Here is a 72,089-nt window from a genome sequence, read left to right as displayed (position 1 = left end):
AAATACTTTGGGGGGTTTCGTTTTCTCTTCTGAGGCAGACGATTTGCCGAATTTGATCGAAATCGAAGGATTTGGGTGGAATGACCCAGATATTTAATTTATTGTTGCGTTTATTTATAGTTTCTATTTTCCTGCAGTATGGTGATGGTACATGTTCGGTTGTGTATTTTGTTCAACACCAAGTCGAGCCGCGCCACCTGTTGGCGATGCCACGAACCTTGAGTTTTCGATTTGGTTTTGTTTTTTATCACTCCGCGAACGGGAGTGAATTTGTGTTTTGTGTCAGTCGTCCTGTGAACATCCTTAGTGCATCATCCAAGAGCAGCCCTGGGAGATGGAGCCATCGGCCTGCCCGCGGCGTCTGGCCGGATCGGTGAGTGGTATGCTCGACTTGGATCGAATTAATTTTGATTGTAAGTCCTAACATACAGTCCACAATTCAGTTAATCACGTACGAGAGTGATCAGTACATTACCATTTATAAATGATTTACTTCCCTAATACTTAGATCATTATTTCAAGTCACATATTTCACCTCTTCTCTTTAAGTATAGTCTAGTTTTCCATTGACATTTTCTATGTAAAGCAGCAGATATATGGGTGATTTCTTCGAAAATATCAGGAAGTGTACAGGTTTTATCATATATACAATTATTGCTTTCATGCTTTCCTTGCTTTTTAATACGGCAATGAAGATTTCATGCAATATTAAAATTTTTATTTACTGATATAATGTGTCCCAGAAGATTTTTTATGCATGACTATGGTGTTATATTATTTCAAAATTTAGATTTAAGATTTTATATTCTCTCCATAAATCTACAATTTATAATTTTCATACGCCATATTTTTTGGAAATATTTCTTCTACAGAAATGTGTATGAAATGTGGTCGACACCATTTCCGCTTCGATTCGCCTCATGACTGACTCCGGGCTCTGGAACTCGGATCGCTTGTTTTCTTGGTCATTATCACCACTCGGCACTTAATTTACCTGAAGAAGCCAGCTGAAATGTCGTAATAACTGTTTTCGACAAAGTTGGGCGCACGTGGCACGTAAATCTCTCAATTGAATTTCCACCACATCGCGGAAGCCTACACATAAAACGTGGAAAATTTTCCAAAAAACCATGCTTAAAACTCATATAATACTTGAGAATATGGGTGCCATCCACTAATTCCTAGCTAATGTCAGCAGTAGCAAATCCTTAGCGACGAAGAGATTTGAGTAAACGCCCTGGACCAAGCTACACTCCCATTATTTTAATTTTGCATTTTCCAAGACCTCATTAGGATTAAATCAAGCACCGTTTATTAGGTAACAAGATGATTTTCTCTTCACTCCATCACGCTCCTCTACATTAAATGACAGTAACTGTATTTTCAAGTGATAAGTAAGTCTTATCACTTGAAAGAGCGAGGTCTTGGCATTGGTATCCTAGACATAAGCAAATTACAATACTGTAGTGAATGTTTAGTTGCCTATAAGTTAGGATATATTATTGTTGTTCAGCTCGATAGGGTCGTCGTGAGGGCTGAGAAAGCATATAGGGACTTGGTGGACGCCCTCCGAAGAAATATTTCTCAGGCTTTACAAAATATTAGTCGAGTTGCCCATTGTTCATTTTTAATTTTTTCATAGGCTCTGTAAGTTACAAACAATATCTGATTGCTTAAGCTTTTGGTGGTGTACTTCTTCCCTAAACATTGTATTAGCCTACTTTCGAAACTTGATATCTAAGGAGTGGTATGTTTTTTGAGGCTTTCCCATGGAAAAAAGGTCCAATCATAGTAAAAATTATCACTGTAAGCTTGTGAACACGATGAATTTACTGTACTAACTTCCCAAATATCTCAGTTTTCGATTCCATGAACGGAATTGGATCACCTTATGTTTATTGCTTAGCTTTTAGACTAATATTCTGTTTTTTATCGTTGGTCGCTAAAATTTCGCCGTTCCTGATGTTCTCCTTCCTTGTATCCTTCTTTATTACTTGCCTTTTGGCCTTCATCGGACGAGCCTCCTTCAATTTGTCCGTACATAATATTCCTCGGGTAATTAGCGTATCGAATGCTATGGGCTATCAACTGGGTCCTTCCCTGGCGTGTAGTGCTCCTCAGTTTCCTTTCTGCTCTAACTCTTCAGAAAATCTCTTCGTTTCTCACCCTATCCATCCATTATATCCTCCACACCCGCCGCCAGCTGTAGATCTCAAAGACATCTTTTTTAATCCGCATTCCTAATGTTTGCGATCCGTAGTGTATCACTGCCCCTCCAATATTTTCATATATTTTTACCTTGTCTTCAGCATTATGCTCTTGGAGTAGATTTGAGGGCTTCTTGTAATGAATTTCATCTTTGCTTGAGCCATAAGACGCTTGATGTATGCTGTGAAATGCGGTAGCAATATTGAAAATGGGCAACTTTTAAATTTGAAGGCATTGACGTATAAAGCGAGTAAGATCACAAGATACAGAAGACACAAGGAAGAAGTAAGGATCAAAATTTCGCAGGATCTCCCAAGAAAGAGAAGATATTTATATCTCTTGAACTAAAACTTACTGTTGTGATCATTATGAAAAAATTACTCTAATATTGTGTTACGAGTGTGGCCTGATATGGACGTCAAACATGAATCTAAGTCAAGAAAAACAGAGGTACTAAACGAATATCAAAGATACTGTCATAAACAAATGCTCTTAATTTAGCTAAGATTTGGGATTCATAACGAAAAATCTGTAATTTAAAAGAGATGGAAAAGAAAGGTACTGAAATCTGCCATTAACGAAAGATTGTCATTAAATTTTCTTTATTCTCTTATCTTGAACTCATTTAAATATTTCCTGGAGTATAGGTGTTATCATTAAAGAATCGTATATAGTTCCATGAGGAAATTCTAAAGAAAATTTTTGGGAAAAATTTAAACGATAATCGACCTATACAAAAAACACGGCTTGATATAAAATTGCTGAAACTGGAGGAATTGTGCTTTAAATAGAATAAACAGTACCTATATAACTGACTGTACCTAAAATACATCTCTTGCCGACCGGACATCAAAATTTTCACCAATGGTGATGGGATAGTGTTGAATCTCATTTTCTCCTGTAATAATTGCTGGGAAAAAGTATTTTAATCCGGTTAGAGTTATTTTTCTTCGGCAGCTTTGACCCCCACGGGGCTATTCCAAACAGCTCATCACATGTGGTAAACTCTACAAGCGGAAACATTCCGCTCGGAGGCGTCTATCACTTCCCACCATCAGCGCTTCTGTTTGCGAAGTGATTTGGAGGCTCAACACGGTTGGGTTGCATATATTTTCGAGTATTCATCCGCCAAATTTTATTTGTAGACCCTGGTTTTTAATGCGGTTGGCATGTTTGAAATTAATGAGTGCTAACTAACTTATTAAAAAAATATTTCTTAGGTTCACTTTCGCATACTTTAACTTATTAATTTTTACTTTGTTTCAATTGGCTTGTTGGCAACTAAATTACCATTTTCTAAGTCTTCATTATAAATCTAGCTCAGTCAAATAAAAATTTGTAGAAATTATTCAAAGTTTTTTTTTGTGATATTATGATCACCCTATATTAGTGCAACTTATCAACATCCTTAAAATATTATTACCGGCGTTGGGGTGGCAACATTTCTCAAATTTTATCTATTCTTCAAATAAGTAACCGAAACGTAGTGTTTGATCTTATTCTCTAATTACAATCCTAGAATTGGTTTACAACAGCCTTCCAATTTATTCAGTCCTGGGCTAATCTTTTCCCTTCTCAGCACTATCACATCCATCTCTTTATTTTATGTTAAGGCTCTTTATTTTTATATTATGTTCGATACAACAAATTTAAAGCAAACTTAGGTGGATTGCTTTTATTTTAATATTTCTATGAAACGCTTTCTCAGTACACCAGTAGTTCGTAGATGAGTTGTTGCTAAGCTAAGTTTGAAGCTAAAACCTTACTTTCATCGATTGTGTTTAAAATACGTACAATTCAAATATTTATTGCTAAAATATTGTTGCAAATAGTACAATGTTAAAAATATACATGTTTATCAAATATTTCTTTTAGTATTATATTAATGAAAGCCGAAGTATATTTAAAGGAATTAATTTTTTTATGAAATAATAAATATACCAGATAGAACGTAAACAAATCAGCAAAAATTATGATAGCGAATTGAAATATCAGCGATGAACTTCGCCGCGATTTTTCAATGTGATCAGGGCAGTAGGCGGAACAATTTCAGGGTCAGATATTCAGGAGACAGGGTACTCTTCGGGATTAGTCTCATTTTGAGGAGTACACAAGGCCGTGTCAGCATTTAAAGTGGTTTAAACTACCTGACTCCCCCGCTAGCTACGTTCTAAATCTTACACAAGTTTAAGATACTAATACCCTGCGCAGTTGGCTGAGAGGAATGATTCTTACAATAAAAAAAACATTATTTCTATATTAATGAAATCTCTTTGCTTATAGTAGCCGTTGGCTTTCTTTTTTGGGTAGATTATTTTATTTTTTCGTCAAATTAATAATTGATTGGCTGAATATTTTCTGAAGCAGTTGAATCATTATAAAGAGAAAATAAATGAGATATTCCGGCACGGACTACAGGTCTGCGTATAATGTGATCGAAACATGTTAGATTGCCATCTAGCGGAGAGCAGGGTAACTGTCACGAAAAGCAAGTCGCTCAATATTTGAAACCGTGTATTCAGCGATTCTTTGCTGTTGTTATTTCTCAGTGACGTAAAAAAGTCACAAGCCTTGTATTGTTCTTGCATATTTATTATCAACTTAGGGATAAAATTTTATGATAGCTCAATCAAGTACTTTCTTTAACCGTTTAAATTTCGCGAATTGAAGTTCAATTTACATTTTTGCTGTTGGGCATTCCCAAATAATAAACAATTTTTAATAAATTTCTCATAAAGTTTCAATTTTCTCTCATCGATTAGTTTGGTATCGTGGGGCTTTCATGCATTAAGTTCTTTAAATTTCAGTGAAAAATGATATGAATTCTGATGATCACAATGCCCAAAAATCTTATTTATGTAATAATGCGTCAGGCATAAATTCTAAATTATGAATACGAGTTAGCAGTCCGTTATTTTCATCAATGCGTTTTGATATTAGCGGTGAAATAGTCTTAAATCTTCCGTTCCGTTATTTTTACAGCTGTTGTTAGCAGGTATTATTGGTTTTCACCAGCGTAACTGACGTGAAACTCGACGTACATTGTCATACACCAAAGAGATCCGTCATCGATTTCTATTGATGAAATGAACGGAATTAGTATTCAACCAAATACTAATTAATACTTTTCAAAAAAAATTCTGATATTTCATGAAATACGTTCATTTTCGTGGTGTTTGATAAATTTGGCAAGCATTCAATGTAAGTACTAAACTAAGAGTAGAGGATTATTTCATTTAAATTTTCTGATTCAACCTTGTTTAATTTCGCCACTCAGGGAATATTTATTACTCATAAATACTCCATAGAACTAAGTTGTACTTCCTAACCACTCTTTTTTTATCACTTATGGGGACGATTTATTGAGGTTTGATTCGTAAACTTTTATCTCCAACGTTTGACTCTTTTGCTCCAGCTTCCTCAGAGCTTCAGTTTTCGCTTAAATAAAGCAAACCAAAGCAATTAGAATTCACGTATAATTAAAATTATTGAACTGAAAAGTTTTGGAATAATACCAATGAAGGCTTAACCTCAATAGCTCATCTCTGTCAGTTCTAAATTCCACGTAGCTTTATTCATTCGACCGACTCTGAGAAGAATTATAAATTAAACTGTGAAGCCACTCAGTATGGAAATAAATTTTTTGGTCAACGGTGACAATGCATAGCTGAATGAGCACATGTAATAGGAAATAGATCAATGTCAAATATCGCCATGACATAATGCATTGGGCATAAAGCTTACATCAGAGACTGGCTGAACTATCTAAACAAGAGAGGAGGCACATAGACGCAGCATTAAGGCCGTTTTACACGGTACACGGAATTGCGCAAACTAACGTACGTGCGAAGGCGCAATCAAAATTGATCGTGTAAAGCGGTAAATTGCTAGAACACATGCGAGAATGCGTGGATGCGAGACGGCAAAATATCCCCTGTTCTAATTTCGTTCATGCATTCGTGCAATTCCACGCCATTTTAGAAATAAATTCAGCTCTAACCTGCGCAATGTAAAACGGCCTTTAGCCTAGCCTAACCCCGAAAAATTGGCCATCGCCGAGCACTGCCTAATACAAGTACACCATATCTGTTTTAAAAAGGCGAAATTAATGTGTGGAGCAGACGGATATTGGAATAGATTGACAAAAAAGCCTTAAAGATCCGAATGGATGAGAAGAAATTTAATAGAGATGCAGGATATGCTCAAAGCCAATCGTTGAGGCCCATCATCCTGAAATTTTGGGAAGCAAGGAGGGAGAGGGATACCAGCCAATCAGCAGCCACTTGACTCGAAACTGACGGTTTTGAATCACGTTTTAAGGTAAGAAAATCCCCTTAACACCGTCAACGCAAGCAAATGCGGAAAAATCATTGATTTTGTAACCTGGCTCTTTGAGGTGAGCCACTGAGCTCACCAGGACATAAATAAAAAACACGCCTTCTGCATGGTCATGAAATCGTGAACCCGGCATCAATACCCTGTGGATGATGGCGAATAAAATTTACTGAGGCAGGCGAGATGTAGTGGAGAGAATACATGTTGGTTAAAGAAAACACGATAGCACTTTTTCCATAAATTTTACGTTGGTACTAAGCTTTTCAACCACTAGGTCATCATCAGTTTGAAAGGTATGAGCCGTTTATATACCTCTCAGAGGAAGAAGTGGAGGGAAAGGAATAATTAGTGTATATATAATCCCTCTCACTTCTTCCTCTAAGTGGTATTTATACGACTAACAGACATTTCATTGATGCATGTACATGATGATGACCTATCGGTTGAAATGCGTTGTATCAAATTAAAACTTGTGGAAAAAATGCTATCTTGTTTTCTTCAAGCGACGATGATGGATTTAGTCATGGAAACGTCAACGGCATAAGAGCTGATCCGGTCGAGAGCCTGAGAATAATTTATCTCATTAGTTCGCCGGGAAAGAGCTAAAGCCTATATAGGGTTTTTCAGGAGGAATATGCAATTCTTCAGATCTGGAAGTGGTATGGGAGACAATTTTAAGCATTTTTTTTTGTCCTTTAAACATTGTTTCGCAACTACTTAGTTGCTAAGCCTTGGCAACGTAAACATTTTTTTGTATGCAAATAATGATAGAAAATGATGCTTACTGCAATAAATAACATAAATTTTCCTAAAAATTAATTGTGAAAATGTTTAAGTTATCTCTAAATATAACGCATTTATCGTAAAAAATACGCATTTGAAATGTCTACAATTATTCGGAGTCCATCGTAAAAATAGGCAACCATTTTCTTTGTAAATAGCATAAAACGAATTCAAAATGCCTCAAGCGCTGTCAGAACAAGTTTTAAATCACTTCCATCACCGCAAATTACGTCATTCTGCGTTTCCAAGTTACCTGTAAAGTGCATCCAACAAAATGCAAAACAAAAGTTCTGTGACTAAGGAGTTGCGACCCCATGTTTATAGGACGAAAAATGCTTAAAATTGTATCCCTAACCACCTGAAGTATTGCATATTTCTCCTAAAATACCCTCTGCAGTGCAGTGATGACACTAGGGCTGATCGACTAATTGAGGAAATATGGGACTTGCCTTTTGATTACTGCCTTCATCATTCTCAAATCCTCCAAGTCCGATTGGAAGTTGGAATGCTCTGGAAATATTTTCTACGCGCTTATTTTTTAAGTGCTGAGTGCGTCATAAATGTCGCAATATGAGAGGGAAGCAATCATTTTATGAGAGGAAGGGGTGTCTCTAAAATAAAAGAATAAGTTTATGAAGAGAGCGCTCGCTTCGTACAAAAATAAGTATCGGATATTTTCTTTTAAAAAAATAATAGCTGGGGTCGGAAAGAAATGAAAACGCTCTTTTCCATTTTTGGGTCCCTCAGGCCGAAACGATCCCCGAAAAGCACTCCTCATCTTCTCCGCTTTCGTTTGTCATCAGCGCGAAAAACATCCTTTTATCCTGCAGCAAAAAAGAAGGGAGGTGACTACAGGAAATATCCTTTTCCAAATTACGTCACATTATGTATCCCATTTATGGGATTTCTCACCTCGGTTATGTTTGAGCATAAGATCCGATTCGTTGATCTCGATTGGTAATCAATGATCCTTGGTAATTAATCATTATGCAGTAGAATCTCACATACACGACTTTCAATAACGCGACAACCTAAATGAAAAGTGCAATTTTCTAATCCCCCTGAGATTACCGTAGCAATTACTTTTTTATATACCTCAGTAACGTGACTATTAATATCCAAACAACCTCAATAATGCAATTTTTTTCTTACTAACAACGTAACTCAGAACTTCTAGGGGAAGGGTAGCGGGTATTGGGCAGCAGCAGTTTTCATATATTGCCACAATGTACAGCATCTGTCACTCCCCCACTCTAACCACTTGAACGAACTGTCTTCCCCATCGTCATCTTGCATCGCTCTTATACGTGGTTTGGTTTATGTTGTGAGTTTTTTTCTCTAATTTTGTGGTGTTGTATTGCTCGAAGATAGTTTTGCGAAGCTACAAAATCTTCAAGAGTAAGTGTATAAAGTCGCAATAGTTTTTAAAACTCTTTGTATATATTTTATTATTTAAATTAAGCGTTTATGCTCAGTCGCTTTGCTGATGGCGGCATGAGAGCTGATCTGATATCTGTTGTCAGGCGGCAGGTATCGGGCAAAAGGCAATCGTGTGGTATCGGGCAGCACACTGGATGGTGAAATTCACATTTCTATAACACGACCTTGTTTTTCAGGAAACAATGGGGAAAATAAGAGGAAATTGGAGTGAGCAGAATATGAAAATGTTATGCACAAAGTTATTTTTAAATAATTGACAATAAGAAAGAGGTTTTTGTGCCCAATATAATGTTAGGAGATAGTGTTTAATGATTTTGATGTGTGGTGAAACAACTACTAAACCTTGTTGCTCCGATAACAAAGAGGTTTTTCAAAAAACATTTAATGACGAACAGGAGGCAACGTTAAATGAACATCTATGATAAATGAGCAATTAAGTGAAATCTTTGGGCAGTCAACTGATTCCCCTAAGCAATAGTACTGAGTTCCTGAAAAATAGCCAATGACTTCGCAGAGAGGCTAAAAATCAATCACTGTTTTGATGAAAAAATAACGTATTTCCGGTAAGGATTTTAACTATGACTTCATGAACCGTCACTGATAGCTAAAATAACCTTGATAACACGACTCTCAACAAAAAGAGCACCTCGATAACAAGACTGTTTCCCTAATCCCTTTGAGACATTTCTCATCGAGGTTCTGCTGTGGGATGTAAAATGCAGAAGCCATGATAGATGATGTGAAAATGAATGCTTTCATATCTTAGATAGCAAGACTTATAGTCAAAACACAGTTGTAGGAGTTTAAAAGAACAAATCAACAGGGATTAATACAATGATGAGGTCCGGTAAACACCCAGACCTCATCATTACATTACAGCTTTTTTGTCACGGATGACTCACTAAAAAGTTTTTATCCCCTACAAAGTTTTATGGTACATAAAGAGGAACCTCGCTAAAATTTTCCTGTGCATTGCATTTGAATAATTTACTTTTTTCAGGTGATTTTTTTATATTTGAGAAACAGGAAAATACTGGAAAAAATCTACTCTCCGTACTCTGAATATTTCAAGATGATAGTAGTTCAGTTTCAATAATGGAATAATTTCGTTTTTCCTGACCCGCCATTCAGTCCCTTTCCTAAAAGTATCATTCACAACTATTTGAGCCAATTCCATCAATAAATAAGAAAACTTAATTGAACAAAACATGTAACTTAATATTATTATTTAAAATATTAAACAAAATTAATCAACTGTTAATATTAAGAGTTTTAATACAAAATATCTTCCCCTTTTTGTTTTACAAATTCCTTGCTTATTTTTACAAATTGTTCAAATAATACAAAATTTATAGAGTATACTATTAATTTAACCACACATAATACAAACACATGTAAAATTCAAAGGTCATGCACTGAATAATTAATTTTTAGGAAAGCCTTACTCAGGCTAGAAGAAACATGGATAATATTTCTTCGGTATTTTCCTCCTATCTCATCCTATATAACGTACGACCTTGGTGCTCGACATTTGGCAATTACTGCCTTTTGTTCTTTCGTGTGCTTCTTAAACCATGCCCCCTGCCCAACCTTGAAATATTTTTCTTCCGTATGGCAGTTTTTTTTTCATGAAAGTACATAATTTTTATCTTGTTCTTCAGCATTGCGTTCCTATGACAAAATAAGACCGGTCGAGAGGGAAGGATGTGTTCTTTTTTGGTAAAATACTATTAGCACACATCGTTAAAAATAATTACTTTTTAAATTGAGAAATACATATCGGAAAGCCACCTCTTTTCTTCTGTATTTACCAACTGCTAAAAAATATGCATGTCATGAGGGTTTAAAGGTTTCACCAGCCTATAAATTTAGAACTCTTCACGTATCTTAGAAGTGGGTAATTATGAGTTACGGAAGCCAAGTTACGAAAGTTACTAAACTGAGGACACTAAACGCTCCAATTTTTATAATTTTGGAGATAAGTGCGCACAATGGTTGGTGCATACAATGCATGAGGGCTCAGGGGAGCCCTTCAAGGATACAACACTCCAGGGCCAGGAACCAAGCCAGTGGCTTATACGCCCGATCACCCGGGGAAGGGCTGCAGGGGAAGGAAAAAGGATAGAGGCGCCGCCGCGATAGGAGCCCGTCGACGCCTCTAGGAAAGGAAAGGGACGGAAGGGACGGGACGAGGGAAAGACACCTCAACGCTATAGAAGCGAAGAGGGCCCTACTATTAGCGAAACCAAGCATACGCAATTAATGTGCCAGCGATTTTAGTGGGTTTTCATATAAGGAAGAAAAATTCATCGATCAAATCGGATTGGTGCATACACAATATTGCTGTGGCCAAGGGATAAAAGTGAATCGATTATATACCTATATACATCATCTTATCAATGATTTACTTGCTTTACTTTGCCAAAGTAATATTGTGTACCTCACCAACCATTTTCTGCCCTTATCTCCAAAATTATAAAAATGGTATTAGTTGCTCTTGGCTTCTAAGGTCCTCAATTGATATATAACCTCGTATAATGTATGAAATTTCATAGATAATGCGTTTTCTTGTTAAAGGTCACCATTCTTCTACAAATTAAAAAAATTTCATTCATCCGAAATGATCGCGAGACGATCAGCATTCCCTTTGCACGAGCCATCCCATGTCATCGACGTCATCAAGTATTGCTCGTAGTTTTCCGAAGGTCAAAGGTCTATTCTTCGCCGCGAGCCTGGGCTCATCTCGATCGAAACAATCCTCATCTCATTTTTCTCGGACGGCTCTCTACGCCTATGGTGTGCGAGAAGAAAGCACAGCGCGAGTCTTGTGACGTGGTTGTCCTCAGGGACGCAGCTAGGAATTAAGACTGGGGGGTTTAGGTGCAACTAATACGGGGGTGGAATAATGTGGGGGTATGGAATACCCACTAGGATAGGCGGTAGGTGCGAGAAGAATAAATTGCGGAATTTTAAGATAAATGGTCAGTTTTACGGCTTTTTGAGGGACATTTTATTAATCCTTACACTATTCTATTAGTTATATCAATCCAATTAAGTAAAAAGGATTAAGCTAGGATAGGCGGTAGGTTCGAGAAGAATATATTGCGGAATTTTAAGATAAATGGTCAGTTTTACGGCTCTTTTAGGGACATTTTATTAATCCTTACACTATTCTTTTAGTAATAACAATCCAATTAAGTAAAAAGGATTAAGCTAGGATAGGCGGTAGGTTCGAGAAGAATATATTGCGGAATTTTAAGATAAATGGTCAGTTTTACGGCTCTTTTAGGGACATTTTATTAATCCTTACACTATTCTTTTAGTAATAACAATCCAATTAAGTAAAAAGGATTAAACTTAAAAAATTCTCTGAGCTCTGGGGGGGGGTTTTATCCCCCAAAACCCCCCCTCGCTGCGCCACTAGTTGTCCTCATCTTGCCTAAATCTTCGTCAGTTCACATAAATACCAAGAATACTGATGGAGACATTCTTGGAGAGTCATATTTTGTGGGCAAGTTAAAATTTAAAGTGAAAAATAAAGAAAGAAGCTGGGATCATCCGTTCACAAATCTTTTTCTACAGGGAAATCAGCGCAGTGTCTCAGAGGCTTGCTTCGTTCTAACCCCCTCCGTCAACCCCAAAAATGAGGCGAGAATCATAATAAATACGACCTCTTAGTTCGTACGGATCGATCTCTCTGTTTTATGAGAAAACCATTGGGTATTAAAAACACCTTTATAAGTCTTGAAATCAATATCTTATTACCAGAGTGGCGTTCGGTTTTTCGACGGAACAACTTGCATCGATGAAGAATCCATTTTAGAGCGATGAGAGTTTTTCGTATTATTTTTTCTGGCGGTGATGTTCTTATTTTTTCAACTCTTACGTAAATAAACTCTCGGGCACTCTCTTTCCTTCCCTGCAGCTCATGTTTTTTTCCTTGGTTTTAAATGGTCTTTGTCCTGTGGAGCCCAGGTTGAATCTACCACCATTCTGCTCTTTCTTCGTATCCATCCACATTCTTTTGGCTTCATTTCATTTCTTTTATTCTTCCAAAGATTTGAAATGTGCATAACATATAAAAATATAGGACACGTCGAAATTATATATAAATGCACATATTAAAATAAATATATACATAAATGTAGGGAAGTGTATACGAATTCAGGCACAAATTATAATGGCACACTTAATTATTTACAAACATAGTCAAGCAGTAATTCGTGTGAAGAAAGTTGAGTAGGTTATTTTAGAGGTGGGATATCTTACTCGCTACCACTATTCTTCTCTTTCTTCGTATCCATCCACATTCTTTTGGCTTCATTCATTTCGTTTATTTGGCCAAATATTTCAGATACACATACCATATACAAATATAGGACACGTCAAAAAAATATATCTACATATATAAAAGTAAATAAATATAAAAATGCAGGGATGCAAATACGAAATCAGGCACGAACTATAATGGCAATCTTAATTATTTAAAAACATAGTTAAGCAGTAATTAGTGTGAAAAAAAATTGAGTAGATTATTCTTAAAGTGGGATGTCTTACTTACTCGCTTCAATTCCGGTGGTAACTTATTATCACTTTGAGGGTGGGCTCTGCTGTGGGAGGTGCCAAACTCATGAATTTTCTATCTAAATATGCACTATGGGTTCTTAAAAGCTATTGGTGCAGACTTTCGCAAGATCGTGTGTAATGGAGGTGGAATGAATCATTGGTTGAATAAGGTAAAATATTGGTTTTTGTGGCAATTATTGCCATATAAATGCACATGCAAGGAATTGGTAAGTCAACCAGCTTCTCAAACAGAGGGTAAAGTGTACACATGCAAGAAACATTGCTAATAAGTCTAATTACCTTATTTGTAGGAGGAAAATCACATCCGCGTGGGGGAAAGAACCCCAAAACAAAATACTGAATATATTACGGGAGTAAAATTCTCTAAAGGCAATTGATAAAAGTACCTCTGTAATTACGGTATGCCTGATTCTCCTAATGAGAAAGCATATGCATATTTGGAAATTAATATGGGATGCCTCTAATGCCATAATTCTCCAGCTTATACACATATTTGGTGATCGAATTGGTACAGCGTATTTGGTGATCGAATCGATCCAAGGCCTTTGAGAAATCGATAAATTATCCTAAATTTTCATATTTGTTGTCCAGATCAGACAGTATTTGGTTAATACCGTATTTACCCCTAGAAGCCGCGCACCGTTTTTATGGAAATGCCGGTGAATAAAGGGGTGCACAGCTTACACGAACCCTCCAAATTTTAATATAAGCCGCGTTGCATTTTCCTTCAAATTTTTATCGCTTAATTCTCCAGAGTTTAGCATTGAAACTAGGAAACCTTCCCAGGAATTACATTTCCAACATTATTTAACCCTCAACCAGTGATGTGCAATTCTTGTTACACTACCAGTGACGTGCGGTCTGGGAGACCGCAATAAAACAAAAATTCGTAAAAAGTTGCAAAGTCATTTTTATTGTTTAGTTTAATGTGTCTTTGACTTCTCAACTACTATAAAACTTATATTTAATATTATGCATTCCAAACACGAGCAAACTTTTTCAGTAAAAATTATTATTTGAAACAGGATCAAGAAACTGATATCAAAAACACTTGAGTTATTATTTTTACTACGGTACTTTTTTTAATTAACTACTGAATTATCCTCGTTATGCACTAAAATGCACTTTTCCTCACGAGCCGGCCCAAAAATGGGGTGCACGGTAATGATACATAATAATAATGATGAAATAGTAATGATACAAGGCAGTGGTAGTTGAGAGTTTCTGAATCCATACTGAGAGGCGGACAGTTTGTGTTGGGCTCAAGGTAAGAAGACAGACAAGGTAAGAAGTTTATAAAAGGGAGAGTTACACAGTTTTTGTATGAATTAGTGTTGGGTCTACTAGAGACTCGGAGTTTGCGTCCAGGGTTTAGATTGATAGGGCCGTTAAGAACTTATATCTTTCAAAGTGACCGGAATAATATCGTCTTAGAACCGCACCATGCTTCTAGGTCCAAGATATACGATTAAACAAGAGAGATAGTTTGTCGAACGGATAGGAATAGTAACAGGAGCTGATTGATGGCTGGTTTCCTATCATCTTCCGCCACATGCCCATTGAGACGGCTTTCAGGGTAGTTCGTAGGTGTAGGCATTCGAATTTTATAAAGGTGGTATAATTAGTACGATGTACATGGGTGTAAAAGAAAGCCTGAAATTGCACTTGTGAAATCACATAAGTTTTTTTGAACCTCGTATTTTACACTTCATACAGTTCTCAAGGTATCCGTAATGGCCTATGACGCACACCATCTGTAATATGGGCACTCACGGAAATCATTGATATATAATAAAACTGTGGCCCCCTGTGTTGTCGAGGAGTCAAAACTATGACTCTCGGTAGCAAAAAATAGTGAATGCCTGAGTCGCCACGAGGCGGGACCTGTATTTTGTCGAGATATTTTGCTTTGAGGGAATGAGTGAAACAGTCATTTCAAAGAGATAACCTACTTACGGCGTGCATCACTTTGATCTCTCGTATTAACTTTGAAATCCAGAACATCCCGCGGAGTGTTTGTAGGAGTAAAACGTGGCGCCCAAACCCTTTGAGTGAACCACGAGCAAGCAAAGAAAGGTGAAGGTTTCAAAATGGTCAGATTTAAAAATTCTTGGTCTCAAAGTGTGCGAAATGGTTAGAAAAAAATATAAAAGAGTTTCAGGTCCGTGTGACGTTGGATAGCCGTGCCTGAGGCCCCTGAAGACGCTAATGGGCCTTAATGCAGTTGTTTTGAATGTTGAGTTTTTCGACCAGGATAAAACGTTTTATAAAGTAAACATGATATTTTAGAGCTCTGCGGACATATATTTCAACCGTTAAGTTGTATCTCGATTCCTTTATGCCGAAACTTTACATCAAATGATCATAGACCTGCTCAAAATAATCTATATTACTATCATATCACAAAGAATCGACTAGAAATACTTTACTGGATTATTTTTTTAAATAACATAAGGTTCAAATAATATTATTTCAGTTGTGAATAAGTAAATTTTTTCTTACTTAAATTTGATTTTCCTCTTAGGAGAGAAGAGAAGTCAAGGTAAATAATCGAAGTCGAATGACGGAAAGCATTGAATCGAATGAAAAATTATCGTTTAAAACGGCCTTAATGATTGCTCAGTCCCGTGCACAAAAATCTTACCACTTTTGGCCTCGAATTGACGCCTAATATCGTAAAATATAGTAATATTTTCATAAAATATAGTGTCCTAGTAATGTTTTTAATTGATACATTCATTGGTGCTAGTTTAAATTATTCAAGTTCCGGCCAGATAATAAAAATCCATATTTAAAAAGAACTGTAATAGAGAAAAAGTTGAGAATAGAGAAAAGTTCTGCTTGAAAAGCAAAAAATTCTCAGCTGAACCTTTGACACGCATGTATGACCTCATAATAAGCCCTTATCCCTTAAGCCCTTAAGGGGGTTCCTAAGGCTGAAATGTAATTCTGTGAAAGACCTAGTAGGCAGACCTCCCACAAAACCACGATCTCGAGAGCATTTCAAAGTGTAGTGTTTCGACATATATCTAATGGTTGCATCAAATATCTTTTCAATTCTATTCTGCCGTGTCCTAGGTACCCACAAAAATACTTTTCGCGGAGGAAATGACGAGAATATTTCGTAATTCAACACTGGGAGGAATTTACGGTCACTCCATCCATCACAAAGAGTCCATGACTCCATCCATCATAAAAAAATCACTGTGCTGATCAAATTCCCTTCCTCGATGAGCTACATAATCCTTTCCGACCTCACCGAAGAAAAGCCCTTCCTCCCTCCCAACTCAAAGGATTTGTTTTTCTCCGATGCGGAAGCATTGTTTCCGATTAGGCGTCAATTGGGGACTTAAAAATATTTTCGGCTCTAGGTGGTAAAAATTTTGTATCCGGGACTGTGCGCGGCGCCCACCAACAGATATAGCGAAAAAAACCTGAGATTTTTCAGGGGTTCGCATATTTTAATATTACGGATATAATTTGCTCTAATGGTAATGATAACTTGTCTTAGCAATGATGTCGTTGCGGTCAACTGAAAATTATGTATAAACGTCGAAACACGTCGTGTAAGGGGGTGAATAAAAATTAGTCGAAACTGCATAATCTCTTTGATTATTGAAGGTCAACTAATTTACTTATGTGTGAGCGAAAGTTCACCTCTCTGTTACTTCTACGCTCATGGATTTACATTCTTTTTTTCCATACTTTCTCCTCAAAAATCTCCATAACTTCATTTTAGCAATGGCTGTAGGAAGGTGTTGCGATGGGGATTGATTGCTATAGTGTCTTACCTTCATTACCAAGGCCATCTTATTCTCTCGATAATTTTACCCTCAGCGGTTGCCCCATATTCATGATTTCGATAACTGAACTGAACCTTTAGTTTATCTCACGACTTCAAGCGCTGAAACCCGGAAAAATCGAAACGACTATGTTAAGACGATGAGCCCATCCGTCCTACCCATTTTAAATTGATAGAATTTCTTTATGCTTGAAACAATCCCAGTTATTGTAGAATATAATTTTATTTTGTTTAAAATATGTATTATTTAAACATATATAGAAATTTAAATAGATTTTAGAGTAATTTTCTTGAAAAACTCAGGCGACGCATTTTGAAATGAGCGCCATAGGAGGCTAGCGGTGTATCGAGCAACTTCTTCGAGTCGATCATATACCCAAATAGAAATGGCGTAGTTCATTACTGAAAAACCTTTTACAGATATTCTGTTGCAGTTTCTAAATAATTCGTTAAAATTCATGGACGAGGGCTTAATGAAGGTAGGAAGTTAAAATATTTAGTATTATGTGGCCTATTATTTCAATGAGAAATCTTCCATTTCCCTAGTCCTGGTAACTGGTAACGAGGCCACTAAAATCTCGAACCAGTAACCCGGGGGAAAATGGTACTTTCGGAGTAAACTTTTTCATTCAAAAGGAGTAATAATAATAGACTTGTTGTATACTCTTTCAACATCTCTCTCGTAGTTGCACTGCATTTGTGACTCCTCTCTTTCCCGATTATACACCCCAGGTGTATTGAAGCTGGCTTGTTAGTGTTAAGATTGAGTTTCCTATCATTGGAATTAATGAATGTTTGTGAACGCAGAGGCAGTGTTATTAGGTTGATTGCATTCTTTGGTGCAGTGGTATTAGTTCATAGAAAGTCTTTGATGGCCATTATTCTCACTGTGTATGGTTAGTGAGTAGAGTTAGAATATGAGGAAAGTTGTAAATATTCCAGTACCAAAGTGAATGAACCTGAGTTGATGTGTATTTCTTTTAGAGAGACTTAAAAATTCTAAGGTTACGGTGTTATGCGCGGCGACATGCCTTACAATAGTCCCTATTTGTTTGAATTCGGTTGATGTGGAACTCTAGGTCCCATCATATGTCTGAACTAATATATGTATTTATATTATTAAATATTTCTGTTTACCTTGATCCTTTTACTTTTCTCGCCCGTATTTTACGTCTATCTCATCACATATGGTTTCAGTCCAGAATGAAGTATATGAACCCAACCTTGAGCATCATTTAACTTCATTCTTTGACCATATTATTACCATTATACGAGATGTTGGCATGTGTGCTGAACAAGTAATCACTGGCAAGAATTAATTACAAACATGGTTGTGCTGTAGGTTTGAGGATGATGTAAGGGAATGAAGGAAATAGGCATGCTCCTTGTATATAAGGGCCATGGAAATAGGAATCAGAGGTCCGTCTTAATGTTCATTAATTATAGAGTTTCAGGAAGCTATTCATCAGTAGGAGTTTTCAGCCATCCATTGCTGTTATAATTCGACGAGGAAAGATTAAAATATTTCGTGCGAATGTTTTGTCAAATTTGAAGTTGCAAATAAACTGTTCATGGACTTTCCTATTCTGCTCAGTGGAAGATTAAGGGAGGGTGAAATGGCATTGGCTTCCTGAATTCCTGTGGATAATGTGCGAGTCACTCATGTAAACATTGGAAGGAGATATGGAAAAGCTTGTCCAAAGTGAAACCAGAGAAATCTTTCCTGACATTGTTACTTACATCATTTGAGGTGGTGACACTGATATGCCGCCAACACTGAAACATAGTTCATGCCATGCTGCTGACACAAAGCCCGCCGAAAATAAAATAGTGGATCATCTATAATACACTCAAGAGTAGAATGCATACTGAACATTTAGTCTTCCCAGTGGATTACATTTTTATTATGAATATTGGTTTTGTGCATACTTGATGCTGTATTCATTTTCATCTGTCCTTCAAAAGCATGCTAGATTTTCTTAGGATAAATAATTACCAAAAATATCTCAGCAGAGCTGTCATTTGATTTACTTGTGAGTGAGGAAAAGGGTGCCTAAACTGTTCTGGGAAGTTAAGTTTCTCAGTAAAGCACTTCACTCTCATGAAAAGACATGAGCCACCAGTAATTGCCTCATTAGAATAATCCTTTCTTGTCAAAAGAGAAAAGGAGGTTCAGGAGGGAAAATATCACCTTTTTATCCCTTGTACTCATCAAGATGTTTGCTATATTAATGGACGAATTGTAATGTGTGCGAAAGATCCACAGAGAAAAAATCATTCGCCTTATCCCGGTCAAGGCGAATGATTTTTTCTCTGTGGATCTTTCGCACGACTGTGCATTGCGGGTGACTCCCGTAAAAGTTATCACCGCAGCTAGTCCCGGTATACTTTGAACTGTAATGTGTAGTTGAAAACTTTTGAAAGTTACGGTGATGGCTTTTGAATTATTTAGTTGGCAAGGTTACATTGCTTTGTTAAATATTGGACCTTATTCATGAGAATACTCAGAGAAAGAGTTGACTCTATGTTTCAAGGGGGTCATATTTAGCTCATTGTAATGATCAGTGGCGCAGCGATGGGGGGGGGGGGGTTTGGGGGTTAAAACCCCCCCCAAAGCTCAGAGAAATTTTTTAGTTTAACCCATTTCACTTAATTTGATTGATTTTACCAATAGAATAGAGTAAGGATGAATAAAATGTCCCGCAGAAAGCCGTAAAACTCACCTTTTTGAACCATTTATCTTTAAAATTTCGCAATTTATTAACCTCGCACCTACCGCTTATCCTGGTAGTTATACCATAACCCGCAAACCCCGGTATTAGTTGCACCTAAACCCCCCCCCAGCCTTAATTCCTAGCTGCGCCCCTGGTAATGATAGCATGTGGTTGCCAATAGCCACCTTTGTCAATGAATTCAATGTTATATGAAAAAGTCAATGTTTTTATGTGTCACTCTGTCCATGCATCAATCTGCAGTTTTCATTCAGTTGAACTGAAAAAAAGTGGACAAGCAGTTTATGATGTGAGGAAAATAAGGTTCAGCATTTGTATCCTATGAAAAAGGCACCCATTTTTTTCCTTGGAAGAAAAGCATAGACTCAATGCAGTGGTTTTTGAATTTGCTTTGTGAAATTGCTTATGATTGAGATGCATTTTTCTGTGTAGTTTTGATAGTGACATGGGTGAAAGAATGAAGGTTTTTCTTACCAAGCTTATTTCATCGACGGAGATATATCCCTTGATTATTATGTTTTTAGAATCAAAATCAGGTGTTACTATTGAGACTCGATGTTTCATTTCCTTGGGAACCATTGAATAGTATTATGGATGTATTTGAAAGTGTCAATATTTTAATTAAATTGATTTTAAGTTCATTCGATGATGAAGGGCAATGATATACTCTGACAATATATGTACTACCCCCTACCTAAGGGACATTTCACAGTCATCTTTATGTTATTCATCAGTTAATGACTTGATCTTCATCATGAAGTGAACTCAAAATAAAGTTAACTTATTTATTTGTACTTTCAAGAATAATAAAAATAATATTTATAAGACTTATAAACAGAAATACACTGTAATGGTCATCGTCAGGAAGAATAAATAACACATGAACAAGTAATTCGCCGGCCTCGGTGGCGGTGGGGTAAAGTCCTCGCCTGCCAGTCCGTAGGTCGCGGGTTCGAATCCCGCCTGGGTAGGTGATCCCTAACCAGGGCATGGATGTTTGTGTTGTAAGTTGTTATGTTGAAAAACCCGTTATAAAGGCCGCAAAAATGCTGTTTACGGGGAAATGGGAAATAAATAAATAAATAATTAAAATTTGATTACAGAGGTGTCACTAAGAACAAATTCCTCCAATGAGTAAAATGCTCTTGACAAAAGCCAGTTGTAAATAATCGTTTTAAATCTTTGTAGGCTGAGAAGCCTGGCCTCATTAGGTAACATATTAAAATAATTTAGCTTTAATACATTGAAATATTTCATACTCTTTGATAGTCTACCGTGGGGGACTACTAAATTGTCCTTTCTCCGAGTGCAGTGATGGTGAACATTGACCCCTGTTACCAGAGAGCTCAGGTTTTCCTTGACCTCACATACACACTTATAAATATAGTGACCATGAAGGGTCAGGATACCCAATTTAATAAAAAGTGGTTTACAATACTCCAATGAGTTTGCATCAGAAATAACCCTAATAGCCCTTTTTTGCATAATGAAAACATCTTTTGATTTTGATGCATGACCCCATAATTCAATGCCAAAGGTAAGATGGCAATGGAAAAAAGCAAAATAAAATTGGTGCTGACGATCAATGGGTAATAACAGCTTTAGTTTCCGTAGTAAAAATGTAACTTTGGAAAGCTTAAAATTGGTGGAGGATAATGAGAATCCCACTTCAGTTTGGGGTCAAGTTTTAAGCCAAGCAACATTAGATTTTCCTCAGAGTTCATTTGTGATTAGAATGTCCTAAGAACAAGTAATCAGAATAATGATATATATATATAGTGTGTTCTATTGAATGCAAATAAGGAATTCAGATTAATCAAAGGTCCTATTATTGGTGTGTTTCTGTCCATGGTAAGCAAACCTAAAAAATTAATGTGGAGTTGAAATCAGTGGCTACATTTTACTCACTCATTGATGCAACCCAAAGGCTGGCACAGATAGGTGATGACTGTATATCAAAGTTAGCCACAGAGTGAGCAATTCACATAGGGTAGGAGAGCCAGTTACTTTTGCTGGGCCACCTTGTACTATCAGAATTGAAGTTTGGGAGGTGAGGAAAGTCACTCAGAAAAGCTGTTAATATTAAAGTATTCTACTGCTCAAGGTAGGCCTACCTGGAACATTTTACTGATCTTCCTGGCTTATCTCATATCCCAAGTTTGAAGTAATAGCGAGGCACACCCCCTTTCATCCAATCCAAAAATCCTATTCTCTTCTTTCCCCTCCCATTTTTACACACCATTCTTCCCTCTAATACTTTTCATCATCCCCTCTCTACTGAAAACTCCCTCCTTCCAAACCTTGTGTCTGCTCTGTTTTTCATGTAGCCTTTTCTCATCCACCCTGACCAGCACTAGTCATTTCTCCTTCTCTCCATCAACATCTTCTCGGTAAAACCCTTCCCGAAGTTTGCTCTGAGAAAATGCCTAGGTCATGTAACAGTCTAACATGTCTGACCAGCAATAGGGTGGTTTCCTATTATTTTTTATTGCCTAAATCGAAAGAGTATTTCTCCTGGAGTACCTATTTCACACTTTTAGATTTTTAAATGACGATATCTATTTTTCGCGATTGAATGAAAAGTGAAAAATCTCAAGCGCGCGAAAACTCGACGGCTAAGTATGAATGCTGGGAAAACCCCGTGTGATGTCGTTCTGGTTCCTGCTGCCGCCAGGTGAGGTGACCTTGGGGTGAGGCTTTGAGCGCTGATACAACGCAGGATGCTAGCAGGTAGCGCTTGGCTTAAAACCGATTATTAATACCTTATCAAACGAAGAAAACTTTCCGACCTTAGCCAGTTTTAATCGGTGATTATTAAGACATGTTTCCCTGTGCTCTGTGCCTCATGCATGCATTGGTAATCTCAGACGATATAAAACTCCTATCTACTCGTATAGAAACTAGGTCCCTGTGACGTCACGTGGAGGGGCATCGCATGGGCGCCAATCTGGTCTTTATCAAATGAGGGTAAAATTGACCATTGCCATTCGTCTAAACTGGGATTTATAATCCCAAATAATTTGTATATTATGAATACACTAATGGTGGGTAAAGAATCGCATTCAATGCCTTTCGTTTTCTTTGATGAATGAAACTACCCTATTGGGAGATCCGGGCTTGAATCCCAGCTAGAAGTCAAATATTTTTTCATGGCAAAGTTCATCTTTTGGTGTATTTAACTTTTACACCATGCACATGACTGCGCACAAAGTCACTTATGGCTCAAATTATAAGACCTATGTGAAGTGCTGTTGAAAAATACTCTGTGCAAATTGCGACTCATCCACTAAAGATCCACAGAGAAAAAATCATTCGCCTTGACCGGGATTCGAACCTGGATCCCCCGATTTCTGGTCAAGTGCTTTAGCCAGTTAAGCTACCAAGGCGTCATTCTTCCCTGTGGATATTTTCGCCCAGATATATCACCGCGGCTAGTCCCGCTATACTTTAAACTAGTCTAGAGCGAACACCTCTTTGTGTTCTATGTCCGGGCCTGCTCTCCGGCTGTGGCGCTGTGTGCACGATTTGGACTGCTTGTGGCATCATATGCTCTGCAGTCCAGCAACATCTTGTCCGGTAGTGTCCGAAAATATCCACAGGGAAGAATGACACCTCGGTAGCTTAACTGGCTAAAGCACTCGACCGGAAATCGGGGGATCCGGGTTCGAATCCCAGTCAAGGCGAATGATTTTTTCTCTGTGGATCTTTCGCACGATTGTGCATTGCGGGTGAGTCCCGTAAAAGTTATCACTGCGGCTAGTCCTGGTATACTTTGAACTACTCATCCACTGTTTACAGTTAGTAGCACTAGGCGTTTGCACACATTTGACGCCATGGAAGTACACAAGATTGAACTTGCATTTAGTCAATGGATGCTACCAATCATTCAGATTTGAACTTTTTATCCATTATGCATGCTGAGTGGAATGAATCTTCTTTTTTTCCCTCAAAGGTATGCGATCTTGGTGCATGAGAGGAGTGCATTTGGTCAAAAACATGCCAACTTTGACATTCCTTAAAACAATTAGTATGAAAATACTACCTTTTTTTTAATTGATAGTAAAAGATTTAAACTAGCCTCTGAGAAATTTTAAAGAAAATAAAAGGTGGCCTTTTTTATTAATTAATTGTTGCACAATTACTAATTTTTATTGTTTAAACAAGTACTATTTATTACTATTATTATGTCAAATTACTTTCAAGTTATGTCAGAATGTACATAAATGCATTTTCTTTAAAATGAAACAACAACCACTGCTTTATGGGTCATGGTTCCTTAGTAATCAGCATTATGTGATTTTTCAATTTTTACTCAGAGGCCTGGCTCGATAATGTTCAAAGGATTATAACTTTATAACGGTTCATTTCTGAGCTGAGATAAAGTGATCATTATTCATCATAAGAATACTGCTTTCACTTATATAAATTTTAGAGAAATCGGTGATGGTCACCTGACATCCCTCTGCCTGATTTAAGATGAAATCCCCCAGCTTCCAACTCATCTCATGCTTGCCTTACCATCTCTTAAGTGTACACAGTGAAAAGCAGTGGAAATTGTGGACAGTCTTACCTCACTCCTTGGCCAATGCTTGCCCATGCAGACTCTCCATCTAGTGCAGTCTGGGCCTTATTTAGATTATGAATGAGTGGAATATCCCACCAATATATGTATGCCTATTTTCTTGAGAATGTCCATTCACCTTACCCAGTCCACTCTATCAAATGCTTTTTCAAAATCCAAGAAGCGAGTGTACATGGTCTGGTTATATTCTAGCTTCAAGGTTATATGCAAGGGTTCTCTTTATGCCTCCTGCATCATGGATTAGCTTCCCTTTTCTGAAACCAAACTGGTCATCTCCCATATGCCCTCACCTCCATTTGTCTGTTTAAAATCCTCAGTACCTTTTTTGCTGCATGTGATATCTTTCTTGTTTTTCATATGTGAAATTAGAATCATTTTCACAAAATTCTGCATCTTTGACCCCTCCTCATAGATTGTGTGTACTACTCTGAAAATCCTTCTTGTTCCTCCCAACTCTATAAACAAAGTCATTGTTTTTGGAGAGGTGGTTCATTACTTCCCGTGGCACCTTAATATACTATTCCTCCCATCGATGATGCGCCTGGGATGTAGTTAACTATGTTTATATTCGTGACTATTAGGTATTCATCGAATATTTGTAGACATTGTTGGTGAAGCTGTTGAAATAGAAACTGTCATTGGAGAGCCACCTTAAAGAATACTTTTTTTTTTCAATTTTTCCAATAAATTATGGGGTGGTATCCTCCTTCCCTCTGGGTTTGAATGTACTATGGAAATTGATCTATTTCAGGCCTTGTAAAATGAGTGAGGAGCTCCAAGATTCTAAAGTGACATGGATTGCGGATGATGGTCAAGTGTTTGCATACAAGCTTTGCAATGGAACCCATGTCCTTGTCCATCGACCCCAATTGGAAGTGAATCCTTTGGCTGTAAAGGAAGAAGTGGACATGCCCTTATTATATTTGGAAGATACTCCAATCACATTATCCACGGGTGATATTAATGGTTAGTTGAAAAATTACTTTGTGTTCTGATCTACAGTGGAACCTCGTTAAAGCGAGTACGAGCTATAGCGAGACCCCCGCTATTACGAGAGCCGATGCACCGTCAATTGATCCTATTATAAGCATGTTAAAAATTTCGTTTTCACGAGGCCCTTTTGGTGTTGGCTCTCGCCATAGCGAGGGTTTCACCGCCGGAAAAACTTACACAAAGACTCCTTAATCTCTGTAATTGCTAGCGATCTGTTAGAAATGAAGTTAATGGAGTGCTCAGTCTCAAATTTATGTGGTAAACTGTCGTTCGATAAATAAGTAGTTAATTTTGGTGAAAATGTTGTGGCATTAGCATTCGCGAATGCTTGATCTTCTTTTGTTCCTCGGGCGGCAGAAAGCAGTCGTCAGCATACCCGCACGTCCATGAGTTGCATGAATAGAAAGCATTTGATGGAACACACCATTCCCAAAGAAACACCAAACACGTCCAAGCGAGAAAATAAAGATAAAGGAGTAATATGAGGTATATTGGCTATTATTTGCTCCACCTCCGGTAAAGCGACAATTCGCTATAGCGAGTGTTTATTGGTGCACCGTGGGGTGTCGTTTTATCGAGGTTCCACTGTATTTTCATTTCCTATCTATTATCATTGCCCTTATTTTCCCTTGACCCTTTCGAGACGGCGGAGTTTTCGTCTTAGCACAACTGCTGTACTGAGCCCCAAGAGACTCTTCTTTCTCGTGGGACGGAGCATTTTTGGAGAGCATTCGTTAAGAAGGGTCTCGCTGAACCTTTTTCGACCCCTCCACGCTGGGACTTCGCATTATTTCGGACTCCGAGAGTAGTTGTGCTCCCTCCTTTCCGGGTTTACGACCATACCTGCGGCATTGGTTCACGGTCAACTTATGTATTGCTTATATGTATTTAGCAAATGGATAATTGTTGCTTGCACAAAAATTACAGGCTTTGAATTGAATTCCTCATTTTTTTCTGAGCATTGTCAAATTTTAAACGAAGTTCTAAGGCCAATATTAGCACATTTAATGCAGCAACAATTTCCATGTTGATTTTTATGTATAACTCGAGATATAAGTTAATATTTATCATAGAATTTCGTTTAAAAATTGTAAACGCTGCTCAAAAGACAAATAATTCAATTCTTACTTTTTTTTTCCTTGAGAAATGAACAAATATTCATTTCGAAACCTGACTGGATAAACCATTGTATGACTGCTGTCTCTTACCACTAAGAGGGGTTATAAAAGAGGAAGGGTCCGGGTACCTGCTCCCGGATTCCAAGGGTAAATCCTAAACCCCGCAGGGTTGGGTCCCGAGACAAAGATGACGTAAATCCACGACCGTCCTAAAAGGGGAAGAGCTAGAAAACGTAAATATACGGCTTTCGATTTCCTGGCTAGGAAAATCTCACGCATAAATATACGGCCGTCATCTCCCGGGTCAGGAAACGTCCACACATATATATACGTGTATAGTAGGGAAAAGGTTAATGTCCCTTATTTTCAATTAAAGAATAATAAGATCTTTGATGTAAATAAGGCCTGACTAGGACTAAATTAAAAATTGTGTGCCAAAATAGTCTTGTATTTTTGATTTTCCTGTGGCTATTCATTATTGTTTTCTGATAGCTTATGATTCTAAAAATGATGTCTTAAATTGAGTATTCTGTTTATTATTACATTGGGCAGTAAAGGTCTACACTCTAGTTTTAGAGGTTTGTTTTCATATTTTCATATTGGTTCCAAGGTTATAACAATAGTTTTTCATGTGGAGAAAAAAACTGAACCTGTGTCAGTAAATAAAAACTTGTGGACCTTATAAAAGTTATTCTGTGATTGTGTCACCAGTTTTCATAATATCCCAATGAAAATTTCTTTGTGGATTTGAAGAATTAAAATGGTATTGGAAGAACCAAAAACCGGGATTGAGGGCAGATGGTAGCAACCAAACCAGAGTTGTAACTTACAAAAGATTGTGTCAACTCATCATTTTTGTATTTTGCATGCAATCACATGGGCATACAATCATTATTCATTTTTGAATGCGTCCTTATTTCTGTATTTCAATGCTGAGGATGATATTTGTAATTAGCAATTTTCTTTTTTTTTACAATTCTTGTATTATCAGCCATACAACTTAGCCAAGTGATTGGTGACCAAGCTGGTGTGTTCATCCCATCAGATATCTCCATATCGGCGGAAAATATGTTAGCCAATGTTCCTGTTCAAGTGCCACTTGTGGAAAATCCATCAACTTCTTCTGGGGAGCCACCACCTTCGTATTCCACCATTGCCGCAGATGTCATTGGGTCTGAGGAAGAAGTTGACCAGAATTCAATGGGAGAAGACATTTCGGAGGATGTGATGGTGGGGGGAGTGAAGGGAATCATTGTTCAAAGTGAAGAGGATTGTGGTGACAGTGAACCTGTGGTAGTTGAACAGCTTTCTGGACTGGAGGATTTCGTGGATGTTGTTACTAAGTATAGATGCAGAATATGTCCGTTTGAAGCCACCAGTCGAGCTAGTCTTTTGGAACATTTCAGAGAGAGTCATTTGGGGGTGAGTTGATGCATCAGTTTTCATGAGGATTACGATAATGCTTTGGATACCTACCCATGATTCCTGCATACTCAATCTTTTTTACAAATCTTATACTTCGATCTAGTGGATTTCCCAACCGAATGAATGAGTCCTTTTGCCCAGCAAATTTCTTTAATGTTGTTTTTGTACCTTTTTTTACAACAATAGTTTTTACTTCCACCATTCGATGACTTTATATGCTCCTATGAGCCAAACTCTATCCAAATTTAACACATTTGGTTGAATGTCTACCTGGGAAAAATTTGCATTATAAGAGTTTATCCTTTTTGTCTGTGGGGATTGGCTTGGTGTCAATGGCGCAGCAAGGGGGGGGGTTTTGGGGGATAAAACCCCCCCCAGAGCTCAGAGAATTTTTTAAATTTAATCCATTTTACTTAATGAATTAGTATTACTTATAGAGTAGTGCTAGGATTAATCAAATACCCCTCAGAAAGCCGTAAAACTTGCCATTTTGAACAATTAATCTTAAAAAAATTTCTGGAGGAGAACCCCTGCAACTCCCTCTCACCCTGGTGGGTATGCAATACCCCCCACACCTCTAAGTATTAGTCGCGCCTAAACCCCCCCCCCCCTAGCCTTAATTTTTGGCTGCGCCCCTGCTTGGTGTGGTAGCTAGTGTTGGCTCCTCACCCTGGGGGCCAGTTTTGAATCCTGGTGATGGCAGAGAATTTTCAGAGATCTTGCTTGAGTGTTGTGTTGAAGACACTTCTAATGCAACACTCTGTCCTGGATGAGACATTAATCTATGATCCCCTTGGAACCTATCTTTAAGAGGACGCCAATGTCGATGCCGGGTTTTTCTCCACCATCCCTTCCTTACCTTTTTCTCATGGCACAACTGATGTAAGTTATCGGTCGCTTCCTTGATTTACCATACCAGTTTTCATGAATCAACACGCTAGATAAAGAAAGAGTAAGTTATTCAAGAACGATCTTTATATGATGTGCTCCATAAATATTAGCTTTACCAAATTATCCATTTTATGGTGTATCTTGTAATGTGACATTGAAGAGGAATCTTTGTCGTGGCAATGTTCATAGTGAAAGAAAAGGTATTGTTTTGTGGGGAATATTGTGCAGTGATAGATTCAAAATTTTATTAAAATCAAAGCTGAATTCAATTTGTGATTTGGATTTGAGGAAAAAGTGGAATTGAACTACTTCTAGTTAATGTTTATATGCAAACCAGTCCCTTTAAAATTCATAGCATTAGGGTAATAAGGAAGAGTGCTTGTGTTCTCAAAAATGACTTAAAATAGCATACATATTCAATATATACATACATATTCAATATATGCATATAGCATACATATACTGTGATATCATTTCATCCATTGAATGTACGTTGGGTATAAATGTTTTATCAATCATCCTAACCTTCAATTGTGTCTCTGAATTTTTTTTGTTTCAATACATAGCTTCATGAGATGTGATGCTGAAACAAATATTTTCATTAAAATTCTTATGAGTTGTCATTCCAAAGCCAGAAGCCACATTTGGAATTAATGAATGAACTGGTGATATTATCTTTACAGAATGGACCTTGTATTAACGTTCGAGATGGACAGATCGATGATATCACTTGGTGAGATGGGGTAGGGATTATACACGTTTCCATTGTTCCTTTGTAACTTGATATTTTCCTTCGAAGCCAGTGATTAATGGCCTGTGTGTTCTTAGAAAGAAAAAAAACATCAGAGGTATGGGCTGAGAGCTGATGGAGGGCTGGGGTTGTTTTTTTTTTTAATCTCTGACATAGTTACTTGGTTACGTGGTTATTTTCCTACAATGCAGAGATTCCTCCAATGGTTGTTCAATCTCTTTGGAAGATTCTCACTCTTTGCCTGTTTTAGTCTGCCTAAAATTTTTCCACAGCTGAAATTTTGTCGCATGATCCCTATGGAAGCTTTTAAACAAAATGGTTCATGAGTAGGACAAGCATTGCATTGCAATGGCGCTTGCAAAGAGAGGTTCGGAACTCTTTCCACTCTCTCTTATGAGATGCTGCGTTCACTGAAGCATTAATTTAAAATTTTGGATCCGGATGTCTTCAGCGAATTTGGATCCGAAGTATCCAGTGAAGGGCAATATTCGTTGATACTTGGATCGAGACATCTGATCCGACCATCCCTAATAGATGTATCAATTAATTGAATGGTCTCTAGTTGTTGAGATTATATAATTCTCTATCTCAGCTATGAGTTCTCCTCTCTATTAATATTGTCATCATCTCTGAAGTGAGCTATTCTTGATTGAGATATAAATTATATTTTACTTCCAGGTGAAAGCTTCAAGGTCTGCTGAAGATGAGAAAGAAATGAGTGAGTTAATTCATACCTGAATGTATTTTTGATTTGTAATTGAAATCATTTGGCTATCGCATGTTGTCATTAAGTCCACTTATTTGAGTACTCTACTACTACTTACTAAGAGCAATTGTTTCTTCTTATTTAAGTGCAATACTCCTAATTACTGCATGACTTGATTTTCAGGTGATAGTGCACCTGAAAATAATAGCAATCATGAATCAAATGAGGATACTACAGAGACGTATATATATGTTTGCTGCCATTGCCAGTTTGGATTCTCCTCATTGGACGATTGTAAAGTTCACATGATAAATGTTAGTCCATGATATAGTTACCATTTTTGTTAATATTACGTGTAACTTAAGGAGAATTATTGAAAATTCTCTTCTACTCTTAGATATCCCAGACGGCACAGAATCCTCCGTATCTAATTCGTATGCAGATAGTATCTATTGACTACTGCTCCGTCGCTTTTTGTCAATGGATACTATCTGCATACGAATTAGATACGGAGGATTCTGTGCCGTCTGGGATGGTCTTGATTTTTCAATGACATTAATTTTGGATCCCAACCTTGTGTAGATAAGGTCTGCATAGTTCTTGATCATTCCTCTCTGTTGAAGGATATCAGTGTTTGTTATTGCAAATGCGACATATTAGCCATATTTAATCAGTTCCAATTTATAAATTCATTCGTTAATTCAATTTTAGGATCATCAGTTGGTTGTTTCAAAAAATGGAAAGAAGGGTGGTGCAGTTACATCACAAAGTGCCAGTGAAGAAAGCTCAGTTCAGTCGTCCTCACAAAAGTTACTGCCTAAATTACCTCAAGTAGTGAATTCTCCTGAATTGAGCGTTAAGTGTGAGGAGGATGAAAACAGTGCAATGGGCGAAAACGGCCTTAAATTAACTTGCGCTGAGCCTGAGGAGCAGGCTAGTAAGAAAATAAAAAAATTGAAAGAATCTCTGCTGAAAGAAAGGAAAATCTGGTAGGTTGCCATTGTATGTTCTTTTTTTATTTTATTTTACTTCCTTATGCTGTAAGACTATCAAAGTAATGCTGTCATCATATTAATTCTCATGAATCATTTTATTAGGGTTAATTCATAAATATGGTTGCTACTGGTCTGTGAAATTAGCAAAGTCAAGAAATTTAAAACTAGTCTGTAAAATCAGGGCAAAGCAGTAAATCAGGGAAATTCAATGCAGTGTAAGTAAACTTTAAATTACTGGCAGCCAATACATCTTACATATAAAAATATTGCTGCTAAATTTTTTCTGGATGTCAGTGGAGAAATAAAACAGTAAAACTATTTCTTATATAAACCGTATTAAATATATGTAATATGTTATATAGTAACATGTTATATGGACACAAAAATACCACAGGCTCTTTAGCCCGCATTGAGCCACAGAAATAGAGACTATAGGTGCTATATAACCATATTAAATATTACATATATGTAATATGGTTATATATGTAATAACTATAGTTCCTATTTCTGTGGCTCAATGCTGGCTAAAGAGCCTGTGATATTTTTGAGTCAACCAAGAACTTAACATGGGACCATTTTATAAGATAATCTAGTCACTTATCACTCTTAGTGGTCGATATATCCTTCTCAGCACAAACTAGTGTCACAAGCCAATACATAAATGGGCAATTAGTTAATTGTTCAAATCAAGGAGCCTGTACTAGAAGTTGAAACTCTCAATAGGAGGGATATGGGACACCCATTCCCTTTGTGTCGCAAACAGGTATCATGAGGCTAGGAAATTTGTGAATCCAGTACCACGTATGCAATGAGTAAGTGAACTTCTGTCCTGGGCATTCTTTGTTATATTTGATAAATTGTCACTTGCTGCGTTGTTTGAAATTGGGTTTGAATTTTATATAAATCACCAATCTTGTTTTGCTCATGACTTTTAATTTATTTTTTTTCTTTTATAAATGGCTGTAGTGCTGTGACAGTGTATGTGTTTGATAGGAATAGATCTACTTATGTCCTGTATCCACTTCTAACTTTTCTATTAGGTTAAATACCCCCACAGATTGCTACTGTGTAGTACACCTGAAAATGACTTTGATGGCAACACTTTTATCAGCTTTGGACTTATTGATTCATTAGCTTTGAGATAAAATGTAAGTCATCTATCATGGTTACTTAAGCAAGTAACTCCAATAATGTTTTCAACGTGAATGCAACTAGGGAAAAAAGTAATTGTTAGGTTAACAATGCTTGCAATGGAAACGAAGCATAAGGTATTGGAAACTTTCCCTCCATCATTTAAATTAGTTTGCCACAGTTAAATGTTTTGATCCATGAGTGCTTTGCAGTTTTGGTGCTTATTTTGTGTGTTATTGTAAAAATGTTGGTAGGAGAGTGCTTTCACTATGTCTGCTGCTACAAGATATGTTAAGACTACTATGTAATTTCAATCAGAATGTGAGAATAACTTGAGACACATTGATCTCCATGTCATGATTTTTAATGTGATGGGAGACAGGAGTAAGACATGTTTCAAACTTTCACCATTAGTAGCTCTTCATTTGCAAATTTCCAGTTCTTTGTTAAAGCGAAGGATTTGTTTTTGGGGCCAGAGTTTCAACTCCTCATACAGGTCCCCTAATTCATATCAATAATCATGCTGTAACAAAACATTTTAATTAAAATCAATAAATAGGTAAATTAAGTGGTAACAGATAATATTTTAGCCGTAAAATTAACAGCATGAGGAGAATTTGTAGCGTGGGGATGATTACGGACGTGGTAAATGAATGCAATCACCAATTATGCATAATAGGGTTTATTTCGCTTCGTTTGCGTAGCACAGACAAGCTCAACAGTATCGACACCTTAACCCTTCTCGTCCAGACTGTCATGGCGTCGCTCTTCTTCTCTCGGGTTGGCGTCCTCCTTCTCCAACGCTCTCTTGTGGCCGTTGGTGGAAAAACAATTGCAACACCTTCTGCTTGTCCACCACAACACCCCCTGTTGTCAAGCCCGAAGAGTGTACATACATATCTATTCCGTGGTGCATTGAAAAAAAATAACCCACTATGTATGATTGTGGGTGAAGTTTTAGTATCTATCTAACTTTTTTCTTTGTTTGGGACTTGAAGTATAATAGAGAAATATTCCTTTTCTTTACCATTGTAGGTGTACAATTAAAGGCTGTGTACATAGGTTTGTCACCAAAGAAGGCCTGGAAAAGCATTTAGAATGCCATGATATCCTCTCAAAATCATCCTCATCTAGAGTCTCTAGGATGAGGTCACAAATTTTTCAGTGCTGCTATTGCCAAGAAAGATTTGGTGGCTGGCGACCATGTGCTTCTCATCTCTGGAAGGTTTGTATGATTTATGCATACTTTAGCATTGCCATTCACTCTCCGGTTCAACCCAGAGTGGTTGGTGTTTGGTTGGTAGGGTAGAGCTCAGCACAGACTAAGCCATGGCTTATTCACAAGTTCAGGGTCGGGGGCCAGTTCCTCTCCCTCAGCCACCTCGCATTTTGATTTTTTTTGTGTTAAATGGCTTTGCTTGAGATTTGATCAGGGATTTGAAAATATAATCCTTAGATCAGTAGCGCTAGGCTCTGCCCACTTCGGCATTAGAATTTGTTGCCTTTTTTGACTTGCCAGTTGCAAGGTAATATGCAGCCCAAAATAAAATTTGATGGTATAGGTTTTGGTATCGGTAAAATTCTATAATAACGATCCTATCAATGGCATAAATATTTACCAATATTTCATGTTGTTTTAAGTATTCCTTTTTAGCACTTTCAAGGCTGTTAAGAGCTGGGAGGGTTCAGGGGTTCAAAGCCTCTAGAAATGTTGGAGAGTCTTATGTGAACCCCCTCCAAATGAACTCCACTCAAAACACCTTATTCCCAAACCTTTCTATAATATTTTTCTCACTATGATCTTGTCTTCTGTATTTGAAAACCATTTCAAATATTCTTAATTTTATTTATCAGTTTTGGAGTTGTATATGTACTGTCTTATTTGACTCTTGCTCATTTTTGATTTGGCAATTCCTGTCTATTACAGAGCCATCAGGTTGATGCTGACCTCTTCACGTGTCCAGAATGCCAAGTGTATAAGTCTGCCACCCTCGTTAGACTGGAAAATCACAGGAGGATCCATGGTGATGTGCGTGCGTTCCGATGCCCAACTTGTGGTAAAGGATTCAAACAGATGTCTCAACTGAGAAACCATCAAGTTGTTCATCTTGATCGAAGGAAAGGGGAAGAAGATGGCATGCCCACGCGTTGGTACACGTCCAAGAAATGTAGCATATGCCACAAAAGTTATTCAGATTCCAAGTGTCTCAAGAAACACATTCAGGTAATCCTAAAATTTATGATGTGTCTATTCCACTAAAAAGTGAAGGGCCTCAGTACACTAAATGGGTTTTTCCTCTAATGAATGAATTTATTTAACATTTCCTTTGATTGCTTGATCTGCAGGCTGTACACAGCAAACTCCGTCCATATGTTTGCCAAGTGTGTGGGCACATGTCTGCCAGGAAGGCAATGTTGCAGATGCACCTTCGACAGCATACTGGGGAAAAGCCTTTTGCATGTGGGACTTGCGAGTTCCGCACTGGGGATCACAACTCTCTTCGCCGTCACCGCATGAGGCACACTGGGGAACGACCATATCGTTGTCCATATTGCTCATATGCAGCTATTCAAAGCAGTGCGTACAGGTGAGTAATGGAAGTACATAGCTTAAAATCTCATTTCATTAGAGTGCTTTTATTGCTTAAGTCAAGGTGGGAGTTAAAGGCAACTGATCTACATCTACATAATACCCCGCAAGCCGCCTAAAAGGTGTGTGGCAGGGGTTGTTAAGGACACCAGCCATTTACAGCTAAAAAAAAAATGAAGTGCTCTAACGAAGTTGGGACTAGCATTTATTAAAGTCCTTTATGGTTCGGGGGAAAAACAAATTCCCATATCTATCCATTCGGCAAAATATCTCTCTTAATTTATTGCTTCTATCGGACCTGGAAATATAGTGTGGCTCTAATATTATGTCCTCTGTGTTGCTCTTAAAGATATCCATTCTCAATTGTTCAAGCAATCTAAGCCTAGCACACAGCCTCCGAGTCTTCAGTGGCTCCCAGCATAATTTGCTTAACATCTGGGTAACACTGTCTGTACGCCCGTAGCAGTTTTTGACGAAATGCACAGCCTTCCTTTGTATTTTATTCAGTTTGCAGATTAAGTCTTTCTGCACCGGATCCCATACATATTCAAGGTGCGGTCGGATGAGAGCAAAATAGCACCTTTCTTTTACTTTCTCATCCGAAAATCTTCCCTCAATAAGCTTGACGAATCCTAATTTCTTCAGGGCCATGCCGCAAATATTCTTTATATGTGTTCCCCATTTTTGACATGTGTCAAATCTAATATATTTGGAAACCCCTAGACATTGTACGTGGTGTCACCCACATCAGTCAAGCCAGTCATATTCCCACTGCGAAGGAGGTCATTTGGTGTTATCGTCAACTGTCTTTTGACCTATTCCTGTGTAAAAATTGCTTATTGCTGGAGAAGTATTTTAAACTTTTATAAATTGCACCAAGTATTATTTTTTTAACTCAATCAAAATATTGATTTTATGTTGGATTCATTCACAAATTATAGTATCGATTTTACAGTAACTCTAACTGTGATACATAATTGTTGTAGAGTAATAAATTTGCTGCCCTCTTGAGTACTTTTAATATTATGCAAACCTTGCACAACATTTCAATGCATCAGGTAATGTAATGACCAAGTCATCATAGCAATTGATTGGTGTGATGCATGCAAGATTATGTTGTCTCTTTAGTGTTTGTGTCGTCATCACAAATACAAATGATTTATTTTGGTACCCGACTCACAAGATAAAAAGTTCGTACCGAGTGTATTTGGAATCCTTTGCATTGAAACCTACATCCTATGAAATACATTTTTGTCCCTCTTTTAAAACTTGTAAGAAGAATTATGGAAGTTATAAGTCGTATTATTTTTACATACTTGGAATTTCTTTTCATTGGTTTAACTGTGTCCATGTATCTTCTATGATAAAGAAAAGGGTAATAACTAATAAGTTTCTTTTTCAAAAGTTGTTCATTAGTGTGTTGTTGAAATATTCGTTGATTGTTGATTATATTCAGAAGATAAACTGTCTTCAGTTACAGAGACCAGTGATAAATTTCTAGAAGTACATTTATCAGTAGGTATAGATTTTTTTTCATATTTTGGGAGTAGAAAAATATTTTCACGTTAGTTTCTAGATAGTTTTAATACATGCTGAATGATAAAGTGGAGTGTTATTATGAGTTGTATTTTTATTTTCCATCATTTTATATGACTTGATAACATTTTCAGGAATCACATTCGCACTAAGCATACAGGAGCCAAAGAAGCCATTGTGAATGACCAGGATGCTGCTGACAATAGTGAAATGGAGGTTAGAGAAGGAGATGAGGATGTATCATTTATTGAGGGAGGTGTTGGTGAAGCACAGGTCTTGTATCAGTCCTTGGGAGAGCTTGATAAGAGAGGCCACAATCATATTATATTCTCGGTAAGTAGGATTTCTTAAAACTCATTTTACAGGATACTTTATCCTTGTGAAAATACTCGTGGTTGCATCCCCCTGCCCTCCTACCACCCTATCCTGAAATACTCTAGGAATCCATGAATCAAATCCAATATTCCTACTTTTTCCATTCCACCCTGTAGGGGCTTTCTCTAACTCGTTAACGTTTTGTTGTTAACGGGTTGTTAACGAAAGTCCTCTCTTGCAACGACACCCTCTTATCGAAAGTGTGTTTCTGTATCTCACCTTAACGACAGCTCGTCGTTGCAAAACAAGACCACGGCTCGTCGATAGCAAACAATACACCGTCGGCGCCTGCGAGTGAGGCTAGAATTTTCAACCAATCACAATGCCTAGATTTATTCGTTCGGTAGTATCAAGAAGCTGTGCCTAACTACGGTCACTAATAAACAATAAATAGTCACCATAAATAAACAAGAAGCTGCTAAAGAACGCACCGGTCGATTGAGAAAAGAATAATAGATGATGGAGAAAACTGATGAGTATTATTTTAGTAGTGGATTCATTTGCTGAGTTTATGATGTGTCGTAATACATTTCCATGAAGAACGATCCATGAAATAAAATAAGTGGGAAATTAGTGAAAATAAGCGTGTATATTCAAGGCTTCAACAGTTGTCTATGGAAGAATATCGGCAACTTTTGGTGCATTATGTATCGTAATTTTCAAGCATAATTATCTTGAAGAGGACTTTGTCTGCTACTTACTCGTTCACCATGATAATTTTACTCTCGTGATTAGTAGTGACAAAATTATTTTTATTAGTATTGTAACAATGTAAATTTCGGAGTGCATCTTCAGCCACAGCTTGTTTACATCTTTTGCCTTATTGTTCGCTTTAAGTCCACAACTCCCACAGTGGTAGTTATTCAATTAGAAAATATATTGACGCTTTCATCATATTTTGGGATGTTTGAAGTCAATCCGTTGATAAAAAATACCGAGATTACACAGATGTCATGGAAGGAATCATCGCGAGTGTTGTGATTGTGAACTCGTGTCACATACTTAACGCTTTTTAGTGTCAATTTCTTGAGTAAAGATTACGGAAGTGTTAATGTTGTTGGTGTTGTTGTTACTTATAATTATATTCTACGCAAAGTGAAGATAAGCACAGTAAAGTAAACATAGAAAAAATGTGCATTTAAGGAAGTAATTTTCATAGTCACCCACCATGTTGAGGCATCGAATTACTGATTAAACTCACACAAAAGCAAAACGTAGCATATTTTAAACGTTGGTAGCCACAATTAGGCATAGAAAATCACTGCAATCAGCCGCTGCAAATGATACTAAAATAAGTGTATGCATGTACCCATCAAAACACGGGCATATTTTTCGTTGGGACTTAGTTTAACAGCATTTCAAAAGTTAAAATTGACGACTAGTGAGTTCTGAGTAAAAGAGGGAAACCGCTTATATTTTCGTGAACTGTGGCTTTAGCGTGCCAAAAAAGGCATCAAAAAATCCGTCAGTGTTAGGGCCATATCGGGGGTTATTCAAAAGGTTGTTTTGAATAAAAAATTCGGCGAAAATTAGGATTTTGAACATTCCTAAGTCGTCTTCTCTGCACTAGATGCTTGATAAAATTTGCTCTTTCCTCAAGATGTGATTAGATCCCTACCTAAAAAGTTAAGACCCATCAGTCGAGCCTAAAGAAACTACTGACTAAAAATAATCGGAGTACTATAATTGGAATGTGTAAATATTATTTTCACTAGGTAAATAACTTTCTTATATCTACTTCAAACAACATGTTTACTCCCCCGCTAAAACTAATGTCTCTGTTGCCACTTTTTATAATCATTGATTGCTGCAAAACGTTTTAATGCTTTCCATCTCCTTTGCAAAAGTTTTCCTAGTTTTTCAAGTAAAAATACCTTTATCGCTTTGTTGTAGCATAATTATAACTTTACCACGCACTGATCTACCGATACCGAAAAACATTATGGCGGGCGTCGATAAGCTTAAGACGGGCTCCCAAGTCCCCGGATAAGCTATCGGCATTTTTCGTTAGTGCTATCGAGAAAATATCGTTAAGCGAGCGTAGAGAAAACCAATTGTCGTTAATTAAGATTTTCGATAAGCTAACGACGTAGCAACATTGATAAGACTAGCTATCGAGTTAGAGAAAGCCCCTACTGGGCTGGTTTTCTGGTTGGTTCTACTGGTTTTTTTCCTGATGGTATATTTAAAGTACTGTAACTTCAGAGGATTTACCTGAAGATAAATTCTTACTTTGATGTATGAAACTTGAACCAACATGCAAGAGTGGAGACTCTCAGGGCTCGAGAATCATATTGCACCAGATGTTTGGATGTTGGTGACAAGTGCCATCTGGTCGTTTTTAGTCTTCCTGCAGTCCTAGTGGGAAGCATCCAAAACACTTCAGTTTGAAACGTTGTAGACATTTTTCCCAACTTCCAAAATTTTCTTTTGAACAAAATGAATAATAAATAAAATCATTACATTATTGATGGTTCACTGAAATCATTCAGGGCATTCTCAGGTTCTTTGATCACCCTTAAGGTGTGCTGGATAGGCTATATTTTTAGTTTTATCACAATTAATCTCTTATCGTCTAATTTGTGTTCGTATCACTTTACAGTTCACAGCTATTGCTTATGAGTATGTGCCGCTTATTGTATTCATATCAATATACTTTTACATTTTTTGCAGGCAAGCCTTACCAGCTGAAAACAAGGTGTGTTTTAAAATGAAAAAATCTATTCTTAGCGTGTCGACTGCAGTACCTAACCAGTGTCATCACCAGCCGTGTGTTAAATGCCTTCTCATGGAAGTCCAGGAATATCCTGTGGTTTATGTGATTCTTCCTGTCACTATGGGTGCATCAGCGTGATACATCTATAAATTTTCAGAAGTTATAGACTGCTTTGTACAAATTGATTGCGCTTCCTGTGCACTATCAAAATGAAATATTGCTTGAAATGTTGAAGGCAATATCATTTATTTTACATAAATATGTAATGTTTTGGCCCATTGTACATTTGTGTACAGTAAATAGTTTTAAGTTTAATAATTGCTCTATGAATTCTAATCCTTTTTGAAACAGAAAAGTTAAGAGACAGTTACGAGACTTAAAGAAGTCTTGTATTGCCTCTTTTCTTTTCCCTTCAGTTTGGAGCAATGCAGGGAGCTGGAGGCTCCTTTGAAATTTTGAAGGAGATAACCATCAAGAGAGTTGGATGGACACCGACTTGCTGGAGACTCATAATGAACAGAGAGATAAAAATAATCAAAAAGGACGATTGATCCAACATATGTATATGGTTCTCATTATGTACCTAGTTCAGACAGTTCTCTAAGCTTTTAATATGTTGGCCGGCAGTAGAAATGGAAAACTAGAGTTTTCAGTGTCTTAGAACTTTATCAGAGGGCAAAGAGATTCCATTATCTGTTCAAGCCCGTGAGAAATTTAGACGGATAATAGGGTAGTTTCCTTCATCAAAGAAAACGAAAGGCATTGATTACGATTCGTTACCCACCATTAGTGTATTCATAATACACATATTATTTGGTTTTTGAAATACCGGTTTAGACGAATGGCAAGGGTCAAATTTTATCCTCATTTGAAAAAGGCCAGATTGGCGCCCATGCGATTCCACTCCGCATGACGTCACAGGGACCTAGTTTCTACACGAGAGGATAGGAGTTATACATCGTCTGAGGTTACCAATGCATGCATGAGGCACAGAGCTCAGGGAAACATGTCTTAATAATCACCTATTAAAACTGGCTAAGTTCGGAAAGTTTTCTTTGTTTGATAAGGTATTAATAAACCTTTTTTAAGCCAAGCGCTACCATCCAGCAAGGTACTCAGCTATCCGCTAGCATCCTGCGACGTATCAGCGCTAAGCCTCGCCTCAAGGTCACCTCACCGGGCGGGAGGGGAAACCAGAAATACGACGTACGGAGCTTTTTCCCGGCATTCATACTTAAGCGTCGCGTTTTCGCGCTCTTGAAAATTTTCACTTTTCATTTAATCGCGAAAAATAGATGTTGTCATTTAAAAATCTAAAAGCGTGAAATACGTACTCCAGGAGTAATAATCTTTCGATTAAAGCAATAAAAAAATAATAGGAAACCACCCTATTGTTTTTAGTGGAGACAAGCAGTCTGCCACCCCTGGAGGGCTTGGTATGAGTGACAAAGGAAGAAATTTCACTATCACAAAAACTGGGGTTTAACCAGGTTATGGATGGCACCATAAGGCATCGTGAGTTCAGGGGATTGGGAGTCACAAGTTGACAATTTGTTTTTGATACTCACAGCATTTAGGTAGTGCATGAGCTTTCCACAGTCATAAGTCACACAAATTCTGACATACTAGTAGAAACAGAATAACAGTTCCACTTCACAGGGGCGCAGCTAAGAATTAATGCTAGGGGGGGTTTTAGGCGCAACAAATACTTTGGGGTGTGGAGGTATTGCATACCCGCAAGGATAAGTGGGAGTTGCAGGGGGCCCTCCTCCGGAAAAATTTTAAGATTAATTGTTCAAAATGGCGAGTTTTACGTCTTTCCGAGGGATATTTGATTAATCCTAACACTATTCTATAAGTAATAATAATCCATTAAGTAAAATGGATTAAACTTGAAAATTTCTCTGAGCTCTGCGGGGGTTTTATCCCCCAAAATCTACTTCTTCATGTGGTATTATTTATTGTGTCATTGCCTCATTTAAGTGGGATTTCATTACATGTGAAATCATTACAAGCGAGTTTTACAGTTTTGAAATAAAATGGCTGAGTAGGTACGGCAAAATTATTATATTTTTATTCATTGATACCAAATAATGAATTATTTGTTAATGCCTATCGAAATTATTGTAAATCAAAGGTCCTGGCAGCAGTGGCGGCTGGTGGTTATATATTCAGGGTATGCATTAGAGAAGATAAATGATGATGAAAAAGGGCATGAAGTTCATATGAATGCTGCTAAATTGCACTGAATGCATTGATGGACTAGGATCCTGAGTGCAGGTAGTGTACGTGGCAGCTACACCGCTATACTACCTGCGAGTTACTCACCAAATATGCACGTGCACACTTGCGTCATGCTGAGTCTACTTCCAGTATCCATTTGAACATGACATGCCACCCGCTTACCTTGTCCCAACTGAGAACCCACAAGCGATCGCATAGACCAAATATGCAGCCGGCGCAATGCCATGGGATCGCACACTTGTAGAGCGGTGAATTCGCCAAGGGGATAGCAGTAGCATTTGGAGCTTCACATCCCATCTCTGTGAGGACAGGATTTTTATCTTTCCTTTTGCAAAGGAATGCATAGTTATCTTTTATAATTCATTCATATTTGGGTGTGTAGTTGCTAACATGCGCATATGCACGCACCACCACTGACTGGCAGTGTAATTAGTAAAGTATCTGCCATATTGGAAGCCTCTGGATTTGAGTGTAAGCCAGGTGTTATTTTTAACCCCTATTATACCACTTTTATATATGTACTTGCTTTCACTATTGTTGTCCGTATTGTGTTGTGTTCGTAGACCTTTCATTCCTCTTGTGGTAATTTCTATTGATTTATTTGTACATATTATTTTATGTACATATGTACAAGAAATCAAAATACAAGTGAGTCTGGGAAAAATCCTCAGCAATAAATTATATTTCCATACCTACCATTGTTGGGCAAAATACTTTTAATGTAATCACAATGTCTTCCGTTTTCGAATTGATCAAATGATGGAAGTCGTCTCGCTGCTACGGTACTTTTGCCTCTTAGTAATATAATAATAGCTTTGCCTGTCATGGGCGTACCCAGCGAGGGGCAGCTGCCCCATATAGAAGCAAAAATCGCAAATGTCTTTAATGAAAATACTATTTTTTCAAACAATTAATTTTAAAAACTAATAAAGAGCTGTTGCAGTTTCCTTATAATGTTGATTTCAATCACCTTTTCTAAGCTTAAATCTTACCTACAACTTGAACTACCGTGGCTTCCCCCCCCCCCCCCCCCTCAGTTTTCATCCTGGGTACGCCCTTGCTCTATGCCTGTTGCTCCTAGCTCTATCACTGACGCCAAATTTCAAATACAAGCCGAGGTAAGCATAAGGTTATATTAGTAATATGATTAAAAACGAACGAATAAACCTAGAGAATTCAGCTTCCAGATAAAGCACACAGTATTTTATTGAGAAAAGCAAACTTATTGAGAACCTAACGTTTTCAAATTTAATTAACATTCTTACTAAAAGTCGTGTTGTAGGCGTAAAAACATAATTTTTCAAATATTAGGGCGATAAAATAAAAATTATCATCATATTGAAATTTGTTGTATAAAATGTGAGGAATCGGAGGCTATCCCTCTCTCTATTCTCCAACTCTATTTTTTGGGGATCCTGAAATATTTTTCCGTGTTCTTAAATCGAGAGAAGGAGTAGGCCTTCTAGGACTCTGGGGTGTGCTGCTGAGGAGAATATCCAAATGGAAGTTATATGATTTTTTATGCTTCTTGGTGCCTTCCAAAAGATTTTTACAAAGTTCTTTCGTTACCATATTTTCATTCGCCTCTCTCATAGCTTTAGAGAGTTTCAAAGAATTACTGTAGGACCTGCTTCTGTCAGTGACATTGTGCGACCGTAGTTGTAACTAACCCTGTTGTATCGGCTGTATCATCCTCCCCTGTCTCTAGATCGGTAACAGTTGACTACCGAAATAGCCGAAATTCTCGTTGACCATAGCGGAAGAGGTTTGGCATTCAATTTGGTGAGGTTATTTTTACATATTTTAGTGTACCAATCGTCTTATATTCGAAGTTTTCTTAAAAATAGTCATTTACTTTGGTATTATGGCTACGTCTCGTTAAGTTTGTTCGGTTAAGTATTGCAATAAGTTGTGTAATCCGAGACACGTATGGCCATGTTTCATGAGTACCAGATGATAAGTCCCTCTGTGAGTAAAGTTAATTGACTATATTACATTTTACCTGGTCTGAAATATAAATACCGTGCATGAGTTTGAAGATTTCCTGGTTGATTTCAGGTGTGGAATTTTTTAACGACGACCAACCATCATGGAGAATTGGAATAATCCGTATTACTATGGAGGGGATCCCATGGATTTTTTTGGAATGTATGGTCATCAGCAGCAGGAAACCTTGCCGTGTGGTCCATTACCTGTTTATAGCCAACTTCCCATGATGAGTGCTCTACCACTGGCATCCACCATCCAACCCACTCCTTTGGAATTCGTTGAAAGAAATTTAATATCTCAGAGCCTTCCTCCTCCGCCACTTCCACATGATAACTCCGGTGGTCTTTACATTCCACACAATGGTGGAATTGATAGTAACATGATGGATCAATTCAATTCCATGGCATATGTTTCTGTGCCGTCCATTCCAAGTGAACCTCCTCCCCCAAGTGATATGGTTGAACCTCCAGATTTAACTCACTATGACCATTCAATGTCTAATTCTGTGAGAGGTGGTCGTTCCAACAATTTCTCTCGAGTACGCACCGGTCATCGCTCTGGTTCTGGAAGAATCTTTAGTGGTAGAGGCAATCATGCGGTGCGACCAGCTCCCTTCACCTGTGTAGATCACGAAGACGGCTCGAGAACAAATGGTTCAGAACACTCAGGAGCGTCCGAAAGGCAGACCTTCTACTACGACAACAGAGGCTTTCGGGGGTCTGGACGAAAGAGAAGTGGTGGCAATTCTTGGAGTCGAGGCCCTCGTGGTGGGTCATCTCGTGGTACAACATCGTCTCGTAACAACACACCACCTATGTCTTACAATGTTGACAACACAACCGGTGGCGAGGATAGGAATAGGGAACGCCGGCAAGTCGTAGACGAAGCTCATGGATCAGCTTCTGCTCCTCAGCAATCAGAAAACTGGAATAAGCAACGTCGGCAAGGCAATTTTCCGAAAGAAAATTTCAGAAATCCGAGTGAAAGTACCAGAAACCGGCAAGAAAATCGCAGGAACAACCGGTATGAAAATGCAAGGAAACCTATGGTCAATGGCGGTGAAAAAGCCGAGAGCGAACCAAATCCTGTGGATGGAGAGAAGAAAAACGTTGAGAACACAGCAGAGAGCTCTGATGGAGGAAGGATGTGGGCAGATAACCGTAGGAACTTCGGTGAGAATTCGAGGATCTCTAATGACTATGGAAGGAATCAGCGGGAAGGAAGGAGAAATCATAACGATGGCTCGTGGAACAAAGCCGAGTCTTGGAGAGGTTCCAATCGTGATTGGCGTTCGGTGGGAGATGGTCCCAGGCATTACGAGAGTGGCCGGCAAGGGTACGCCTCTAATGACAGAAAGAATCAAGCAGAATCGTGGAGATATCGCAAGGAGCGTTCGGAAGATGAATCAAAGGATAGGAGGAAAAATCTTCAAACCGAGTCATTCGGTAAGGGAACCGAAGAAACTAGCTCAAAGGGCAAGGAAACGGAAGCAAGTCGTCGTGAAAAACTTGAAGATGGTTTGCGAAGAGGGAACTATGAGTGCATGGTGTGTTGTGAGCACGTGAGGCAAAGAGATTCCATTTGGAGCTGTGGCAACTGCTTTCACGTCTTCCATCTTAGATGCATTAAGCAGTGGGCTCGAACTTCTCGTGATGGTAAGTCACTGCTCTCTTGAAACCATTATTAACTTTTGGCTCTGCTTACTCAGCAATAAATTACTTTTTCTTCTGTTCGAGCATTTGAAACTATTCAGTCTGGAAGAGGTCATGTTTTTGAAAGTTCAATTGCGCTCCATGAAGGGGCATTAATGGTTATTTTTTAAAAGAATCGTTTCTTTATTCTTGTTGGTTATAATAGATTGGGAAGCCCTGCTATTTGTCAATAACATTTTCTTGTGCATATGTTGAGTGTGCAGCCTATTTATTCAGTAACTATGGTTTAGTATTTAAATTATGTTACATAAATTGTTTATTTTTTATGCATATTGCTGATAGCAAGGTTGGATTATTGAAAGAAAGATATGAGTTTACTCTATTGAAAGGAGATAGTTTCAAAATTTTGAAACAGGTTTATACAATTTTTTCATAGGGGTAGTGTACATGAAGCTGCTGTCAAAAATATCTTCCATGATGGATTTTTTTATTATTGATATAAACTCAATATTGGAATAAATTCTCATGTTCATTTTTATTTACTGATCAATCAGTAGATGATTCCTATATTACCTGCCAGTATTCTCTCATATGTTTAGGTTCATTTTGGGTAAAGTAACCCTTGTAGGAAATAAGCTAAATTTTAGAGAGATATACGGAATTTTTTGGTCTTGTTGCATGAGCTGATGCTCGCATGGGACCATCCTGTGGGTTTAACAATGACGTGCAGTATATGGCAAGCATCATAAATAAAACACATTATACTTCAAATTTGATTTATTTTGTTTGCTTTGAGGAGACTAAATTTACGGTTGAGGCAAGCTGCTCTTAACTACTGCATGCCCTTACAGCCAACTCTCAATTTTGACTTTACAATCAATATATGCCCATGATTAAATACTGTCAGCATTACCCACATGACCGACAAATGTCTTTGAAGAAGGGTCACTGCACCTTCAGTCAATAGAACCAAAGGATTTCCTTGCCTGAACCCTCAGAGTGTGGGAACACTTTTTTACATTTTTCCCGCTGACTGCAGAATTTACCCAAAATTTTTATTGCTCCCTGGATATCTTGCACTTGGGCACTATTCCTCAACATAAGGATCGCTAAGAGGCTTAACTCTACCAGACCAGCCTTCGTGGCAGGGGGTGCCTCCTGCACAGGGGGTCTCTTTTGAACTGGCTGGCAGCTAAAATCATGAACTCCCACAGTCCAAGGGCTAAAGGAATGCAGGAGGACCCTTTGTTTCAAACACGGAGTGAAAGAGCTCAGCTCATGTTCATTCACCATGCGTTGGAAATTCCCTCTCGTCAGCATCAAGGTCTGAGGGATATTTTACCTACCCCAAGCTGCTGCAGCCCAAACAACATATGACTCACATTTTATTTTTCTAATTTCTGAATCTTCTTATCGTTCCAGATGGAGGTTGGCGTTGTCCAGCGTGCCAGACTGTCAGAGAGTCAATGCCTTATGATTACTATTGCTTTTGTGGGAAAGTGAAGGACCCTGAGTGGAACCGTCGTGATACTCCTCATTCTTGTGGGGAAGTGTGCGGCAAAGGCCATGAGAAACCTGCCCACTGCACTCACACTTGTATTTTGTTGTGCCATCCGGGACCATGCCCTCCATGTTCTGTGATGGCATCTAGGTAATTTTAATTTTTCGAATGCCTACCTTCTTCCAATTAACCCTTCATCCATGGGAAATATAGAGGTTTATGTTGGTGTGGTGGCCTCCTACCTCAAATTCTGGTGGTGACCTAGAATTTTCAGAGACTGCTCGATCTCTGTCTGTTTGTTTTGTGGAGGGCACTTTAAGTGCATCATTCTGTATGTTGAAAAAAAAGTAAAGCCTCGCCAACCTATGTATTTGTGTTCCATTAATTTAAATATAAATGTATCCATTAAAATTTCAGAATCTAAATCAGGGCAATCCAAACAAAATAACTGACACTCGTTGAGGTTTAGTTAATATAGAACCTAAATTGACGAAAGGGGAAATTTTTGCTGTTACATGCTTTTATCATCATGATTACCTTCCTTTTTGTATATATTTTCAGGAACTGTGAATGTGGAAAAACATCTCAGGTTCTTATTTGTGGAAGAAGCCAAGCTCTGTTGTGTGGAGATGTATGTGGAAAATTACTTAATTGTGGTCTTCATAACTGTTCAGCATTGTGTCATGAAGGACCTTGTGCTGATTGTGAAGTTATGGTGAAGCAAGGTGAATGTGATGCATTTTTTCCATTTCGTTTGTTGTTTTATGCCTTTGGCATTATTGCACTGTCCATATTATGTATGTATTTTCTGGCTCATGGTATTTGAGAATCCAATTTTTGCCTAAGCCTGCCTAGGGTTTAAATTGTGGAATTTGCCTGATTAGTTTATGGAAGTCTTGAAAATTATCAGTATATTCCATGATTGCTATGATATAAACTTTATTTAAGTTCTATTCCTGTAAAGAAAATCAGTGTATCATCATATCATGCAGTGAAGGCAGTCTTTTCATGTAGATATATAAATGATTGCTTTGATATTAATCAAAACATCATAATTATTAAACGTCTTAGTTATGTGACAGTAGGATTTCTCATTTTTCTCTAATTTGAAAACAGTCAAATAACTTGTATGCTTAAAAAAATGATTTTTTCAGTATAAATATTAAAATATGTATGAAATATCGTTCCTTTCATGGCATGTACCCAGAAAAAACTTGAATACTTACTTCATTTTATAGCAGGCATTTAAAAGTATATTTGGATCCAAAAATATCTGAAGATCTGACACCTGAAATCAATTATCTGAACCAGATCTGAAAAAAATCCTGGATCTGTTGAACCCTAGTTTTTTGGATGTACCCCTCATTTCATAAGGGAATTTTTGGAGAGAAATATTTCCCTGAGGAAAACTGACCAGTAATGACCACGCTTGAAAATTTTCACTTTTCATTTAATCGTGAAAAATAGATATCGTCATTTAAAAATCTAAAAGTGTGAAATACGTACTCCAGGAGTAATAATCTTTCGATTTAGGCAATAAAAAATATGTAATAAGAAACTACCCTATTGGTCATGAAGTAGCAGGAACCCAGTATGTTTGTAAAATAGCCATGTCATCACTCTTAGTCATCATTACATGGATAGAGGTTAAAGTTTATGGTAAGATAAATTGACAATACATATTGTTAAATACCTGTTAATTCTGTCCCAAATGCTGTGGTAAAATTCAGTTTCATTGCAAAGTATTTTTTCCCTTGAATTAAATGTTTGACTTCTTTTGGTGGTGTCTAAGGTTAATAATAATGGTGTAAAAGGAATTATTTTCATAAAATTGGAAGGAAAAGCTCATTTTCAAACTAAAAAATCAAAAGGAATGGCAACAGTATGTCTCAAAAATGTTTTTTTTTCACAGTTTGTCACTGCGGGAAGAATGAAAGGAGTGTTCTGTGTGTTGCTAGTACTGCTGGAATTGAATTTTATGAGTGTGGATCAAAGTGTGAGCGCTTGTTGGATTGCAAAAATCACAAGTGCGAGGTGCTTTGCCATCCGTCAGAGTGCAGTCCATGTGCTTTGATGCCCAAGAGAGTCACCAGGTGTCCTTGTGGAAAGGTTGCCCTGGGTGACATAGAAGGTGCTGTTGAGCGGCAGTCTTGCTTAGACCCAGTGCCTACCTGTGGGAAGACTTGTGAAAAAGTCATGGATTGTGGACAACCAGGTATGTTTATTTAGTTGCTATATAATGATGTGAATATCATTACATGATATTCCTCCAGAAGAAGGAGAAGGTGAGTTGGACAGAGAGAAGTAGAAACGAAGTTGTAAGCATGGTATGTGAGGTGAGTAAACTGCTAGAGGAAATCATCAGAAGACAGAGGGTGTGGATGGACTGTTTTTTGACAGAAAAGGGCATTCTGAAAACCATGATAGAGGGAAAGAAAATAGACTAAAGTTTAATATGCCATATTGAAGGAGTTTCATCAAGGAAGGGGCAGGCCAGGACATGATCAAAAGGTTTCATTTAAACCTAATATAAGCAGTAGATTATTAATGGTGTATATACATAATTAAAATAAGTCCTCTACTAATGAACATTCAGAGATAAGATCATTCGAAAAATTCAGGCGTGCCCGAAATTTCAAATTTTGCCGATGCAACGCAGTGTGGCGTAGAAGAGTTTGCACATTGGGCACAGTCTAAACAAAGCATCAATTAAACTGTAGTGTAGTTAGGGACAGTTCAGCATTTTGCCCTTTCTTCCTTCCCACGGACAGTGGATTTTTTATGACCTTGGTCATAATTATCTTTTGTTGCTTGTCCATAGGAAAATAATGAAAAGGTGTAACGGTGACCACTAGTCATTTTTAAATCTAATTTTTATCATTGCTATCATGACCAGTGGCATAGCCAGGGGGAGATCCGGGGGGTCTGGGCCCCCCTCCCCCCCCAAATATAAAAAAACAATTATTTTCCTTCATAGAAGAAAACAAAATATCAAAAAATCATGAATTTACAAAATATTTCTTTAAAAAATTAAGTTTTTTCGAATATGAAAGTGTTAAAATAAGTTACAAATCTATGTCTTAGTACCCTGTTTTAAAAATATTCCCCCCTGGTTTTGGATCCCCCCCCGAACAAAATTCCTGGCTATGCCACATCATGACATGCTTTATTTTGTAGAAAATGCCATCGGCACAGCATAAAAATATCAGTTCAGTCCTGAAAGCAGTAATCATGTTTTTATATGGAATTAATCACAAAGGGAAATTGCTTGCTTTTCAAAACCTTCTTGGAGCATATGAAAAGTATTTCATGCGGTAAGAGGAATTATGTTAGAAGTCCAAATTTACTTGAAGGCTACATTCTGAATTTAATTTGATGAAAAAATTTGAACTTATGGATGTGTTTCTGAGAAAGGCATGGAGAATTATTTTTAATATGTAATTCATCTCTTGGTGCAATAAGAAGTTAAATAGGTGATGCATTGACAAATCATAATTAAAACTAAGCTCATGATGAAATTTCCACATTGTGTCCTTCTGGGTGTTGCATAAATGTAGATCTTTATAAATGAGCCTAATGATCCATTAAATAAAATTTTGTATCTTTGTGAGATAATTCCAGGGAGGAAAAATGTTTTGCTTTGTCCTAAACATGAGACAAGATTCCTGTAATGTACTTTGTGATTTAATTAATGTAGGTTTTTATGTTAATGATGTTCGCGTGAATTTTTCAAAAAGATAATTTCTCATACCTCTTGTTTAACAGGAAAGAATCACATATGCAAGGAGTTGTGTCATGAAGGCCCTTGTCCTCCGTGTACCTTGACTACTCTGGTGAAGTGCCGCTGTGGTAACATGAATAAGGAAATACCCTGCTCAGAGCTCACCACCAAAGCTGATGATGCACGCTGCAACAAGAAGTGCACCAAGGTAATTTTTTGTTGGTCGCCATATTTTTATGTGATCTGTATCACAATATTTTGTATTTACCATTCATTAAAATTGAACAAGTATTTATTTAGCATAAAAGTAGAATTATTGCTGTGATAATTTGCATGTTAATGTACTAAGTTAAACTAGACTGTAGTATGTGTAGTTGTGGTGCTACATATGATAGAAGAGTGATATTATGGACATAGATATGATGAAATTTTGTGATTACGAATGGTTTTCTGTGAGCCTGATGACACATGTGGAATTATAGGGAAGCTTCATTATTGTGAAATTTTGCAACAATGAATGAGGTCAATCCTAAGATAGTGTGCGAAAGATCCGGGTTCGAATCCCGGTCAAGGCGAATGATTTTTTCTCTGTGGATCTTTCGCACGATTGTGCATTGCGGGTGACTCCCGTAAAAGTTATCAGAGCGGCTAGTTCCGGTACAGTAGACTCTCGTTATTACGAAGTTCGCGGGACCGAAAAACCGGAGGTTCGTAATAACGAAGTTCGTATCAACGTTTCTTTAAGGAATCATCGGAAAAAAACCGTATTTAATAAACACGATTTAATTTCGCGGAAATTTGTTTAAACAGGAAATTTCATTCCAGTTTCTCAGCAGAAGAATGCGGCACAACGCAATCGAGGGTTGATATCTTCCCGAATACAGTAAGTCCGATATACGCACTGGTTGCGTTCCTAGACCTTGTTCCTAAGTTGATAAACCTACAGCACGGCCACTGAGAGTTGTCCGATGACACACAGAATGGTCTAGGTCGGGGTAGGGACAGGGTTGCCAGCTAAGAAGGGGAAACGCCTACAAAGGGTTCCACGAAGAAAGGATGCGGAAGGGACGCCGCGCGTGATGGACCCAGAGGAAGAATCACTTGTTTTGGTGATTCGAAGAAAGGATTTTTTTTATGATTAGCCATATTTCGGTGCGCCTTATGCAGTTGACGACGTTGAGAGACAAGGCGAGGGTGTGTTTGGAGGACAGCGATTGACTGTAAACCGTGCTGGCGTAGGGTTATCCGCCCCTCCTATTGTGCCGTCATTCGCTACTGTCGCCGGCCGGACTGTATGAAATTGCATCATGAGAAATACGGTCATCCTACAATATGCAACACTGAATCACAATCGTGCTCTAGCTCACGATATTACGAACTGATCTAGCTGGGCGTGCAACGCAGCCGAAGCCGAAATCACTACTCGCGGTAAAGATGAACGGGCGAAACGCTTAACAGTTCCTAAATTCACTCCGGATTCAATGATACTTTGTTCAGATTGTGCCCAAAGTGAGAGTTCGTCTACGCCAAGCCAAACCGCGAAGCATCGGCCAAATCGAAAGGCGCCAAATTCGAAATTTGAAAATTTTGAATGCTCATATCTCTGAAAATTCGTAAATCGAATGCGAGTAGGAAGAGGACTTACTGTACGTCCAATTTGCGAGCGGTTACGAGTGGGTCACCATGGCTCCACAGGAATGAAACTTATTACATGATGTTGCGTGTACACTGAAGAAAGCCATAATTGACGCTCTTGGGAATAGTTCACGAGAAGAACTTAAACGCGGCGCGATTATTACAACTCAGCTTAGTGAATATGCACCTAAATACCGTTGCTTATGCGGGGAACTTCGTAATAAAGTTCATTTTATAGCCGCCAGGACCGGGACTGAGGTTCGTAATTTCGTAAAAACGAAATTTCGCAATAACGTTTCTTTTACTATAGCTAGCATATGCCTTTTCGTCGGGACCAACTATTTGCTTCGTAATAACGAGAACTTCGTAATAACGTTGTTCGTATTAAGGAGAGTCTACTGTATACTTTGAACCTAAGATAGTGCATTAAACTCTTTGAATGTGCTCTTTGTTAGCAACAAATATCTTTTCAAAAATTGGGTTTGGGAAAATTTTTTGAGAAGTGACTTACCTAAAAAATACATTTTATTTAATTTTGGCACAAAAAAATTAACTTTAAGATGCAGTTTCAAAATGTCAAAACTAGACAATAGTTTTAAATACTTTTATTTCTCATTTTTAATACTTGGGAGGGAATCTATCCCCTGATCCTCCCCCATAGTTACATCACTGCTATGACATTAACACAACTAGAACCATATCCTTCATTGGGTATTATCAGAAATTTTGTACAGTCGAAATTGTATTGAATGTTATGTAAAATGCTTAATAAAGGCATTAGCACTAGCAAAAAGTGTACCTGCCAAAAAATTGCAAAATGCCAAGAAATGTGCAACAATTGTAATGTTATAATAACACTGCCATGATTTTCTATAACACCAAAATCATATAGTTTTAAAACGAATTTTATCAAAAAATAAAACCACTTTCACGGACCTCTATTGATAATGAATTCTGTCGACTTCAATGAAATTTAAATTACTAGGTACAGTGTCATAGAAAATGTGTTGATAAAAGTGGAGCTTTGCTACAATGAATTTCAGGATAAGAAATTGCTACCTTATAGGTCCCTTGAATTTTTTCTATCTTTTTCTTCCATATTTAAAAGTTCAGTGAAGGCTCAGTATAAAGAGTTCTCTAAATGCTGTGAAAATCATTCGCTCTTATCGATAACAGACACTTTGTTACTTCCACAAAATATTTATAAAAATTTCTATTTTATGACTGGTTTCGGCTGTTACACCTTTATCAAATCCAGAAAATATATTTCCACAAAATTTTGTTATATGTTACTTCCACAAAATTTTTATAAGTATTTTGTGGAAGTATCAAAGTTTCTGTTGTTGACAATATGGAGCCCTTCCACCATGTACAACCTCTGCCATGTAGCTTCAAATTTCAATTTAATCATTCGCTATGTTGAGTGCACGTGCTCATTACATCTAATGGTGTAGGATGAAGTCCTGTAACTCCCTTTGTCATATTGTGATTTTCATTTAATTTGTGTGCTATTAAAAAGATGTTGAAGAGGAATCTTGTGCATGCTACCATGATCATTAATGACTTACAAGCTAAGTCTTTCAGAATGATAATTTTCATTTCCTTGAAGTCTAAAATAGTTCAACTTGTGTAAAATCTGAAACTTGCTCTAACTTGAAGGACATTACATCATTGGGAACCCATTTTGTCTTGCAGAAGCGGAGTTGTTGGAGGCACAAATGTCTACAGCTATGCTGTATTGATTTGGACCATGTGTGCCCTTTGATCTGCAACCACAACCTTAGCTGTGGCCTCCACAAGTGTGAAGAACCATGTCACCGAGGAAACTGTCCCCCTTGCTGGCGAGCTAGTATGCAATCTTCCAAGTGATGTTTCCGAAAGTTTTCTAGTACATACTTCATTTATTGATGAGTAGATTTATTTTTTGTGGTCAAAGTGGATATCTTCTCCTGAATAAATGAATGAATTGATTTAGGCTAGGGCATGCATCAAAATATCAGAAAATACCACAATGTACATAAATCAGGAATCTGGTTTTGAGTTCTGAACATTGGCAAAATGCAATCAAATTTGAGATATATTGCCTGGTAAAGAAATCACAATAAAATTTGGTGATATATCATTCATTTAGACCTTGAAATTTCCCGAATAATTTTTTTTGTGAATTTTCTCATCGGAGCATTAAAATTTTTCATTAATATTTTTATAATTGGTAATTAAAGCTGTAATACATTAACATTAGCTGATTTAATATTTCCAAAATATTTAATATGTAAATGAATGGCTTGTAGGTGTTACTGCTATATTTTACATGAAATCTCCCTTTTTTGCTACCACCACCTGCCAATGAACATAATGCATTAATTAAAAAAAAATGAGATTGCACATATAATATTGCAGTGAAATGGCTGTGAAAATGGTGGTCCCCTGCTCTGAACGTTTGAAAATCATTTGGTTTTGTCTCTACTTTCACCTTTCCAAACCAATTACCTTACCACCTTTCCAACCTTAAGGTTGAATCACTGGGGGAACAGGTTGATGTTGATGCCTGGGTGTTGGCTTTCCATCCCATGGGCCTGGGATCAAGTCCTGGCAGTGGCAAGGATTTTCAGAGAATGCCTGATCCCTGCTTGAGTGTTGTGTGGAAGATACCTCAAGTACAGCACTGTGTCCGTTGAATGGGATGTTAAGGCATGGTCCCCATGGTGCCTTTCATTAGGAGTAGGCTAGTAGACGATGTAGGGTTTCTCTCTTTCCTTCCTTCCCTACACTTCCCTCATGACAAAAATGACCGTATATAATGTCAGTTTCCCCCTCCTAATAGCATTAAAATTACTTTGAGTTAAAAATATAACATCTTTGTCCATTTTTTCAGGCTTTGAAGAACTTCACTGTGAGTGTGGAGCCAGTGTCATGTTCCCACCCATTCCATGTGGCGCTCGTCCCCCCGAGTGTCAAAACATTTGCTCTCGTCCACACCCTTGCACCCACGTTCCTAATCACACCTGTCACAGTCTACCAGAGTGCCCTCCTTGTACTGCTCTCACTGAACGCTACTGCCATGGAAATCATGAGGCAAGTAAAGAATATAATGCCCGAGAAAACTTTCTGATGCTGCTCTTACTATAAAGTACTTTGAGTATAGATAGGTACCAAACTGATGATTTTTCCTAAAAGGGTGTGATTACTACTGGTGCAGTACAGTTAGTATCATCATCAGGTGGAGAAATATTACTCTCCTGAAGATGATATAAACTGTATCTACAGCAGTAGTAATGAAACCATATTTATGGTAAGTTTTCCAGTTTAACCGTTGTAGTCTTTATTAGAAGTGGAAAAATAAATATAGTTTGTTGAACTGAATGTTATGTATTGCTATTTGCATAACCTTGGTTCCTTACTTTATTATATAATATTCTTACTTTATTATACAATATCAAGTCATATGACGTACACCTGTAAATGTGGAAGTATTTACAGAGAACCCTCAGCTTAATTGTGCGGAAAGGTAGACATTTACTGATAACTGGTTTACAATCTTTACGTCAGTATTCTGTTTTGCAGCTCAGGAAAAATGTGCCTTGCCATCAGACTGAAATCTCGTGTGGTCGACCCTGTGGCAAGGATTTACCGTGTGGCCGTCACAAATGCATTTTGTTGTGCCATAAGGGATCTTGCACTTCAGTGCCCTCCTCATCTACTCAGCAGTCAACTGGCTCTGCTCCATGGGTCTGCAAGCAGCCATGCACAACTCCTCGATCCCTGTGTGGCCACCCATGCGGAGTTGCTTGTCATGACGGCCCTTGCCCAGACTCACCGTGTAGAGAAATGGTAAGCAAAGGCATCTTTGGATTCTTTCATATAGGCTTGGTTATATGGTTCATAAACTTTTACAAGTTAATGCATGAATGCGTGAATGATTTTGGTGGAATGGGCATGTACTATTCATGCAAGAACCAAATTAGAACAGATCTAGTTTCTGTTCATGTATTCGCTTAGATTTTTTTTGGGCTACAAAGTGCGTTTTAGTATGCATACATTTTGACATTAACTCTTACCAGTCAATTATGTGAATAATTAATTATGTGGCCTTAACACTGTGTATTCCAGAAGAAATATACTGAAATGAAATGTATGTCATCATTACAGATATGGAAGTATGGAAATATGTAAGTCTTGTGTATTGATATTGGAAAGGACTAAATTTATTTTATTGTATAAAATTAGAAAAAATCCTGAAAGTTTCAGAATGTAATTTTCGGATAACAAAATGTACACATGAGCACAGTATGAGCTTATGCTCATCTTACATGACTATTGTATGTAATTGTGCAAATAGGCCTAAATTGCACCGATTGTACTGTAATGGATTGATAAATGTAATGATTTCGAGAAAAGTCTTGAAGAAAAGATGACTCCAAAAAATTTGGTGGTTTATTGGATGATAATGTAGACAAAAATTTCATTTTTAATGATAAATTTTCATTTTAAAATATTTTGACGGCATTTAATGTCTTATCCTCTAAGTCAATTAAACTACACTCACAGCAGGAGGTAGAAAAATATTTCAATTTCTTTTTAGAAGAGATAATAGACACCTACAAATTCCGCTTAGTGTCATAGGTTCATTCAAGTTTAAATGCATAAGTTCCTACACAATCCCAAATCCAAATTATAAATTCAGCCACCTTTGTGTCAAGATGTTCTGTGCCACAGTGGCTTAAAGCCAATGTTTTTCTTATCAAGACAGTTAGACCAAAATGCCTGCCTCAAGTTGGCCATGCCAAATTGTCCAATGCCCCCTTCACAATTGTAAATTACCTATAAGCCATCAGTGCAAATACAGTTGAACCACGATGTAAAAAACAAGGATGTAGTGAAATTTTGCTATTGGTAACAGTTTTCTGGGGTCCTCATGAAATTTACCTGTATATACATACATGTGTGTAGGGAAGCTCCACTGTTACACATGAAGTCTGACGTAATTCAATTTTTATATCCATGGTAGAATTTTGTAGAGAATAGTGAAGAGTGCACTTAGAGGATGAGTCTTGGAAAGGAACGCTCTTCTAGACGTGTTGGAGCGAAGTTACCTTAAAAAACAAAAATTTGTCCAAGCCTTGACCCCGTGTGTGCTCAAATTTTTAGAATGGCCCAATGGGTAACTTGTACCATAAATTTGTAATTTTATCATTTGTTCAGGAGCCCGGACGAAGAAATATGGCATATAGTTAGCATTGATGTCTTTAATCTGTAGAGGAGAGGATTAGGTTCTATTTTTCTGCCCTAATGATGCCTTACCTTGGTGACGTGTGCCTGAAACATTTACGTATCATGTAGTCAAATTTTAATGTAGGGTTCTCCTGAGAATTATACATCCCACATTACCTAAGCGGAGAAGTAGACTCATTATAGCGGAAGTGCAAACGTAAGCACTCATTTTAGGAGGCTGATTTCCCTATTCTTTTCAACGTGGACCAACCAACAGAAAAAACTTTAGAGCTACCCTTATAATAGGTCATACTCATTATTATGAAATTTTACTGTGTATACATATATATGCAGAATGCCTCTGGTGAATGTAGCAGCCACTTTGAGCTATGAGTTCCTATCAACCAAAATATACTGTACGATTTGAGTGAATAATGATGATGATACCTACTTACCAAAATTTTCACTCACCTATTTGTAGGTGAAGGTGACCTGTGAATGTGGTCATCGCTCCACTACTCGTGCTTGTTCTGAAAATGCCACAGAGTACCAGCAGATGGCTGTGGCAATGCTGGCTTCCAAAATGGTTGACATGCAAATGGGCCACTCTGTTGACCTTAGGGATTTAGCCGGAAGTGCATCCAGCCGGAAGGAAAGTCTCAAAACGTACGTTTGAAACTTAATATTAAAAATTTCCTCTTCTTTTTCGTTTGAATCTTCTTCATCCAGTGAATGCCAAAGACTTTTTTTGTGCAATGTATTTTTATTTCTGAAATTTTCTGAGAAATGTCCCATTGACCCCACTGGAAATCAATGATGAAATTGGCCATTTTCTTGCACTTCATTTAATGCTGCCTATCTAATGACCTTTGTAATGAGTTGAATGATTATTTTTATTCATAATTTCCATGATAGTTGTATTTTTGCAATTGCTTTTGTTCTTAGATTATTTATGCCTTAGGAAAATAAATTAATTTTCTTCCTCTAGAAATTTATTTCCTTGGTTTCTGTGGGAGAAAATTAATAGTAAAGTCTACTTATAGATCAAATCACAAAGCATTTTTAAATTTTGAAACATTGACCATATATAAAATGATACATATGATTGAATATCAAAACACTTATAATCGATTACCGAATCCATGTCTCTGAGATTTCATCACAATAGAATCAATAAGTTTTGACAGGTATTCCTGATTACATATTTACTATAATGATGGAAAAGCTGAATCTTTAATATATAGATTCAATTGAATAATAAGTCCTTGGATTAGATATTATTTGATAAAATATTTGAATCCCTACTCCATTGTTAAGCAACATAATGAAGACACAATTGAGCAACATCGACTTTTTTTTCTTTTTGTAACAGTTTTCTGTTTAAATCTTTTATTAGGTTGGAATGCAATGATGAATGCAAGTTGATTGAAAGGAATAGAAGACTTGCTTTGTGCCTACAGATCCGTAACCCGGATCTTACTGGAAAAATAATACCTCGCTACTCAGAATCTATGAAACAGTGGGGCAAGAAGGACCCTGCCTTTGTTCAAATGGTCCACGACCGCCTTACTGAGCTTGTTCAGCTTGCTAAACAGGTTCGTTCGTCAGTTTTATCCATGATCATAGCTAATAATTGTTAACAGTTTGCAACAAATATGTATTCTCTTTTTATCATTTATGCTTCAAGCTGTTGTTTTCCATAATGGGTTGCAAATGTTTGCGAGAGGAGTGTGATGTTTGAACCATTATGTCATATATTATTGTATAAAGATTTCCTTCATCATGGTGATTTTTCTTTTTGTTTTTTTAGTCGAAGCAAAAGAGTCGCAGCTACATGTTTAAAGTAATGGGGCTTCCCAAAAGGCAATTAGTGCATGAATACTGTGAACACTTTGGTTGTGAAGCTCAGTCATATGACGAAGAGCCAAATCGTAATGTGGTAGCAACTGCCCTTAGAGATAAGGTAAGAAAAATGGACGTATTCTAAAGCATCACAACAGATTGTAATGTTTCATTCGCATTTTCAGAATTGAATTTTAAGAGTTATGAAAAGATTTCAATGGGATTGTGAGAGAAGGCACAGGAATTGAAAAACTGTGTGTTTACCGTGTGCTTCCTTGCCGTACACATGAACAATGCGTGCCGATGACAGTGTGTGTTTGGTATTTGTACATAAATTGGCCTTTTCAAATGCCTAGAGAACATTTTTCATCTGAGGTATCTGAGTGCATTATGTCAAGAACTTATTTGCAAAAGGGTTTGGGCCATTGATTTTTTGCCACAATCAGATGAACATCCTGGCATAGAGAGGTGAAAATATGTGAAGTGTATAGAGAGCTTGACGAAATTGAGAAATCCTGGATAAGGAAATTCTAATTGTGATGGGGGCCGGGAATGCTTCAGAAGGGAAGGATAGAAACAAATTAGGGGGATTTGAATTATGAAAGAGATGAATCCATCGGGAGGATAAAAGCAATTTTAAGCCATCTAAATTTTTTAACATTTGTTATTATCATTATGATTCTTTTCATGTGTGTATTATGTGAAGGTGACTTGTATTGTGTTCTAGTTGGTGAAGAACTCATAGTTGTGTAACATGTTGAGTTTATAGGGTTATTTTTAGTATTGATGTTGGAAATGTTTGTTAAAAATCTTGCCTTCTCTCTGGATTAATTGAGCATGGCTAACTATTTCTATTATCTTGCAGTCCTGGTTGCCCAGCTTGAGTTTGCTTGAGGTGTTGAAGCGAGAGGCTGGTTCTAGGAAACCACCTGTTCCAATTCAGTCATCTCGTCCTTCTTCACTAGCTTCAGCTTCAAAGACCTCATTGAATACTCCCAGCTTTTCCACTCTTTGCTCGAGTGGTGCCTCAGCTTCGTCAATTAGGTTGGTATAAAAATGAATATTTGTGGAAATTAACTACAAATCTAGGCTTATTTCTTCTTCATGAAAAGTCTAGCTGCATTACTGGAGCAGTAATGTTGTTTCTCAGCAATACACCAAATGGCAACCTAAAATAAGTGCTACCATATTATGTATTATCATAAACATATCGAAAGCCTTCTTATCATGTTTATTTGGAATATTAGAATGCTCAATGACTTCCTGTTAGTAAACACCCTACAATTTACTATCAAATTTATTGTATTGATGAGATGGTTTCAGGAAATTTCATTATGTTCACTCAACGCAATTTTTTTAATGGTCAATTTGTATTTTAACCAATTATATGGCTAATATAAAGTCAACTTATTCTGATTTTTGGCTCTGAGTGCCAGTCATGATATTTGAATTGGAACGTATGCCAACAGACTTATGTCTTACTTGAAGTGATAAGTAAAAAGTTGCAAAGCATTTAGCAAGAGAAATATCCTTTCCAAGTGCTTCAGTGGAAAACTCCAATACAGCAACGCAAAAGTGGAATTTGAAATTATTCATTGGTGGGATCGCAATGTGAACGAAGCTCATCACTGGTGAGCTAGCTGAAAAAAGACTGAAATTTTTGGGATAAATTTGTGTAGTCAATGTTGCACTTAGTTGAGTGGTAATTCAAATTATTCCCGAGATTTTTTCAGTCATTTAGAAATGCAAGTACATACACCAAGAATAGAATTAACCATGAAAAAAAAATCGTTTGACTTATCCCGGCTAACCTAAGTGATTTTGTTCATGGTGACTTTTATTGTTGGTGAGTGTAAATTTGCACCTATGCAATTTACTGGTTACAAAATTATTTTTTTTCATTCAGTACTTTGGACTTTTTCTCATAATGGTGTGCAAAATATCAAACAAGTTAGAGAAATAATGTACTGATAAGCTCCCCATTGGTGGTGGGGTAGCTAACTCTTTGACGTCCGAGGGACATATACTATGTCCCAAATTTTCGAAATTCTCTCAAAATTAAATGGAAAGGTCTATGATTGTAAGAATTGGCTCTATTGAAGAATAGGATAGTGTTTTCTAGTTTTTAATTCTTTTTGCTATATCCTTTAGATATTGTTGTTTCCACATTTTTTTATTTAATTTTTTTGGATTTAAATTTTTTCTTTGTGACTGTTCTGGAAATGGAAGGTTGGAAGTAATATGTTGCTTGCTGTGTCCCATCTTAGAGGTATTGTTTCCAGTCCTCCTACTGTCACTTGAATGCGGTATTATAACCTTTCCTCAGCATCATGTCCGGTTGCAGAAAGAAAAATGTCTTACATTTTGTATTCCGTGTGTTATATTGTGGTGTCGATGGATTTACTATACCATTTTTCTGAACTGAAGGCGGCTGGGTGGAAAATAGCAAGTAGCCAATCAGAAGCGCTGCCCCTTCCACCTCTCTGTTCCCCTCCATCCCCTTCCCTTTTCCCCAACGCTCCCCTCCATCTGGCCTACCGGCGTTGCCAGCCTTGGGAGTAATGGTACTTTCGCGGGCGGCAGAACGAGCGCCAAAGCAATCTCCAAAGATTCGGCTTGGCAACACTGCCAGCTGGAGAGCCATGTGCACTGCTCGGAGTTAGGAGAGAGACTGCGGGTTCTTCCACACTTTCTCCTGTCGCTCTTCTGTGATTGGCTAGAAGAGTGGGTGGGTTGCGAGCACGCTCAAGGTCAGCCGCCTTCAGTTCAGAAAAATGGTATAGACACTGCCCCTAAGGAAAATTTACATATGCTTAACTGATTGGATGCTGCTGACCCCAGCTATCCTCTAACTATCGACCCAGGATGAAACTTTGCTCCCAAGAACGAAGCTAAATTAATCGAAACTCCACTGCTCATAGTTAAGTTTTGATCCCAGGAGTTGAGTGGAGTGGGATAAGAGGGAATAGTTTCGACCCATTACGTTTGACATGCAGAGGTTAAAACTTCGAGCTTAAAAATCAAATGGCCAGTTTGTGTTCACCATTCTCCTGTAAGTGGTAAAAATATGAGTGCCCCATGCATCTAATTGCAGTAGGCTGATCCACTTCTTCATTCAACCATACTTCGTTCTTGGTGTGCGGGTCAAAACTAAACTGTTAGAAGGTGAAGCATGTGGTCCCTCTGGTGCGAAACATTATCTGAGTTTCGTTTGGTCTTAGAGTTTTAGTTTAGTTTCGACCCGAAGTAGTTTTGATTTTGTTTCAACCCTGAGTTTAGCTCCCCAGGTTTAAATCCGCTTCGTTTCAACATTTTGCTCTGGGGAACGCAACTATTGAAATTTTACTGGTTTTGACTTTCGTTTCGTTTCTATGGCCATCCCTGGTTAGAATATGATATTAATCAATTTAAAGTTCATTTCATGCAGCGGTACATTAAAAAAATAGTTAACAGTAGTACAAGAGTGATTATTGTTTGAGGAATTCTAGTTATACCAATTTAAAACCAACAGCTGTTAATATTCTGCTTGCATTTTTGCAGGATTGAAAAAGAGAAAACAGTTGTTGCGCCTGGTGAATCTAATGCAACATCCAGTAGTACTGGAGCATCTGCTGCTTCTTCAACAACCTCTCAGACTTCTGGTAACAAAGATTCATCCGCGACGGTTACAAAACCCCCTGTCATTGACTATTTTGACTACACTGGTGATTAAATGTTCCACCTTGTTAATCAATTTTGGTGTGCTGAATATGGTTCGAGTGAGGATCATTATAGCTATGGGCCTAAATTATCTTTGTAATGTGTGTTTTCTCCATTCCCACAATCAGGTTTGTTAATCATTTGTTTTGGTTGGATTGTATTTTTCTTTTTCCTTTTATTTCCTGTGAGACTTTTGGGAGTGTAAGGTTATATTAGAGTCACAATTATTTTTTTGTCTTTATAGTTTTGGTATTTATAAATTTTTTCAAGTGATGACTTTTCCTATAAGCATATACAGTAAATTTAAAAAGTGATAAATTAAAAAGTGATAAATACTCATGGCAAATTAATTGTTGATGGTTTGTTTACCTTCTTGCTGTAAGTTATATCATTTTCGAAAGGGTACACTTTACTAACTAAATATATCTTTGTAATTTAATGGTGATGAACATTCTTTTTAATTAGGTTGGTCACTCAATAAGGTTGTATTTTATGTTAAACCATTTATTTCCATAACTCAGCACAAGGTTGAAGTAAGTTGAGTGTCTAGGGTGACTAGGTAAAAATATCCATGCATTATGGGATTCGTCAGCATCTCAGCTTCATTTGTCCTTATTATCTCTGTGATATAATAAATGACAATGCTGATTAGTGATTGCTATCTTCTGATGAAATGTGTTCATCGTATGTATAACAAGTATTCAGATTTTGAGGTGTTTGCTTTCTGAGGCTGTAAGGCCTGGTATGCGGCATATCCATGCCCAATTTTCCATTGTTATATCATGCTCAATTGGATCAACTGTAGCTTAGTAAAAGGTTGCTGTAAAGTGTTGCCAATTTTTGTATTATTTAAAAAATATTCACATTAAAAAATTTATATTTTGATGAAAATTGTTGATTCATCATTTTTGACTTTTAAATAGACAATGACGAGTGTGATTGGTATGGAGGTATTAATTTTTCTCTGCTACTTGGAACAGGTACGTGGGACCAAAAAGTTGGAAGTTCATGGTTACAAACTTTTTGTGTTTCTTTTCAGGTGCGTCAAGAAACACACTGTTTCTTTATGCAATTGTCATCAAATACAGCATCTCTAAATTTTTACCAGATTTGTAATTACATAGTTCCTTTAATTGAATTGTGATTATAAATTAATAATAATTGAATGCTCTTTGAAGTGATATGCAAACAATAACAAACAAGAAAATGCTATTTAAAGCATTTCAATGTGTGATGAAAAAATCATGTGCTGCATCATTCTTAGTCCAAATTTTCATTATGGGCCAATTTTATTTCAAAGTGTTTATGCTGCATTGCATAGGCAGTAATTATGCCCAGTTATTTTAGCGATACATCTTCAAAATTATTCTGATGACTGAGAAATAGTCTACACTTAAACCAACTGGCAGTTAACTACTTATCCACGTTGGTAGTATGCAATATACATATAACATCAATAATGTATCTGCTTGGATAAATGGCTTTTAGTTATTCTCCAATAATCTTTTAGCTTTTTTTTTAAGCTTGTGAAATTAAAACTTTGTAGGAGAGCTACTTGAATTATTAACAGGGACGCCGACTTACAAAAAATATTGGGGGGGCCCAAACCAGGGATCTTGCCCTGCGAAATTTTATAAGTAGTGAGTTTTTAGTTTTTTAAGCATTTTAGAGGAGTCATATGATCAACATTAGAACCCTGATAACTCGAATCTCGATATCTGGACACACTGGGGAAAATCGAAAAGCCTAACTCAGGGCCTAAGGGCCTTTCCTCACACCCATAACAAATTTTTGAGGGGGCTCGGGCCCCCTCAGGCCCCGTGGAGTCGGCGCCACTGATTATTAACTTTTCTATTTTGCCAGGAATTACAGGGGGTGCCCTCTTAGTCAGTAAGAGAGCCCCTCTTATTAATAACTTTCCCACTCGGGATGGCCTTTCTGCTCCTGACTTAGCTATAATTGTTTGAGATGGGGTTTTGAGCAGTGGACACCTCAATCAGTAGCCAGATTCCGTACTCACTAGACAACCAAGCCCACCCTTGTGTATTATATTTCTTTTTAAGGACAGATTATCTCAAGCTTTTTAAAACTAATTAAATTGAGTGTGGTCGTTCGAGAATGAAAAATTGGGAAGAAGTCTTTCATATGAAAAGTAAAGTTTCTATTTTTCCGTTAAATATTTCCTCAGATTTATCAAACGTAGTAAATTATGAATCAAAATTTTCACAGCATTTCTTTACGTGTTTAGAATGAGGGAGTATTTTGGGTTACAGAAGGCTATGGCTATCTAAAGTATGAGATTAAGTTTCCAAAAGAGGTACATATGGTGCATTCTGTTTATTAGTTTTGTATAGTATGAGTTGTTGATAAAAGGATATAATTATTTCGGGAAAGTAATGTAGCATTAAGTATGGGAGACATCCATTGTTTCAGCGAATAAATTAAAAAATTAAAAATGGTGTGATTAGTCAATTACTGGAGGATCAGATGTCTGTAAAAACATGGTAAGTTTATGCAATATTTGGTGTTTTCTCGGCAAACATTTGGAGGACCTGACCCGGTGCGAAACCCGAGAAAAATTAACTTCAACATGGTAAGTTGTTTTAGAAAACACCTAATAAACAAGACCATCTGGCAGCCGACACAGTTTAGTCGTCTTGTCATGTTCCTGAGTGACTTAAGATCTTACAATTTCCCAGGAGAGGACTTCTTGCCAATGCCAACTGAGCAATAATGTCAACTGCAATTCTAATTGAATTTTATTCTCGCCGTGGAGAAATAAGCATTGAATGTCACAGATGTCACTTGGGAAGTCAGATTTTCTCTTAAATAGACGTTTTCTATAAACACAATCAGTGTCGTAAGGTATGTTCGTAAACGGTTTCATTAGAATTTGTCTTCGTAATTTCTAGCAGCTTTCCTGAGTTTGTGACTGCCGCTGAACGGCTGCCTTATCTCCCCCACCCTAAACATTGGCCATTCCTTATGATCACCCTCCCCTTAACCTCTCTTCCTTGAGTACCACGCCCGCCAATGGTAAACAGCATTGGGAAGGAGGGTGAGTTGCCGTCCAGCAACGGAAACAGCCCAAGTTAAGTTGGGCAACTTACCAGGATACCTCCTTATATGTTATTCTTGCCGTGGAGTATAAGCCTAAAATCTCGCAGATTTTCGCCATTAGGACGTCAAATTTATTCTAAAATACACATTTTTTTGGAGAATGCTATTAGTGTCGTATGGTATGTCAGGAGGTGTGCTCGTATTTGGCTTCATTAGAATTTGTTTACTTTTTTTTGCGTCGCCTTCTGCGTCTTTCGGGCTTGTTTACTACGACCTTACCAGCTGTATTCTCGTAATGCACCCATCACACGTGTTGCCTCTTTCATCTGGGACACAGCATAGTGGAGTAGGGTGAGCAGGTCCTTTATAACAACCTCCGTAGTCGAGTGGGCGTAACGCTCAGGGTAAACTCCCTACACGTTTTTCTCGCAGATACAAGTTGTAAATCTCACCGAATTTTGTCCCTGGGACCTCGATTACGCTCTATAGATGGCATTTTTGATGCTGGCTCTGATAGTCGTGTGAAACAAATATATTAGGAGATATCCTCGTAAATGGTAATATGGCCACTGCTGCTTGTATTTAATGCATCCGTTTTTATGTTGTCGATGTTGTCATTTCAAAATTAGTGTTTTGGTGTCAATTTCTGCACAAAATTATGTTCCACATAACTATTTAAATACCTACAATTTTACAGAAAAAAAACAATTAATTGTTTTTTTTCTGTAAAATTGTAGGTTAGAGTTTCGAAGTTATTTTAACAGCATTGAATCAATGATTACTTTTCAATGTAATTGTGAAGGATGAAATATGTTTGCATTGCTACTATGTTGACGCAATTCACTTACCTAGTAGTTGATTTGAAGCTACTTAGATGTGGATTGTCTGCTCTCCTCTGCCTTCTGCGATGATACGTACTTACCTTTTAAATGGAGAAAATAAAAAATCTAACTGATATCTTCAGGCCTTACCTACTATGTACGGATTGACCCTTTTATGTTTCACTAGTATATTTTAAATAGCACTAAGGGTTACATATACATTTATAAAACACCCTATGCTCGATAAATCACAATCACAACTTCCTGTGCCGTCTGGGAAAGCATATATAGTGTGCTCAAAAAATATATTAGTGAGCTTTATCATATTTATTCTGCATTTTCCAATAAAAAAATGAATTGCCCTAGAAGGATTTTCATCAAGAATGACAGGATCCATCACCTTCAAGCAAAATTAGCTTCCTCGTGGTCTAACTTACCGGGGACAGGAACGCTGCTGATGCATATTTTCCAGGGGCAAGTCGTAATTTTTATTCGGGAACATCTCGCGAAAGATGGCATTTCATCTATTCTTAAAAAAACTTAAAGCTATTTCATTGATGCTCTGGGATGTCAGATTTTCTCTAAAATAGACATTTTCGAACGCGGCTATTCATGACGTACAGTACGTCAGGAGGTATGCTCGAAAATGGTTTCAGTAGATTTTTTTTACATTTTCTTTGCCTTCCTCAGCTTTGTGACTTGTTGACTGCGACTTTACCGGCTGGTTACTCGTAATGCACCCCTCACGCTTTTCCCCGCTCTTAAAATTACTGAGAATCGGGAAATTAGGTCGTCCGGGTTCCTTGAAAAGGATTTTATACTCTATTAGGATTGTCGACTAATAACTATTTACCTACTCGAAGATATTTGGTAGATATTTCACACTAAGATAGGAAGTTTTACTTTTTTTCAAACTTAATTTTATTCAACTTCAGAAACTTATTCACTCAGGAGCACTCATCCCACTTTCGAAAATATTGATGGAAAAAACACCATTGTAATAAAAGCCGCGACCATTATTTTTGATTTCTCGTCTCCGACCGAAAATTTTGTTTGCTTAAATACTCTAATACGAATTATTTCATCTCTTCACGGACAGGCTTACATTTGCCAACACCATTCTTTGGGAGTCACTATCCTTTTATCCATTATTGAGTGACTACACTGTGAGTGTTCTTCGGCACAAACTTCGACTTTCAATACTAAAGGAAGAATGATGCTGGGCACTCGGCTGAAAATGAGCGAGCCAATCGCTTAGACCAGTGGCGCAGCGAGGGGAGGTTTTGGGGGATAAACCCCCCCCCCCTCAGAGCTCAGAGATATTTTTAAATGTAATCCATTTTACTTATTGGATTAGTATTACTTATAGAATAGTGTTAGGATTAATCAAATATCTCTCATAAAGCGGTAAAACTAGTCATTTTTGAACCATAAATCTTAAAATTTTCTGGAGGAGGACCCCGCAACTCCCACTAACCCTGGCGGGTATGCAATACCCTCACACCCCAAAGTATTAGCCTAAAACCCCCCAGCCTTGATTCCTAGCTGCGCCCCTGGCTCAGACGGCATATTTTGGAGAACCCAATGTGTCGAATGAAAGCATTTTCACATATTCAAAGTAAAAGAACAAATCTGGGTGCATAAGGGGGTAGCTGCTGATGTCAGAGGGCTTAAGAGGGGGCGCGAACCTTTAGGTTTATTGCTGTCTTAACGCGGCTTCGGCGCAAAGATCCGTCAGAACCATCAGAAGAGGGTATACATACCACAAGGGCACCGCAAGTAATAAATAACTGCAGGGCCGGCCCTAGGAGGTGCGGGGCTAGGGGCGAACCTTCAGTGCGGGCCCCTTCACTTAAAATATTAAACTCTACCCCATCTACAAACTCGAGCATTTTGAATCCCTACCACTCTCTGGCTAAGTATGTGTTCCCCTCCCAAATTCAGACTCCGTAATTACGCCGTTATGATACCATCACGCAGTTGAGGTCAAAATAGTATAATACAAATAAAATTTATAATTATATTTATTCATAAAATCATAACGTAAAATAAACATGAAAAGCGCGCTTTTTCAATAGGTAGGGGAAAGTCGGGTAAGATGACGAAGCGGGTAAGATGACGAACTCGATTTTTCTCTTGTGCATTCATAGATAGCAGCATGAGTCCTAGCTCTTCCAGAGACTCAGGCAATTAGTTACGAAATTCACCGCAAAGAAAGGCGGGCCAAATGTTTTTGCGAGCAGTAGCGAGTGAGATGTGTTTTCTTACCTCGTGATTGTAAGTTTTGAAGTTTTTGGCGCAAGGAATTACTCGAATACGGTTAGTTGTTTTTACTCTTACCTATATTTTTCTCAGAATATAACCTGTCATGCAAAGAACCATGTCTTCAGTAGATTTTTAAGATGAGCTAGGGTAATGATAGATAACTTATAAACCAAAATGGCGACGTGGGGTAAGATGACGAGAAGTTTGCTGGTTCGTCATCTTACCCGACATCTTTTTGAGTACCTTTTATGAATAGCTTTTGACGTATTTAAAAAATTGGTTTCGGACTGAATTTTAGCTGGTAGGTTTGTCTATTTCAATAGTTTGTTTTAAGTTTGATTGGTGGTTTAGTTTTAGTTACTTTTAAATTCCTTTGGAAATCAAAATAACTACTGCTAAACCATCAATCTAAAGGCGGATCCAAATATGCGGTCAGCACGTCTGGCGAATGTTTCAGTTGTTATCATATAGAATTATTTTTATTACATTATATTAATGCATACATAGTATATATCTACGAATGTTTTAGGCTTGACAAACATCATGCCACGAAATTACACGAGGAAAAGTGACAGAGGAAAGTGGGATAAGGAGGCAATGGATGCAGCTGTTGCAGAAGTAAAAGAAAAAACCACTAGTGTAAATGCTGCAGCAAAGAAATATAACGTGCCGGAAGCAACTCTACGAAGATATGTTAAGCAGAGATGTGGCCCCAGTGGGAAAGTTGTAAGTTTGTTAGTAAAAAAATATAATTGCCTGAGAATTATTATTTTAAAAATTTATGGATAACTCTTTTATTTGTTTTAGGAATATCCTCATAACTTAGGCAGATTTAAGCAAACATTCACAGATCAACAAATAGAAGAGCTTAGACGATATATAATTGATTTGGACAAAAGAGCTTTTGGGATAACGAAAAACCAGTTTGGGAAATTGTGTTTTTCGTATGCAGAAAATTTAGGATTGAGCCATCGGTTCAATACAGAAAAGAAAGCCGCTGGAAAAGAATTCATTGCGAATTATCTAAAAAATTGCAAGCTATCGCTGCGAAAGCCAGAGGCAACATCGGTAGCTCGACTCATGGCTTTCAATCGAGTAAATGTAGGAAAGTTTTTTGAAACACTTAAAGAACTCAGATTGAACTATCTGTTCAAAGCCCAGAATATCTACAACATCGATGAGACGGGATTTTCCACAGTGCCAACGAAAACTCCTAAAGTGATCTCACCCATTGGATCCCCCCGTGTGATTAAAGTTTCCTCTGCTGAAAGAGGAGTAACAGTCACGGCCTTATGCGGTATGAGTGCCACTGGTACTTACATTCCACCTTTTCTAGTCTTTCCCAGGGTAAGGATGAATTCTGATTTTTTAAATGGAACACCCCCAGGTACCAAAGGAGTGGCTCATGAATCAGGATGGATGACTGCTCAAAACTTTCTAGAGTTCTTAGAACACTTTACTAGTCATGCTCACCCAAGTAAACAAAATCCAGTCCTAATTATCATGGACAATCACGCCTCACATGTCACCCTGGAATCCATTAACTTTTGTAGGAATAATGGAATATGCCTTCTCGGATTTCCAGCTCATACAAGTCACAGGTTGCAGCCGCTTGATGTGGCTTTCTATGGCCCGCTGAAGACTGCCTATAGTCAAGGCTGCGAAGATTACTTGGTTTCTAACCCAGGAGCCGTCATAACAATACGAGAGGTAGGCAGAATATTCGGTAAAGCTTACCTTAGAGTGAGTACTATCCAGACTGCTGTGAATGGGTTCAGAGCTACTGGCATTGAGCCCCTAGACAGCAACATTTTTACTGATGAAGATTTTCAAGCTTCACACACCACTGATATCGTTGAAAATAACCAAAAAGATGCTCCTACCATAGGTATCCAGCCCATTTCTTCAGCCCGTACTACAGACCCCGCCATGTCGGCAACCCTACCTCCACAGCATCCTAATTCCTCAACTGTTCCTCAACAGCCATCTACCTCTTCGACATTGCCTCCACAGCTCCCCACTTGCTCAGCCCTACCTCCACTTCCAATGGCCATCAAGAAAACAATCAGGCGACCCAGAAATAAACTGCCTTCTTACCACATTTCTGGAAGTCCTGTGAAACAAGCTCTTGAAGAAAAGCAGAAAGAAAAAGAATTGCTGGAAATAAAAAGGCAGGAAAGATTGAAAAGAAAAGCTGAAGCATTGGCGTCAAAGAAAGCCAAGGGTTCTAAATCTGAGGAAGTAAAGAAAAATAAAACCGTAAAGAGGACAAAAAAAGTAAAGAAAATTAAAAAGCATCAACTGGATGACGAGTCATCAGACGAGTCACCGGAAGAGGTTCCTTACATGGAGGACGACATAGAGAACGAATCAATATTTGATGAAAAGTGCATTATTTGTAGAGAGTATGGAAAGGAAGAATTGTGGTACCAGTGCTTCAGGTGCAAATCTTGGGCACATGCTGCATGTTCTGGCTGGAGTAATAGCGAAGCGAAAGACACGCCATGGAAATGTGATTTTTGTGTGTAAATTGTATTTCCTGGTTACTATGTTCTTCTAAATTTTTGTATTGCCAAATTTTCAATGTTTTGTTTCATTAGAATCGACCGGTTCTTGATTTTTTTGTGCTTAAACTTTGACTTTTTAAAATTCATATTAAGGGTTAGCAAGCTAAATGTTTTTCTGAATCCTTAAAATAAAACTTTTCCATCTTAACGTACTACTTTTATCTGTTCGTCATCTTACCCACCCCC

At 37.6% G+C, this 72,089-nt stretch overlaps 3 protein-coding genes across 5 annotated transcripts; all 3 read left to right on the top strand.

Moving 5' to 3' along the window:
- Positions 1-17,511: 17,511 nt before the first annotated feature.
- Positions 17,512-40,011, top strand: LOC124163604 (zinc finger protein interacting with ribonucleoprotein K-like). Of its 2 annotated transcripts, none has more exons than XM_046540622.1 (11): positions 17,512-17,634; positions 25,221-25,435; positions 27,572-28,002; positions 30,326-30,365; positions 30,537-30,667; positions 31,065-31,342; positions 33,515-33,704; positions 34,407-34,703; positions 34,826-35,067; positions 36,740-36,938; positions 39,654-40,011. In XM_046540622.1, the coding sequence occupies exons 2-11, from the start codon at positions 25,231-25,233 to the stop codon at positions 39,669-39,671; spliced, it is 2,031 nt and encodes a 676-aa protein (XP_046396578.1). In that variant the 5' UTR covers positions 17,512-17,634; positions 25,221-25,230; the 3' UTR covers positions 39,672-40,011. The 2 variants fall into 2 exon arrangements, with proteins under 2 accessions (XP_046396578.1, XP_046396577.1); XM_046540621.1 differs by lacking the exon at positions 17,512-17,634 and adding an exon at positions 23,706-23,839.
- A 3,620-nt stretch (positions 40,012-43,631) lies between these two features.
- On the top strand, positions 43,632-64,081 carry LOC124163311 (protein shuttle craft-like). 2 transcript variants are annotated; one of them, XM_046540129.1, is made up of 14 exons: positions 43,632-43,722; positions 43,999-45,584; positions 47,004-47,232; positions 47,644-47,807; positions 48,995-49,297; positions 50,848-51,011; positions 54,134-54,287; positions 55,314-55,513; positions 56,003-56,269; positions 58,131-58,315; positions 59,046-59,244; positions 59,460-59,612; positions 60,357-60,535; positions 63,032-64,081. In XM_046540129.1, exons 2-14 carry the CDS (start codon positions 44,030-44,032, stop codon positions 63,201-63,203), a joined length of 3,924 nt encoding a protein of 1,307 aa, XP_046396085.1. In that variant the 5' UTR covers positions 43,632-43,722; positions 43,999-44,029; the 3' UTR covers positions 63,204-64,081. The 2 variants fall into 2 exon arrangements, with proteins under 2 accessions (XP_046396085.1, XP_046396084.1); XM_046540128.1 differs by having other exon boundaries at positions 43,670-43,908.
- Positions 64,082-69,879: 5,798 nt separating this feature from the next.
- Positions 69,880-71,819, top strand: LOC124164426 (MFS-type transporter clz9-like). The gene is made up of 3 exons (XM_046541750.1): positions 69,880-70,062; positions 70,144-71,451; positions 71,739-71,819. Exons 1-3 carry the CDS (start codon positions 69,880-69,882, stop codon positions 71,817-71,819), a joined length of 1,572 nt encoding a protein of 523 aa, XP_046397706.1.
- The last annotated feature ends 270 nt before the right edge of the window (positions 71,820-72,089 follow it).

The sequence above is a fragment of the Ischnura elegans genome, chromosome 8 (assembly GCF_921293095.1).
Source record: "Ischnura elegans chromosome 8, ioIscEleg1.1, whole genome shotgun sequence".
Classification (NCBI taxonomy): domain Eukaryota; kingdom Metazoa; phylum Arthropoda; class Insecta; order Odonata; family Coenagrionidae; genus Ischnura; species Ischnura elegans.
This window is presented reverse-complemented; position numbering and strand designations above follow the sequence as displayed.

Excerpts from the sequence above, each read along its gene's own strand:
- LOC124163604 (XM_046540621.1), top strand. The coding sequence starts at position 23,802 with ATGCTGAGTGGAATGAATCTTCTTTTTTTCCCTCAAAG. Across the intron at positions 23,840-25,220 it reads CTTCTTTTTTTCCCTCAAAG|GCCTTGTAAAATGAGTGAGG; the intron begins GTATGCGATCTT and ends GATCTATTTCAG. Across the intron at positions 25,436-27,571 it reads ATCCACGGGTGATATTAATG|CCATACAACTTAGCCAAGTG; the intron begins GTTAGTTGAAAA and ends TTGTATTATCAG.
- LOC124163311 (XM_046540129.1), top strand. The coding sequence starts at position 44,030 with ATGGAGAATTGGAATAATCCGTATTACTATGGAGGGGATCCCATGGAT. Across the intron at positions 54,288-55,313 it reads TCCCCCTTGCTGGCGAGCTA|GCTTTGAAGAACTTCACTGT; the intron begins GTATGCAATCTT and ends CCATTTTTTCAG. Across the intron at positions 55,514-56,002 it reads ACTGCCATGGAAATCATGAG|CTCAGGAAAAATGTGCCTTG; the intron begins GCAAGTAAAGAA and ends TCTGTTTTGCAG.
- LOC124164426 (XM_046541750.1), top strand. The coding sequence starts at position 69,880 with ATGCCACGAAATTACACGAGGAAAAGTGACAGAGGAAAGTGGGATAAG. Across the intron at positions 70,063-70,143 it reads GTGGCCCCAGTGGGAAAGTT|GAATATCCTCATAACTTAGG; the intron begins GTAAGTTTGTTA and ends TATTTGTTTTAG. Across the intron at positions 71,452-71,738 it reads ACCACATTTCTGGAAGTCCT|AGAGTATGGAAAGGAAGAAT; the intron begins GTGAAACAAGCT and ends CATTATTTGTAG.